The sequence below is a fragment of the Salmo trutta genome, chromosome 5 (assembly GCF_901001165.1).
Source record: "Salmo trutta chromosome 5, fSalTru1.1, whole genome shotgun sequence".
NCBI lineage: Eukaryota > Metazoa > Chordata > Actinopteri > Salmoniformes > Salmonidae > Salmo > Salmo trutta.
Window position 1 is genome coordinate 66711190 of NC_042961.1, and position 70750 is coordinate 66781939.

Below are 70750 nucleotides of genomic sequence, written 5' to 3' on the forward strand. Positions count from 1 at the left end.
AAAATATTGCACTATCCCTTTAAGGAGGAAATAACACTGGTTCCAATCCAAGTGCCATTTATCAAACTCCAGGCAGTGCTATGGTCAGATGACATGAAAATAGAGCTCTTTAGTTATGAACATCAGTGGTGGTTTTGGTGTGGAAAAACAGAAGCATTTGCAGAGAAGTACCTCATACCTACAGTAAAATTTGGTTCTGCATCTTTAACGTTTATGAAGATATTTTGCTACCACTGGTTCTGTGACGCATTTTGAGGTCAACGGCATCATAAACTTGACCAAGTACCAGGACATTATAGCCCAAAAAAAACGAGTTCTCTCTGTTAGAATGCTGACATTGACCGCAAGTGGATCTTCTAGCAAGACAATAACCCCAAGCACACATCAAAATCCCCAATTAAATGGATAAATTACCTTATTGTTGCAATATCCTGCTTCTTTTATTTTTACTCATCTATCAATAGGTGCCCTTCGTTGCAAGGCATTGGAAAACTCCCTGGTCTTTGCGGTTGAATCTGTGTATGAAATGCATTGCTCCACTGAGGGATCTTACAGATAATTATATGTGTGGGGTGCAGAGATGAGGTAGTCATTCAAAAATCATGTCAAACATTATTATTGAACACAGAGTGAGTCCATGCAAGTTATAATGTGACTATATAAGAAAACCTTTACTCCTGAACTTGTTTTGGTTTGCCGTAACAAAGAGGTTTAATACTTTTCAGCTTTTCATTTTGCTGTTATTATCAAGCTGCATTTTTATAGTGAAAATTATTTTCCCCAAATGAGAAACTCACGCGCTGCAAATGTATTCCAGTTAGGCTCTACACCCATTATAAAGTGGATTAATGTGTTTTCATTTTTAAGAAGTTATTTGGCCACTTTAGTAGTGACACAACCTTATCAAAACATATCCGGGCGGCAGGGTAGCCTAGTGGTTAGAGCATGGGACTAGTTGCAAGATCGAATCCACGAGCTGACAAGGTACAAATCTGTTGTTCTCCCCCTGAACAAGGCAGTTAACCCACTGTTCCTAGGCGGTCATTGAAAATAAGAATTTGTTCTTAACTGACTTGCCTAGTTAAATTAAAGTAAAATAAAAACATTAAATTACACTTTGATTTGAAAAAGTAGCCAAAAAAAAGTTATGTGCTGTTTCTTGAATTACCACTGGACATAAGTGATAATATATCATTCAACAGTTTATAGGGTAATATTGTCACCCATCAGACTATTCTTGATTTAATCTTGTAAAGATACTAAATGTATGAAATTTGTTTTGATTTACAATGGACAATTGTAATACACCTGTCTCGAATCAGGGGCCATAATGTATTATTCCTGCCCAGGTGAATTTAGAATTTGGCTAGATGGGAGCAGTGTATGTGCAAAGTTTTACGCTGATCCAATGAACCATTTAATTTCTGTTGAAAATGTTTGCATCAACAAATGTGTTTATTAATGAAGATTAATCTGACTTAGGGACTCTAGGCGCAATTTATATTTTGGCTACTAGATGGCAAGTTTTACATTTCTATTCAAAATGTTGTTTCAGTCTGCTCGAATGTGCCTAATTGATCAAATATATACATTTTCAAATAGATAACTGTACACTCTCCTCAAACAATAGCATGGCATTTTTTCACTGTAATAGCTACTGTAAATTGGACAGTGCAGTTTGATGAACAAGAAGTTAAGTTATCTGACCAAATAGACATGTCCTATGTCCTGGAAATGTTCTTGTTACTTACAACCTCATGCTAATCACATAAGACTACGTTAGCTCAACCGCCCCGCATGGGGGACCCGATCCCGAGGTTAACTAAAATGGATAATTTAGTATGTGGTGTGTGTGTGTGTGTGTGTGTGTGTGTGTGTGTGTGTGTGTGTGTGTGTGCGTGCTTGCACTCGTGCTTTGTGTGATCCTAGACCCATCAAAACCTCACCACTATTCCACCACTTGGCCCAATCTGATCCTACAGCAGGCCAGAAGCCTGGAGAACGGGACACTATCGTTCATCACACCTTGTAACTATTCTGCTGTAAAATTTCGTAACCCAAGGAGTTCTCTGCAGCTACCACCACACCATCTATTTTCTGTGATTTATGTTCCATTTCTGTGGTACAGTTGATCAACATGGCTATGAATGCTAAGAAACCAGCCTTACTGAAACACATGTTATTCCTATCACTCTCTATTGGGAACGGCATACTCACAGGGAGCCTCTCTGGATCCCTCGAAACTGGACCCATCTTCCTCTACTACTCTCTTCACTGCCTATGAAGATTCCTTCATAGAAAGTGAAAGTCACCCAGTAAAATATTACTTGAGAAAAGTATTCGGTTGTAAATATACTAAAGTATCAAAAATAAAGGTATAAATCATTTCAAATTCCTTATACTATTTCTTATATAAATTCCTTATACTAAGCAAACCAGACGGCACCATTTTCTTGTTGTTTTTAATTTAATTACTGATAGCCAGTGTCACAGTCCAACACTCAGACATCATTACAAAGAAAGCGTTTGTGTTTAGGGAGTCTGCCAGATCAGAGGCAGCAGGGATGACCAGGGATGTTCTCTTTTAAGGTGGTGAATTGGGACAATTTTTCTGTTCTACTAATCATTCAAAATGTAATGAGTACATTTGGGTGTCAGGGAAAATGTACGGAGTAAAAAGTACATTATTTTCTTTAGGAATGTAGTGAAGTTGTCAAAACATAAATAGTAAAGTAAAGATACCCCAAAAAAACCGAATTAGTATTTATTTGAAGTATTTTTACTTAAGTACTTTACACCACTGTCTTCTGGCGGACATCGGGATCTCTCGTTGGGTTAATGAGGCAACTAGTCACACCTGTGACAGATCCTTTAAAAGGAGAGGTAGAAGATGTAGACCATAACTCACAGACAACAAAGAGAAGACCAGTGAATCCCTTGGAAGAGTGCAGAAGGTGAGATTGTATCATTATTTAATAGACTACCTGCATCTCAAATGGCACAGGTCAATGTAGTGCACTAAATAGGGTGCCATTTTGTGGAGTGACCCCACCCCCCTTGCATTTAATCACATAGACTAATAGTTACCTTTGCAGTAAATGGGTAGTCTCTGACAATATCTATAATGCTTCCCATTCCCTATGTAGCACATTGTAGGCCCTCATCAAAGGTAGTTCACTACATAAGGAATGAGGAGCCATTTGGGAAGATGCATATTCCTGTGTGCCAGGCTAATCCATTGTATGTGGTTGAAGAAATGATACCTGAGTTTTGGCAGAAGACTAGTAGCACTGTGTTGCCCATACTTGGTTCTTGGGGTCCTCAGTACTAGGTTTAGAAAATGCTGCTTTGGCAGATGAGTAAGTTCTGTACCTAACAGTGGGGTTTCCTTAACCTCTCCTCTAGTACCCACAGCCGTACCAGATTATTTAAAATGCTCAACTAATCTCACTCTTGTTCTCTCTCTCAGGAGACGATCACCATGGCGACATTTACCATCATTCTGCTTGTCAGCACAGCTTTTGCTCTGGGAGGTAAGAGTGACAAACCTCACACCTACTCACCACATTTTAATAAAAACCTTATTTGGTGTTGCTCTGTCCTACTTTACACACATGTAGGTATTAATACGCAGGTGTGAATTGGACATGTGTTTCTATCATAACCGGTTCTCCATGGGTCAGCCATTATCAACCTTGACACTGGAGAAATGAAGGTTGTGCCTTGCTGAATGGCACATAGACGGATATATCAGCTCACTGATTTGAACTACCGTAATTTCCGGACTATAAGCCGCAACTGTTTTTCCCAGGCTTTGAGCCTTGCGGCTTAAACAATGACGTGGCGAATATATGGATTTTTCCAGCTTTCAAGTTTTAAAAAAAAACACATTCTGTGACGTGCTCAGTTTTTTTTTTTTACTGCATGAAGCTTTCATTAGACCAACGAAATTGCCGACCGGGTTAAGGTCAACAACTTTTTGGTTTACTGTTTAGATTAAATCGAGCGCTCTCGAACTTCCCATCATTCTGATCACGGTAGTCATTTTATCACCCTCATCATGGCAAAGGCGCGGAGAAATGCATATGATGCAGCTTTCAAGTTGAAGTCAATTGATCTGGCTGTTGGAAAAGGAAATGGAGCTGCTGCACGGGAGCGTGGTCTTGAGTCGATGATAAGACGTTGGAATCGGCAGCGTGAGGTATTGACTCGGTGCAAAAAGACAACTAAAGCTTACTTATAATTTTTTGTTACAAGCTGTGTTTCGTTAAAGCCTGTGTAAAGTTAATTTGTTTCAATGTACCTGTGGCTTATAGACATGTGCGGCTTATTTATGTTCAAAATAATATATTTTTTAAAATTCAGTGGGTGCGGCTTATATTCAGGTGCGCTTAATAGTCCGGAAATTACGGTACTGGCCCAACTCTCTAACCGCTAGGCTACCTGCCACTCCTCTAGTTCCAGAGATGTATTTTGGTGTCTAGATGCTGGACTGAGTGAGGTATTCTGATATGAATGGTTTGATCATTCAACTGGAATTACGATCGGTTTTGTCTAGCAACTATCAGGAAATAACACTGATACAATTTCCAGTCTTAGTTTCATCAGCTGTTATACGGGAAACAGAATTTTGACTGCACAGGGCTTTTAAACAAGTAGCAGAATTTCAATATTTAGACATTTACATTTTACATTTAAGTCATTTAGCAGAGCTCTTATCCAGAGCGACTTACAAATTGGTGCATTCACCTTATGATCTCCAGTGGAACAACCACTTTACAATAGTGCATCTAAATCTTTAGGGGGGGGGGGTTACCTAGGTTGCATCTGAAACGGAACCCTATTCCGTATAAACTACTTCTGACCAGGGCCCATATGGGACACAACCAAGATTCCAGACATGTATATTCTGTCCATAAATTTTCCTGCAATGTTATGTCCACATTACAATGTATGTTACCTGTGTCCAGATGCTATGATACGACCCTGTGAGGATGCTAGAGATGCCGCTATACATGGCCCAATTGGAGCCTACATCCCCACGTGTGACGACAATGGACAATACACCCCTAAGCAATGTTCGGGTTCTACAGGTTAACACGGACGCACATACACACACTAAAATCGAATGTGATAATTCAATGTGTATATATTGTATATGCAACATGTCTTTCTGGTAGGTTACTGTTGGTGTGTGACCAGCTACGGACAGAAGATCCAGGGTACCGAGACTCCACCAGGCACTGCTATCAACTGCTAGCAACTGTTTCACCAAGGTGTGTGTTTATATATCATTCACTAAATGTTATTACTTTGCAGCTGGTTCTTGATGGTTTTTTTTGTCTAATTGTAGATGAAAGGCGTTGGAACTAAAGATGTAGAAGACTGACAGTAGTCTTTACTGTTCTACAGGAACTGATTCACATTCCATACAAATAAATACATGAAGGAATCCAGAGATTAACCTGTTGATTTACTTACTTTATTGTTGGTGTGATATGCTGAACAATTTATCTGAATTAGTCCATTTCTGGGAAATGGAGGAAGGGGTAGGACTGTTATGGTGACTGTATTACCACCACACCGGTGGTTACAGGACATGAAGGCAGTCAAATTCCACGTGACCATGTAGGAATTAGGCTACTCCAAGCTCTGATGCTGGTGATGGTCGTTAGTAGTCTACCACACTTGCTAACTGCCTGGTACTCAACACTCTATTGTCCCTCTAATCACTCTGACATCAATGCAAATGGCATTTGAAAATCGAAATTACTTAATGAGCTCATGTTGCGCAACATTTCTATAACCTATGCAATTGCGTGAGACCAGCATGATGGCTTCTTTGAAAAACAGGAGAATCCCATCAGCTTTCTATATGCTAGCACTACAATATCTACAGTACCAGTGATGCATTTGAACAGGTCACAGTTGTGTTTTAAAAATATATATTTAACCAGGTAGGCTAGTTGAGAACAAGTTCTCATTTGATAAAGCAAATGTTCAACACAGAGTTACACATGGAACAAATATACAGTAGAGAAAGTCTATATACAGTGTATGCAAATCAGGTGAGGTAAGGCAATAAATACGCCATAGTGGCAAAGTAATTACATTATAGCAATTAAACACGAGCTATAGCTGTGCAAGTAGAGATACTGGGGTGCAAAGGGGCTAAATAAATACAGTATGGGCTATGTGCAGTGAGCTGCTCTGACAACGGGTTTGCTTAAAGTTAGTGAGGGAGATATGAGGCTTCAGTGATTCTTGGAGTTTGGAAAGGCGGCCAAACGAGGAATTCGCTTTGGGGGTGACCAATGAAATATACCTGCTGGAGTGCGTGCTACAGGTGGGTGCTGCTATGGTGACCAGTGAGCCGAGTTAAGGCGGGCTTTACCTAGCAAAGACTTGCAGATGACATGGAGCCAGTGGGTTTGGCGACGCGTATGAAGCGAGGGCCATCCAACGAGAGCATACAGGTCGCAGTATATGGGGCTTTGGTGACAAAACGGATAGCACTGTGATAGACTACATCCAATTCTGGTCGCAATTGTAAATGAGAACTTGTGAAATAAAATATATGTTTTCTACATTGTAGAATAATAGTTATGACATAACACGTATGGAATCATGTATTAACCTGTTACATCTAGGGGGCAGTAATTTCACGGCTGGATAAAAAACGTACCCGATTTAATCTGATTATTAGTCCTGCCCAGAAACTGGAATATGCATATAATTATTAGCTTTGGAGAGAAAACACTCCAAAGTTTCTGAAACTGTTTGAATGGTGTCCTGTGAGTATAACAGAACTCCTATGGCAGGCAAAAACCTGAGATGCTTCTGTTCAGGAAGTACCCTGTCTGAACATTTCTTGCCCTTCTTGATTCTCTCTATCGTTTACAAAGGATCTCTGCTCTTACGTGACACTTCTCACGTCAACAATGGAGTCTCACAGCCCGGGAAAAACAGGAATGATGTCATTCAAAGCCCTGGCTGAAGCACACGAGAGCAAAAGCTGAGTGGTCAGTCAATGGACTAAGCCTTAGGCGCGTGACACGCCCCGCCCCCGGCTTTTGGTTTTTTCCTCAGTTTACAGACAGGCAGATTCCCGGTCGGAATATTATCGCTTCTCTACGAGATAAATTGCATAAATATTGGTTTTAAACAGCGGTTGACATGCTTCGAAGTACGGTAATGGAATATTTCGAAATTTTTTGTCATATTTTGCGTCATGCTCGTGGCCGAGATTTAGCGTTGGGATAGTGTCTAGAACGCACGAACAAAACGTCGCTGTTTGGATATAACGATGGATTATTTGGGACCAAACCTACATTTGTTATTGAAGTAGAAGTCCTGGCAGTGTATTCTGATGAAGAACAAGCAAGGTAAGAACATTTTTCTTATAGGAAATGTGATTTTGGTGAAGGCTACACTGGGTGGGTGTCTAAATAGCTAGCCCTGTAACGCCGGGCTATGTACTTACATTATTGCAAAATGTGCTTCATCCGAAAAGCTATTTTAAAATCGGACATATCGAGTGCATAGAGGAGTTCTGTATCTATAATTCTTAAAATAATTGTTATGCTTTTGTGAACGTTTATCGTGAGTAATTTAGTAAAATCACCGGAAGTGTTCGGTGGGAATGCTAGTTCTGAACGTCACATGCTAATGTAAAAAGCTGGTTTTTGATATAAATATGAACTTGATTGAACAGACATGCATGTATTGTATAACACAATGTCCTAGGTGTGTCATCTGATGAAGATCATCAAAGGTTAGTGCTGCATTTAGATATGGTTTGGGTTTATGTGACATGATATGCTAGCTTGAAAAATGGCTGTGTGATTATTCCTGGCTGGGTACTCTGCTGACATAATCTAATGTTTTGCTTTCGCTGTAAAGCCTTTTTGAAATCGGACAGTTTGGTTAGATAAAGGAGAGTCTTGTCTTTAAATAGCTGTAACATAGTCATATGTTTGAAAAGTGTACGTTTTCGGATTTAGAGGAGTTTGAATTTCGCGCCCCGCCCATCATTGGATATTGGAGCAGACGTTCCGCTAGCGGAACGTGTAGATGTAAGAAGTTAAACAAAAAATATATTTGAGATTATTCAAAGTAGCCACCCTTTCCCTTGACAGCTTTGCACACTTGTGGCATTCTCTCAAACAGCTTCACGTGGAATGCTTTTCCAACAGTCTTGAAGGAGTTTCCAAATGTTGAGTACTTGTTGGCTGCTTTTCCTTGACTCTGCAGTCCAACTCATCCCAAACCATCTCAATTGGGTTGAGGTCGGGTGATTGTGGAGGCCAGGTCATCTGATGCAGCACTCCATCACTCTCCTTCTTGGTCAAATAGCCCTTACACAGCTTGAAGCACTATCAGCACTAACAAGGCAGGTCGACAGCCTTTCGTTCTGTCGCACCTGGACTACTGTTCAGTCGTGTGGTCAGGTGCCACAAAGAGGGACTTAGGAAAATTGCAATTGGCTCAGAACAGGGCAGCACGGTTGGCACTTGGATATCCAAAGAGCTAACATTAATAAAGTACATGTCAATCTCTCCTGGCTCAAGGTGGAGGAGAGATTGACTTCATCACTACTTGTATTTGTGAGAGGTGTTGAATGCACCAATCTGTCTGAACTACTGGCACAGAGCTCAGACACCTATACATAATATATATACACTGCTCAAAAAAATACAGGGAACACTTAAACAACACAATGTAACTCCAAGTCAATCACACTTCTGTGAAATCAAACTGTCCACTTACGAAGCAACAGTGATTGACAATAAATTTCACATGCTGTTGTGCAAATGGAATAGACAACAGGTGGAAATTATAGGCAAATAGCAAGACACCCCCAATAAAGGAGTGGTTCTGCAGGTGGGGACCACAGACCACTTCTCAGTTCCTATGCTTCCTGGCTGATGTTTTGGTCACTTTTGAATGCTGGCGGTGCTTTCACTCTAGTGGTAGCATGAGACGGAGTCTACAACCCACACAAGTGGCTCAGGTAGTGCAGCTCATTCAGGATGGCACATCAATGTGAGCTGTGGCAAGAAGGTTTGCTGTGTCTATCAGCGTAGTGTCCAGAGCATGGAGGCGCTACCAGGAGACAGGCCAGTACATCAGGAGACGTGGAGGAGGCCATAGGAGGGCAACAACCCAGCAGCAGGACCGCTACCTCCGCCTTTGTGCAAGGAGGAGCAGGAGAAGCACTGCCAGAGCCCTGCAAAATGAACTCCAGCAGGCCACAAATGTGCATGTGTCTGCTCAAACGGTCAGAAACAGACTCCATGAGGGTAGTATGAGGGCCCGACGTCCACAGGTGGGGGTTGTGCTTACAGCCCAACACCGTGCAGGACGTTTGGCATTTGCCAGAGAACACCAAGATTGGCAAATTCGCCACTGGCGCCCTGTGCTCTTCACAGATGAAAGCAGGTTCACACTGAGCAGGTGACAGACGTGACAGAGTCTGGAGACGCCGTGGAGAACGTTCTGCTGCTTGCAACATCCTCCAGCATGACCGGTTTGGTGGTGGGTCAGTCATGGTGTGGGGTGGCATTTCTTTGGGGGGCCGCACAGCCCTCCATGTGCTCGCCAGAGGTAGCCTGACTGCCATTAGGTACCGAGATGAGATCCTCAGACCCCTTGTGAGACCATATGCTGGTGCGGTTGGCCCTGGGTTCCTCCTAATGCAAGACAATGCTAGATCTCATGTGGCTGGAGTGTGTCAGCAGTTCCTGCAAGAGGAAGGCATTGATGCTATGGACTGGCCCGCCCGTTCCCCAGACCTGAATCCAATTGAGCACATCTGGGACATCATGTCTCGCTCCATCCACCAATGCCACGTTGCACCACAGACTGTCCAGGAGTTGGCGGATGCTTTAGTCCAGGTCTGGGAGGAGATCCCTCAGGAGACCATCCGCCACCTCATCAGGAGCATGCCCAGGCATTGTAGGGAGGTCATACAGGCACGTGGAGGCCACACAAACTACTGAGCCTCATTTTGACTTGTTTTAAGGACATTACATCAAAGTTGGATCAGCCTGTAGTGTGGTTTTCCACTTTAATTTTGAGTGTGACTCCAAATCCAGACCTCCATGGGTTGATAAATTGGATTTCCATTGATTATTTTTGTGTGATTTTGTTGTCAGCACATTCAACTATGTAAAGAAAAAAGTATTTAATAAGATTATTTCTTTCATTCAGATCTAGGATGTGTGGTTTAAGTGTTCCCTTTATTTTTTTGAGCAGTATATATATACATACCCCACAAGACATGGTACAAGAAGTCTCTTCACATTCCCCATGTCCAGAACAGACAATGGGAGGCGCACAGTACTACATAGAGCCATGACGACATGGAAATCTATTCCACATCAAGAAACTCATGCCAGCAGTAGAATTGTATTTAAAAAACAGATAAAAATACACCCTAAAGAACAGTGGAGACTGAAGTAACATAAACATGGACACATGTATACAAACACACGATAACATACACACTACACCCATGTACACTTGCTTGGATTTTGTGATATAGATATGTGATAGTAGAGCAGGGGCCTGAGGGCACACACTTAATATGTTGTGAAATCTGTAATGAATATATGGTAATGTTTTTAAAACGTATAACTTAATAAATACTTTGTGGGCTGAGTCGCACTGCGTTGGCTGAGTCCTACAGCATGGGCTGTCCTGTTCTGGTTTGTGAATTCATTACAATTTGTGACACAAAGGGGAAGGTAAAAAAGAATGGGGAAATGGTTTAGAAAAAAACAGACATAAAAATAGAGCCTTACTGAAACACATGTTATTCCTATCACTCTCTATTGGCCTCGGCATACTCACAGGGAGCCTCTCAGGATCCCTCGAAACTGGACCCATCTTCCTCTACTACTCTCTTCAATGCCTATGAAGATTCCTTCATAGAAAATGACTCAATTAAAAGTGAAAGTCACCCAGTAAAATATTACTTGAGAAAAGTATTCGGTTTTAAATATACTAAAGTATCAAAAATAAAAGTATAAATCATTTCAAATTCCTTATACTATTCCTTATATAAATTCCTTATACTAAGCAAACCAGACGGCACCATTTTCTTGTTGTTTTTAATTTAATTACAGATAGCCAGTGTCACACTCCAACACTCAGACATAATTTACAAAGAAAGCGTTTGTGTTTAGGGAGTCTGCCAGATCAGAGGCAGTATGGATGACCAGGGATGTTCTCTTTTAAGTGTGTGAATTGGACCATTTTTCTGTTCTGCTAATCATTCAAAATGTAATGATTACTTTTGGGTGTCAGGGAAAATGTACGGAGTAAAAAGTACATTATTTTCTTTAGGAATGTAGTGAAGTTGTCAAAAACATAAATAGTAAAGTAAAGATACCCAAAAAAAACGAATTAGTATTTCTTTGAAGTATTTTTACTTAAGTACTTTACATCATTGGCTAATGGCGGACATCGGGATCTCTCGTTGGGTTAATGAGGCAACTAGTCACACCTGTGACAGATCCTTTAAAAGGAGAGGTGGAAGAGTAGACCATAACTCACAGACAACAGAGAGAAGACCAGTGAATCCCTTGGAAGAGTGCAGAAGGTGAGATTGTATCATTATTTAATAGACTATCTGCATCTCAAATGGCACCTTAATCTTATGTGGCCCTGGTCAAATGTAGTGCACTATATAGGGTGCCATTTTGTGGAGTGACCCCCTGCATTTAAGAGCATAGACTAATAGTTACCTTTGCAGTAACTGGGTAGTCTCTGACTACATCTAGGCTGCTTCCCAATCCCTATGTAGTGCATTATGGGCCCTTGCCAAAGATGGTTCACTACATAAGAAATGAGGAGCCATCTGTGAAGGATGCATATTCCTGTGTGCCAGGCTTATCTATTGTATGTGGTTGAAGAGATGATACCTGAGTTTTGGCAGAAGACTAGTAGCACCGTGTTGCCAATACTCGATTCTTGGGGTCCTCAGGACTGGGTTTAGAAAATGCTGCCTTAGCAGTTGCTTAAGTGTTGTAATTAACACAGGGTTTCCTTAACCTCTCCTCTAGTTCCACCAGCCACTCCACTGACTTGTAATATTCCAGTACTATCACAGCTGATTAAAATTCTCATCTAATCCTCTCTTTAGGAGACCTATCATCATGGCGACATTGACCATCATTCTGCTTATCAGCACGGTTTTTGCTCTCGGAGGTAAGAGTTACATGCCTCACACCTGCATTTTAATTAACATTAGTGGGTGTTGCTCTGTCCTATTTCACACATGCAGGTGTGAATTGGAAATGTTTTCATAACCGCTTCTCCATGGGACACCCTCTGACACTGGAATAATGAAGGTTGTGCCTTGCTGAAGGGAACATAGATGGATATACCAACTTGTCGGTTCACTGACATGAACTACTGGCCCAACTCTCTAACCGCTAGGCTACCTGCCACTTTTCTAGTTCCAGACATGTATATCGGTGTCTAGATGCTGGACTGAGGTATTCTGATATGAATAGTTTAATCATTCAACTGTATGTATGACTGGCTTGTCTAGCAACTATCAAGAAATGACACTGAACAATTTACCCCCACTTTTACAGTCTTAGTGTCATCAGCAGTTATACAAAACACAGAAACTGAATTTTGACTGCATGGGCCCTTTAAACAAGTAGCAGAATTTCTATTTTTTTAGCCAGGAAGTCCCTAGGTTGCATCTGAAATGGAACCCTGTTCCGTATAAACTACTTCTGACCAGGGCCCATAGGGGAGTAGGGTCCCACACGGGATGCAGCCCAAGCTTCCAGAATGTTATGTCTACGTTACAATGTATGTTACCTGTGTGTCCAGATGCAATGAAACGACCCAAGACCCCTTGTGAGCGTGCTAGAGATGCTGTGATAAATGGCCCGCCTGGAGTCTACGTCCCCACGTGTGACTGCCAGGGAGAATACACCCCTGAGCAACACTGGGGATCTACAGGTTACCGCTCACTCAGTCTTGTACAGCTAACCTTGTGGGGACACACAATTCAGTCCCATTTAAAATCCTATTTCCTCTACCCTTAACACAAAAACCGTACCTTAATTCTAACCTTAACCCCCTTGGAAATAGCATTTGACCTCATGGGGACTAACAAAATGTCACATGTTTGTTTACTTTTCTTGTGGGGACTTATGCAACAGCTTTTTAACATGTCCACTTCTGGTAGGTTCCTCTTGGTGTGTTACCAGAACTGGACAAAAGATCCTGGGTACTGAGACTCCACCAGGCACTGCTTCTGTCAAATGTGCATGCAGGTACACTCACTCACTAAATGTTCATTCTTTGCAGCTTGTTCTGAGTGTTAATATTTGTTTTTGTTTAATTATAGTGGTTCTCGCAGATGAGAGGCAGTGGAACCAAGCCGTTGAGAAGACTTTGCAAAAACATTGGCATTACTTTGATGCTTGTCTTTACAGTACTATGGGCGTTGATTCACATTCTATATGAATAAATCCAGATCTAAAATTGTTGCTTCAATTTCTTTATTGTTGGTGTGATATGCTGAACCAGTCCATTTCTGGGAAATGGAAGGAATAAGGCTATGGTGACCGTATTACCACCACACCTGTGGTCATGAAGGCAGTCACTTCCATGTGACCACTTAGTCATGGTAATTAGGCTTTTCCAAGCTATGATGCTGCTGATGGTCATTAGTAGCCTACTATACTTGATAACTGCCTGGTACTCAGCACTTTATATCCCTCTAATCACTGACATCAATGTAATTGCAAATCAACTATTGGTCACATGCAGGTTAATAGCAGATGTTGTGGGTGTAGCAAAATGCTTGTGCTTCTAGCTCCGACAGTGCAGTAATATCTAACAAATTACACAACGTGTATACACTTAAGTAGGAATGAATAAAGACTATAAACCTATGGAAGAAGTCAGAGCGGAATGTCTTAAGATACAGTGTATATACATATGAGATGAGGAATGGCAGATATGTAAATAGTATTGACGTGGCCAGTGACCTAGCCGCTTCCTATAGGCAGCAGCCTCTAAAGTGCTAGTGATGGCCTTGAGAGAGTAGCTATTAAGTCTCTCGGTTCTGGCTTGGATGCACCTGTACTGACTTTTCCTTCTAGATGATAGTGGGGTGAACAGGCAGTGGCTCGGGTGGTTGCCCTTGATCTTTTTTGCCTGTCGGTGACATTGGGTGCTGTAGGTTTCCTGGAGGGGGGATAATTTGCCCCCGGTAATTCCTTGGGCAGACCGCACCACCCTCTGACGAGCGTTGGCGGCAATACAGCCTGACAGGATGCTTTCAACTGTGTATCTGTAAAAATGTGTGGGTTTTAGGTGACCAGCCAAATTTCTTTAGCCACAAGGTTGACGAGGCTCTGTTGTGCCTTCACCACACTGTGTGGGTGGTTCATTTGTCTGTCAGTGACGTGTACGCCAAGGAACTTGAAGCTTTCCACCTTCTCCACTGTGGTCCTGTCAATGTAGATAAGGGGGTGTACCCTCTGCTGTTTCCTGAAGTGCACGATCATCTCCTTTTGTTGACATTGAGTGAGAGGTTGTTAACCAGGCACTACACTCCCAGAGCCGCCCTCCCTGTAGGCTGTCTCATCATTGGTAATCAAGCCTTTTAGGGTTGTCTGCAAACTTGATTGTGTTGGAGGCGTGCTTGGCCACGCGGTCATGGGTGAACAGGGAGTACAGGAGGGGGCTTAGCACTCACCCTTGTGCGACTGCAGTATTGAGAATCAGCGGAGTGGAGGTGATGTTTCCTACCTTCAGCACCTGGGGGCGGCCTGTATCTAAGTCCAAGACCCAGTTGCACAGGGTGTGGTTCAGGGCCTCGAGCTTAATGATTATTAAATGCGGTGGTTCGTGCGAATGCTACCATCTATCCACAGTTTCTGGTTAGGGTATTGAATAGTACGAAGCACGGGCACTTCCTGTTTGAGTTTCTGCCTATAGGACAGGAGGAGCAAGATGGAGTCGTGGTCAGAATTGCTGAAAGGAGGGCGGGGGAGGGCCTTGTAAGCATCCCGGAAGTTTAAATAGCAATGGTCGACTGTCTTAGCAGCGCGAGTTGGACAGTCAATATGTTGATAGAACTTCGGCAGCGTAGTCCTTACATTTGCTTTGTTAAAGTCCCCAGCTACAATAAATGCAGCCTCAGGATATGTGGTTTCCAGTTTGCATAAAGTCCAATCAAGTTCTTTTGACGGCCGTCGGTTTCGGCTTGAGGTGGCAAGGAAACGGACGTGGCGAAGACGGAGGAGAATTTTCTTGGGAGATAATATGGTTGGCAATTAATTGTGTGTTCTAGGTCGGTTGAACAAAATGACTTGAGTTCCTGTATGTTCCTAGAATTACACCATGAGTCATTAATCGTGAAACACGCCCTTCTGCTTCCCCCGAGAGATATATTTTCCTGTGTGCGCGATGTACTGAGAATCCAGCTGGCTTTACCGACTCCGACAGAGTATCCCGAGAGAGCCATGTTTCCGTGAAACAAAGTATGTTACAGGACCCGATGTCTCTCTGGAAAGAAATCCTTGCTCTAAGCTCATCAACTTTCTTAAAACCTCTTACATCTAGACGTTCCGCTAGCGGAACACCACTCCAATATCCAATGATTGGGCGTGGCGCGAAATACAAACTCCTCGAAAATCCGAAAACTTCCATTTTTCAAACATATGACAATTTTACACCATTTAAAAGACAAGACTCTCCTTTATCTAACCACACTGTCCGATTTCAAAAAGGCTTTACAACAAAAGCAAAACATTAGATTATGTCAGCAGAGTACCCAGCCAGAAATAATCAGACACCCATTTTTCAAGCTAGCATGTAATGTCACAAAAACCAAAACCACAGCTAAATGCAGCACTAACCTTTGATGATCTTCGTCAGATGACACTCCTAGGACATTATGTTATACAATACATGCATGTTTTGTTCAATCAAGTACATATTTATATCAAAAACCAGCTTTTTACATTAGCATGTGACGTTCAGAACTAGTATTCCCACCGAACACTTCCGGTGAATTTACTAAATTACTCACAATAAACGTTCACAAAAACATAATTTTTTTTTAAAGAATTATAGATACAGAACCCCTTTATGCAATCGCGGTGTCCGATTTTAAAATAGCTTTTCGGTGAAAGCACAGTTTGCAATATTCTGAGTAGATAGCTCGCCATCACGAGCTAGCTAATTTGACACCCACCAAGTTTGGTACTCACCAAACTCAGATTTACCAAAAGAAACATTGGATTACCTTTGCTGTTCATCAGAATGCACTCCCAGGACTTCTACTTCAATAACAAATGTTGGTTTGGTTCCAAATAATCCATAGTTATATCCAAATAGCGGCGTTTTGTTCGGGCATTCAAGACACTATCCGAAGGGTGACGAAGGGTGACGCGTATCGTGACAAAAAAATTCAAAATATTCCATTACCGTACTTCGAAGCTTGTCAAACGCTGTTTAAAATCAATTTTTATGTGATTTTTCTCGTAAAATAGCGATAATATTTTGACCGGGAAACCCTGTTTTCGTTCAAAGGTCTCAAAGTTGAAAATGGAGTCGTCTCGTGCACGCGCAAGCCCGTCTCATTGTTCTCAGATCGACCACTTACCAAGTGCGCTACTGTTTTTCAGCCAGAGACTGCAAAGTCATCATTTAACGTTCTGGCGCCTTCTGAGAGCCTATGGGAGCGTTAGAAAATGTCACGTTACAGCAGAGATCATTTGTTTTGGATAGAGATGACAAAGAAGCCCAAGAAATGGTCAGACAGGGTACTTCCTGTACAGAATCTTCTCAGGTTTTGGCTTGCCATTTGAGTTCTGTTATACTCACAGACACCATTCAAACAGTTTTAGAAACTTTTGAGTGTTTTCTATCCAAAGCTACTAATGTGAACATCTGCCTAAAATAATTAGCTTCCTCTTTTAAAAGATAATTCGGAGAATCATAGACGACTCCGTCTTCAGTAACGAGTTTCTGCAAATTATTTTTGTTAGTGTTCCTGTATTGGAGATTCAGGAAGAATTTGGTGCATTTTTCTCCATATTCCATCCAGTTTGCTTTATTTTTGTAATAGATTACATTAGATCGTTCTTGAATAAGTTCCTCAAGTTCTTTTTGTTTTTCCTCTAACTTATTTTGTATCTCTGTAGTATCATTTTTATTGCTATCTACCTGTACTATTAGTTCATGGATTTCCCTTGTTAGTCTTGTCTCTTTAGCCAGAAACGTTTTTTTTTTATGGGTGGTGGTCCCCAGCATCAAGATATGTGTCGTCCCAAGTCCTCCTGGCCGTGCTGAAGCTCCAGTTTCAACAGTTCTGCCTGCGGCTATGGAGCCTTGACCTGTTCACCGCACATGCTACCTGTCCCAGACCTGCTGTTTTCAACTCTCTAGAGACAGCAGGAGCGATAGAGATACTCGGAATGATCGGCTATGAAAAGCCAACTGACATTTACTGACTTGTTGACCTGTTGCACCCTCGACAACCACTGTGATTATTATTATTTGACCCTGCTGGTCATCTATGAACATTTGAACATCTTGGCCATGTTCTGTTTTAATCGCCACCCGGCACAGCCAGAAGAGGACTGGCCACCCCTCATAGCCTGGTTCCTCTCTAGGTTTCTTCCTTGGTTCTGGCCTTTCTAGGGAGTTTTTCCTATCCACCGTGCTTCTACACCTGCATTGCTTGCTGTTTGGGGTTTTAGACTGGGTTTCTGTACATCACTTTGTGACATCAGCTGATGTAAGAAGGGCTTTAAAAATACATTTGATTGATTTGATTGATTGCAAGTGATGCACAATCCAGCTACGCTCTGAAGACGCAAGTCTACATGGGCTGAGATGCAAGTTTACGTGGACTGAGTTATAACGTGTGGGCTGTGTCCTGTTCTGGAGAGTGAATTCATGACATTTTGTGACACAAAAAAGGGGAGGGTATAAAAGAATGGGGAAAGGGATAGAAAAAAAAAACAGAAAACAAAAATTGCCCTACCAACTAACCATACACACATTAAAACATCACCACTATTCCAGTACCTGAACCTGTCTGAACATAGACCCATTAAAACCTCCCACTATTCCACTACCTGAACCTATCTGACTATAGACCCATTAAAATCTCACCACTATTGCACTACTTGACCCTATCTGACCATAGACCCATTAAAACCTCACCACTATTCCACTACATGACCCTATCTGACTATAGACCCATTAAAACCTCACCACTATTCCACTACATGACCCTATCTGATACTAGACCAATTATAACCTCACCACTATTCCACTACTTGGCCCTATCTGATTCTAGACCCATTAAAACCTCACCACTATTCCACTACATGACCCTATCTGATACTAGACCCATTATAACCTCATCACTATTCCACTAATTGGCCCTATCTGATTCTAGACCCATTAAAACCTCACCACTATTCCACTACTTGGGTCTATCTTATCCTACAGCAGGCCGGCAGCCTGGGAGAACGGGACACTATCGTTCATCACACCTTGTAACTGTTCTGCTGTAAAATCTCGTAACCCAAGGAGTTTTATGCAGCTGCCACCACAACATACATTTTCTGTGATTTATGTTCTAATCTGCGGTACAGTTGATCACCATGGCTATGAATGCTAAGAAACCAACCTTACTGAAACACGTTATTCCTATCACTCTCTATTGGGAACGGCATACTCACAAGGAGCCTCTCAGGATCCCTCGATACTGGAGCCATCTTCCTCTACTACTCTCTTTACTGCCTATGAAGATACCTTCAGAGAAAATTTCTCAAGTAAAAGTTAAAATCACCCAGTAAAATATTACTTGAGCAAAGGTTTAAAATTATTCCGTTTTAAATATACTGAAGTATCAATATTAAATGTCATTGATCAAATATACTTAAGTATCAAAGCAAAAGTATAAATCATTTCAAATTCCTTTTCTTGTTTTTTTTAAATATAATTATGGATAGCCAGGGGCATACTCCAACACTCAGTCACAATCTACAAACAAAGCATTTGTGTTTAGTGAGTCTGACAGGTCAGAGGCAGCAGGGATGACCATGGACATTCTCTTGATAAGTGTGTGAATTTGACCATTTTTCTGTCCTGCTAATCATTCAAAATGTAACGAATACTTTTGGGTGTCAGGGAAAATGTATGGAGTTAAAAGTACATTATTTTCTTTAGGAATGTAGTTAAGTGAAAGTTGTCAAAAATATAAATAGTAAAGTAAAGTTACCCCCCAAAAACGACTTAAGTACTACTTTAAAGTATTTCTACTTAAGTTGTTTACACCACCAGCTAATGGCCAACATCGGGATCTCTCGTTGGGTTAATGAGGCAACTAGTCACACCTGTGACAGGTCCTTTAAAAGGAGAGGTGGAAGAGGTAGACCATAACTCACAGACAACAGAGAGACAACCAGTGAATCCCTTGGAAGAGTGCAGAAGGTGAGCGTGCATCATTATTCAGCTGCATCTCAAATGGTACCTTAATGTTATGTGGCCTGGTCAAACGTAGTGCACTATATACTTGGTACATTTTGTGGAGCGGCCCCCTGGATTTAATAGCGTAGACTAATCCGTACCTTTGCAGTAAATGGGTAGTCTCTGACAATATCTATAATGCTTCCCATTCCTTATGTAGTGCATTGTAGGCCCTCGTCAAAGGTAGTTCACTACATAAGGAGTGAGGAGTCATTTGGGAAGGATACATATTCCTGTGTGCAAGGCTAATCTACTATGTGGTTGAAGAAATGATACTTGCGGCTGTCAGAAGACTAGTAGCACTGTGTTGCGACTACTTGGTTCTTGGGGTCCTCAGGACTGGGTTTAGAAATTGCTGCTTTGGCAGTTATTTAAGGTTTGTACTTACAGTGTTTCCTTAACCTCTCCTCTAGTACCCACAGCCATTCCAGATGATTTAAAATGCTCAACTAATCTCACTCTTGTTCTCTCTCTCAGGAGACTTTCACCATGGCAATATTGACCATCATTCTGCTTGTCAGCACAGCTTTTGCTCTGGGAGGTAAGAGTGACATACCTCACACCTACTCACCAACACTTTAATAAAAACATCTGTTGGTGTTGCTCTGTTCTACTTCACACACATGTAGGTATTAATACGCAGGTGTGAATTGGACATGTGTTTCTATTCATACCCGGTTCTCCAATGGACACCCTCTGAGGGGTCAGCCATTATCAACCGTGACACTGGAGAAATGAAGGTTGTGCCTTGCTGAAGGGCACATAGATGGATATATCAACTTGTCAGCTCACTGACTTGAACTTCTGGCCTTATCTCTAACTGCTAGGCTACCTGCCACTCGTCTAGTTCCAGAGATGTATATTGGTGTCTAGATGCTGGACTGAGGTGTTCTGATATGAATGGCTTGATCTTTGAACTGGATGTATAGTTGCTAGACAATCCAATCATCAGGCAATAACTACAATTTACCCCCACTTTCAGTCTTAGTTTCATCAGCTGTTATATGAAAGACACACTGAATTTTGACTACATAGGCAATATAAACATGTAGCTGAACTTCAATATTTAGCCAGGAAGTACGTAGGTTGCATCTGAAATGGAACTCTATTCTGGCTAATATATATTCTGCCCTTACATTGTCCTGCAGTGTTATTGTATGTCCACATTACAATGTATGTTACCTGTGTCCAGATGCTATAATACGACCCAGGACCCCCTGTGAGGATGCTATAGATGGCGCGGTGATACGACCCAAGACCCCCTGTGAGGATGCTAGAGATGCTGCTATAAATGGCCCAAATGGCGCCTACATCCCCACGTGTGACCACCATGGACAATACACCCCTAAGCAATGTTCGGGCTCTACAGGTTAACACTGACGCACACTAAATTCTCCAATTCAGTTGAATGTGACAATTCAATGTGTTTATATGCAACATGTCTATTTCTGGTAGGTTACTGTTGGTGTGTGACCAGTACTGGACAGAAGATCCAGGGTACAGAGACCCCACCAGGAACTGCTATCAACTGCTAGCAACTGTTCCAGCATGGTGCGTGTGTATATACATACTCATTCACTAAATGTTACTTCTTGCAGCTGGTTCTTGATGTGTCTAATTGTAGATGAAAGGTGTTGGAACTAAGATGTAGAAGACTGACAGTTGTCTTTACTGTACTACAGGAACTGATTCACATTCAATACAAGAAGGAATCCAGAGATTAAACTGTTGATTTACTTACTTTATTGTTGGTGTGATTATCTGAACCAGTCCATTTCTGGGAAATAGAGGAAGGAGTAGGACTGTATTGCCAATACACTTGTGGTTACAGGACATGAAGGCAGTCAAATTCCATGTGACCATGTAGTAGTTAGGCTTCTCCAAGCTCTGATGCTGGTGATGGTCATTAGTAGCCTACCACACTTGCTAACTGCCTGGTACTCAGCACTCTATTGTCCCTCATCAACTCTAATTGGTGGAAATCAGAAAGATGGACAGCTTAGAAGGGGGTTGTGGGGTTTAGTCACGTGCACAGGCAAGGCCTTATTAATGCCTATGGCTCTTGGGTCCATGATATGGGGTGTCAGCCTACTCGGTGACACCCACAGAACAAAACTGAAAGAGTTTACAAATATTAGCATCCTAACTCTGATTGCAGGACTTGGACTGTGGAATCAAATCTGTCAGTATTTCCTTTTTTGTGGATTTCTCTTTATATATTAATGTAACTCTATGGCAGCTTTGGTCCTCCATAGACATCAAAATGTCATTCCAATATATAGAGTCCACAGTCAGAACCATGCTACTCTGAGGCTGAAGAATTGTTCCAGGCCACAGAGGGATGAAAGACCCCTTTACTGAATCTACATCTTCACATTTCACTAAATCATTCCATTGTTTGCTTCATGCATTATATCATCCTGTAAAATAAAGTACATGCTCTAATAAACTGTATGTCTTCATTATTTAAACTTGTCTACCTTCAGATGAGGCTTGTGTGAAAAGCAAAAGAATTGCCATTTTGTCTTTTGATGGTGGGGTCATATCAGTGTCTTGAAGAATGTTCTGGGATTTTCACCCTCATTATTCCCAAAAGGTCTTAATGATGAAATGCCTATTTATGTTGTAAATGTGAACATGAATTAATGCTGCCACTTTAGTCTACTCATGTTTTATTCTTGTACAGAACCCAATGATTAATGACAACTTACTTGGTAGGTCGATGTCTTGTTTGACACGTTATGTACACACTTTATTAGAATACTCATGCACATTGTTATTTTTGGGTAACACTTATATTCTCTCATACTCCAACCCCATTGGCTGCATTGAACGGATGTGTTTGGAGCAGTCTACATAGAGGTGCAGGTTGTGAACACTGAAAGATCTAACGAGGCCGATCCTTAGAGCAGTGAGACTAGCATGTACGGTGCTCTTCCTCATCTTATTCAACTAAAACCATGCAACAAAGAGATGTGCGAGTGCCTTTTGAATCCTAGTCAGAGTACAATAAAAATGTGGGGTTTAACTAGAGTTCTAAGGTCCGCAGTTCTTTGAAGAACCTTACGGTTCTTGGCACTGAAAATGGCCTAGAAGGTTAATCCAAGAACCCCAAGGAAGATGGGGTTCATCAAGGAACCTACCTGCCCAACAAACATTTAAATGGACAGTAGCAGGCGCTTAACTGAAATGGAAAGATCAAGGTGAGGTTTGTCCCTTATGATCTAAATATAGTTTGATACCATCTATTTTCCTGTGTGTTCATGTTAAACAGAGAATGGACACAATTCAATGGATAATCATAAGGTTAGCTGTATTGCGTGCAGAAGACTTGTCTGCAGGTATACAGATGAGGCATGTCAAAGTTTATGTAGAGCACATTTACCATCCTTTAACTTCTTAGGGCTAGGGGGCAGTATTGAGAATTTTGAAAAAAATATGTGCCCATTTTTAACTGCCTCCTACACCAACTCAGAAGCTAGAATATGCATATTGTTCAGGTTTGGATAGAAAACACTGAATTTTCTAAAACTGTTTGAATGGTGTCTAAGTATAAACTGAACTCAGATGGCAGTCAAAACCCTGAGACAAATTCTGACAGGAAGTGGATACCTGATGTGTTGAATTACGTTTAAGCCTATGCCATTGAAACACACAGGGGCTTATTAATCGTTGAGCACTTCCTATGGCTTCCACTAGATGTCACCAGTCTTTACAAAGTGTTTTGAGTCTTATACTGTGAGATCTGACCGAACAAGAGCCATGGAACGGTGGTGGCCGATTAGACTCTGGCGCGCGAGTTCATCTTGGGTACTCGTTCCAATCGTCCGCCTTTATTATTCATGTTCTGGTTAAAAAAGGCACTAATGATTTATGCTATACAACGTTTGACATGTTTGAACGAACGTAAATATTTTTTTCCCCCTCGTTCATGAAGTAAAGTCCGGCGGGCATAGATCATGTGCTAACAACACGGAGCTTTTTGGACATAAATTATGAGCTTTTTCAAACAAAACTACATTCGTTATGGACCTGGGATTCCTGGAAGTGACATCTGATGAAGAGAATCAAAGGTAATGGATTATTTACATAGTATTTTCGATTTTAGATCTCTCCAACATGGCGGTTAGTCTGTATCGCAAAGCGTATTTTTCTGGGCGCAGTGCTCAGATTATTGCAAAGTGTGATTTCCCAGTAAGGTTATTTTTAAATCTGGCAATCCGGTTGCGTTCAAGAGATGTAAATCTATAATTCTTTGAATGACAATATAATATTTTACCAATGTTTTCGAATAGTAATTATTTAATTTGTTGTGCTGATTTGACTGGCGGTTATTGGAGGCAAATGACTTCCTGAACATCAACGCCATAGTAAAACGCTGTTTTTGGATATAAATATGAACTTGATAGAACTAAAAATGCATGTATTGTCTAACATAATGTCCTAGGAGTGTCATCTGATGGAGATTGTCAAAGGTTAGTGCATAATTTTAGCTGGTTTTCTGCTTTTGGTGATGCCTGTCTTTGAATTGACAAAACATTACACACAGCTATTGTCAATGTACTCTCCTAACATAATCTAACTTTATGCTTTCGCCGTAAAGCCTTTTTGAAATCGGACAACGTGGTTAGATTAACTCAATGAATACCACATAGGACTCTACATTATGGACAAGGTATGAAAGCTATTAGCAAAAGTTCTGTCACCACAAAAATCAAGGCATGAATTCTGTCGTGTGCTTGTTAATCTGTATAATAATGTTCAGGGTTCAGACTTTGACCTGCCTACACCGCTGAATATAACGGGAATCCTGTTCTGCAGTGCACGGTGTCGTGTCTTTGGGCACCATTAACTGAAGACATGTTTATCAAAATAACTCCCTGTTATTATTATTACGCGTTTAAACTGATTAATCGTTTAACTGTAATTAACTAGGAGATCGGGGCACCAAGGAAAATATTCAGATTACAAAGTTATAATTTTGCTAATATAACTTTCCTATATTATAACATATATTATATTACAGTATAGGCCGATTATCTTCTGGTTTAAATGGTGTATTTTACCTCGCGTCCAGTCTCATTCCAAACGTCGTAAATTGTTGTATCTGCACAAATCCAGCCTTTACTAAAAGTCATCCATACATCAATTGTCTTAAAATAATTGATTTACTAAACTAAGTAATTCACAGAAAGCATACAAACAGTTGGTTATCGTTACAAAGCATTGGTGGAGTAATGTGCCCTAGTGGGCTAAACCGGCATGGCTGGTGTCTTAAAACAAAGGGTCATAAAGGGCAGCTGAGAAGACACTACAGAGTTGATAAATATTAACAATTGATATGCTAATCCTTTGCACGTGAATGCTCACTCATTCGGAAACAATTGCGATCAATATATATATTTACACTCAGTGTGTCGTCGATCTTCGTTGGAAAGGTCGTTCTGTTGGAGTTCTCTCTCTCTTCGTTAGAAAGGGTCTTTCAAAGCGACATTCATTAATGTCGTTATAGAATGGGTGTTTCGTCTGTCTTCGCGTTCGATGATATCGAGTACTTAGCTGCAGACTAATAATATAGACTTCTTATTCTGTCGGTATCGATAGTCTAAAAGTTAACCACGTGGTGTAGTTAACTTTCAGTAGAGGAATTGGATGGTCAAACCTATTGGCCAACTCGTCATGGAGTGGAGGCCTGGTCTGATGAAAGAAAATCAGGGTGGGGGTTTTATACGTGAACATAGAACAGGCTTGTCACATGACGCCTGGTCCTGTCTGTGTCCCTGGGGGGGCGTGCCAATGACCGATTTAACTTCTTTGGGATAGGGGGCAGTATTTTCACATCAAATTAAAATCGTACCCGATTTAATCTGGTTACTACTTCTGCCCAGTAACTAGAATATGCATATAATTATTGGCTTTGGATAGAAAACACCCTAAAGTTTCTAAAACTGTTTGAATGGTGTCTGTGAGTATAACAGAACTCCTATGGCAGGCAAAAACCTGAGAAGATTTCATGCAGGAAGTGGCCTGTCTGACAAGGTGTTGTTCTTGCTTCTGTTTATTGAAGAGTCAGGATCTTAGCTGTAACTTGACACTTCCTACGGCTCCAATAGGCTCTCAGAGCCCGGGAAAAACCTGAACGATGACGAGGCAGCCTCAGGCTGAAAGACATAATCGCCTTTGCCAAGTGATCTATCAGAGGAGAATGGAATTTGGCGCGTGCCCGATTCGACCCCGTGCACTATTTTCTTTCGGCTGTTTACCTAATTGCAGATTCCCGGTCGAAATATTATCGCTTTTTTACGAGAAAAATGGCATAAAAATTGATTTTAAACAGCGGTTGACATGCTTCGAAGTACGGTAATGAAATATTTAGAAATCTTTTGTCACGAAATGCGCCGTGCGCATGACCGTTATTTACCATTGGGATAGTGTCTAGAACGCACGAACAAAACATCGCTGTTGGAACATAACTATGGATTATTTTGGACCAAACCTACATTTGTTATTTAAGTAGAAGTCCTGGGAGTGCATTCTGACAAAGAACAGGAAAGGTAATCAAACTTTTCTAATAGTAAATGTGATTTTGGTGAAGGCTAAACTTGGTGGGTGTCTAAATAGCTAGCCCTGTGATGCCGGGCTATCTACTCAGAATATTGCAAAATGTGCTTAATCCGAAAAGCTATTTTAAAATCGGACATATCGAGTGCATAGAGGAGTAATATATCTATAATTCTTAAAATAATTGTTATTCTTTTTGTTAACGTTTATCGTGAGTAATTTAGTAAATTGTTAGTAAATTCCCCGGAAGTTGGGGGGGTATGCTAGTTCTGAACATCACATGCTAATGTAAAAAGCTAGTTTTTGATATGAATATGAACTTGATTGAACAAAACATGCATGCATTGTATAACATGTCCTAGGTGTGTCATCTGATGAAGATCAAAGGTTAGTGCTGCATTTAGCTGTCTTCTGGGTTTTTGTGACATATGCTAGCTTGAAAAATGGGTGTCTGATTATTTCTGGCTGGGTACTCTGCTGACATAATCTAATGTTTTGCTTTCGTTGTAAAGCCTTTTTGAAATCGGACAGTGTGGTGAGATTAACGAGAGTCTTGTCTTTAAATAGCTGTAAAATAGTCATATGTTTGAGAAATTGAAGTAACAGCATTTCAAAGGTTTTGAAAATCGCGCCACAGGATTCAACTGGCTGTTACGTAGGTGGGACAAATTCGTCCCGCCGGTCCTAGACAGGTTAAGCTTTGATCAGAAATATGTTCTCACATTATCACTACATAGCATCTCAACGTATTCCAAAAAGCTTTATCCTTATTAATACAACCATTTAGATGCAAGTCCCATATCTGGGGCTATTATATAAACCTTAGTATGGTACTATTGTCTCCAATGGGTATCACAAAATTGTACCAAGCGGACCAGTTCGTAGCTGGACCCTTCACCGATCTTTTATACCTTCTCCAGAACATAAATGGTCGTTCGGTTCTCCAATTCTGTGAGTTGGAAGAATTCTTTGTCTCTCTATGAAACCCCTCTGTCTCAACTGTGGCCGGTTAGGCAGGACATTTCCTATGGAATTTACGACCGCCTTCACAGGGCCTGGGTAGGGAGATGGTGCAAGGGGGAGGGGGTCAACTGTGCTCAAAGAGGGCAACGGTGAACATTCTGGCTATGGATAGAGAACAGCAACACCCCAGATATCAAATGATGACCTTGCATGTCACCTCAGGATTTTATTTTCTCTTCAAGGATCACTTATAAAGGGGTTCTTTGAACATGGGGTTTCTTTAAAATTGTAACTAGGGGGAACCCCTAAAGGATACTCCAGGAACCTGCGCAGCACAGATGTCAAAGGCACTGCATCTCAGTGCAAGAGGAGTCACTACAGTACCTGGTTCATCTCCAGGCTGTAGCACATTCAGTCGTGATTCGGAGTCCTATAGGGCGGCGCACAATTGGCGTAGCGCCGTCCAGAGTAGGTTGTCATGGTAAACAAGTGGACTTGCCTAGGTGAATAAAAACCACCTGTTTTTAGAGTGGTGACAAAGGACAGGCATAACGCTTAATGACCTTCTCAGTTCTTTAACACACAACTTAAGAAACATTTATAATCAAAAGAACTTCATGACAGGTTAAACATGTCTTTTCAACCGTCAGTATCCTAAACATATTGCGGCATTTCACAGGTCTACATTAACATAAAGTTAAGTCCTGGTGGCGCAGTCAAGCATGGCACTTGCAACATTGGGGTTGTGGGTTTGAGTCCCACAGGGGACCAGTAAGAGAAAGTACTAACTACAACGCATCATTCATGTTCAATGACTCATGAGACAAAATAGTGTACACGTTTTATTGGCTGCAAACAACTCCTCAACATTTGTGTAGTAACTGAAACGTCATTTAGCAGCAAAGTATTTGACGTTACCATGAAGTATTGAGGATGCAGACACTACGGAATAGCATTGCTGCTTTTAATGTATAGTCTGGCGAAGCGGCAGGAGTCTCAGGGAGCACACCGAGGGCAAGCTCCTTCCACATAAAGCATTGTTCCAGCGCTTTTGACCTGAAGACGAAACACAGAACCAAAATATTCAGCTGTACACAAGACACACAACAGTAGGAAAGTGTACATGAGAGTCAATTGTTAAATGAACTGGGAATAAAGTTTAATTTGATGACTGGATCAATGAATGATACTGGGATTACTGTACCTCCAAAGTTGATATGAATACAAGTCTCTCCGGCACCAACATTGCCAGGCCTTCCTTTTGCCCAGTTCTGGTGATCAAAGTCAGAGCCATCGCTCCAGAACCACCGCCTGTCCTGAGGGGGGAAAGTGGGATTCAGAATACAAACTAAATGTAGTCGTTCCTCTACCACCTGAAACAACAAAACAGTTAAAGCTACCACTACTTCAAAACCCTCCGACTGGGACTGTTGCTTGTGTAAAGAACAACGTGGAGTCTAATCCTCACATCTGCAATCATCCATATGCATTTCAAAGACCATACACATGTTTACAAGAACATTTATACTTACCTAGAACCGTTTCACATCTGTATAAAAGCCTCCTACTTAAGTTGACAGTTAAATGTAATTTAGTAGATTTTCTCTCATCTAGGACTTACAGGATCAATTAGGTTAAGGGCGTTGCTCAAGGGCACGTCAGATTTCACGGAGTGAGCTCTGGGATTCAAACTACCAGCCTTGCCTTTATTGGCCCCATGGTCTTAACGGCTAGGCTACCTAAGTACTCTTGATATTTTATGTGGAACCCAGTACAGTAGCTGTTAACAAGCAGCAGCTACTCTTCCTGGGGTCCACACAATATAGCATTACACAACTCAGATAGAATTACTAAAAATAATTACAGGTGCCAACATGCCACACCTCACGTTTATTTTTTTAATCCAGGTCTGCTCTTCACTTGAGCAATATGAGATGGAACGGAGTTCCTTGCAGTAATGCTCTATAGAACACTGTGCTTAATGGTCCCACCTTAACAGAATAAAATCCACCAATCCAGGTAGGAGGGAAACCAACAGTCTTGACCAAGACCAAAGCCTGTAGAAACTCCTCCTCCGCGGAGCTGTGCACAGATGACAGGTTTGCGCCAAGGTACTTCACAACGTTGGGTACAGACACCAGTTTATCACCAAGGGACACACAGTTCCGCTAGAGAAGAAAGTATTTATTTAACTAGGCAAGTCAATTAAAAAACATTATCTACAGCAACAGCCAAGCAGTAGATGGGAACAAAGACATTTCATGTATAAGCCAGTGTTGCTGAGAATTTGTCTTCTGGACTTGACCATCACAACTAATAACCTTTTAAAAATATTCTCTTAAAAAGATATTAGTTCACCTCCGTCTTAAACCATGTCCTGTGGCTTCTAGTATACAGGAGGCACGACTCCACATTAAATATGTATAGAAAATTCCCATCTTAAAGGGAAGTTAAGTATTTCACATCAGTCATGTGTTGCCATTTAAGAAAGTATTACCGTTAAGGTAATGTCAAAGAGCTAATTTCAACTACACTTCCACTTCAAATTCACACTAGATGGTAAGGGTTATACCTCTGCTTCAGGCCAGCTCCTTGTAGTCTTTACAAACATTAAGCAGCGTGATCCATATTTGGTCCAACCGGAAGGACACAAGTCTTCTTCTAGAATTGAATCTGTAAGGAGAAGTTACATGTGGCTTTAAACGCCAGTGTACAAATCACAGGTACAATATTACTTGGAGATCAGTCAGTCACCTATGTTACAATAAAAATACAGAATGAGTCAAGGAAAGTGGACTCTTACTTGCATCTCCTAGAGCAAAGGCAGCACTGAGAATCAGAAGACTGGTCAACATGGTCATGGAGTCTCCTGAGAGAATAAAGAGTGAAGCCATCAAAACCAGATTCAACTCCACATACAGTAGATTAGAAGAGGAATATATCTGCTCTCCTAAATGCCAACCTATTCCCTAAGCAGGGCTGAGGAGAACTTCTGGGCAGGTATTTCTCTCCACTCACACTGGGGTAAAACAGGCCTAGTTCCCAACTGTAGAAATGCCCTGCAGCTTTGGCTATTGACAAATCTGTCAGAATGCAGGCATTATGGTTGAACCATATTCAGTTCTGGTTCTTTTATTGTCCAACAAAAAATAAAAGCATAATATTAAAGGCTGGCAGGTAAGGCTTAGTGGCTTGTAACACCAGTAGGTAGGGTGAAATGGCCATCAGGAAAGGCTGTGATAACATGTGGTGCTGGATGGAATACACACATTAACATACGACTGACCAGTAAGTTACACCACAGCCCAATATTAGACCTATTAATTAATGAAGCAAGGTCTAAGGACATTCCATAGCAACAGCTTGCTAGACAACATGGTTCAATGAGGTACCTGCTAGCAGCATGGGTTCCACCTCTATAGAACCATCCATAATACACATGGTTCTGATAAATCACCATTTACAGCACTGTTCAATAACTAAATCTAGTTTATACACTACCAATCCAAATATGGCTGCCAATGTTGTGTTCTGGCTTTGCACGTCCATGTTTCTTCAGTATGGCCCAACATGGTGCCCATATGGTGAGGTGGATTAGCTAGACAGCTGAGCACAACATGGAATCCATGTTTGTTTTTTTTGGGGGGGGGGGGGGGTGAAAGTAAATTAGCATTTCATAGTTTCTTGTTCACTGAGACAGTGCAAAAGGCAACCAACCAGAACATTGATGTAAGACACATTCTGCTAGCAGGTACCATCATTGGACCATTTCTCATCTCACAAGCTGTAACAAGTCCCTTACAGTTAAATTAAAGGTCTAATACTGGGCTAGCAACACCATAACAATACACAAGCTAGGATGAAGAGGACATTATGCCACAACACAGGAAATTAAAAACATAATGTTTCAAAAGCAGGAACTTACTTTAGCCAACCAACAACAGGACCAGTAAAGGAACTGGGACACTACAAATACTGAACAAACCCAGGTAGAACAAGCTGCTTTTATACAAAGGAATGGAAGAGTAATTGGTGATTAGCAGAGTGAGTTCAGGTGTGGTGAGCAAGCAGGAGAGGGGCGTGTCCAGAAGGTAATTGGGAGTTTGTGGAATAAGCATTATCCTTCAAAACAAGTACACTACATTGTCCAGAGCAACATATTCACTTTGGGCTCTGGTCAAAAGTAGTGCACTTCATAGGGAATAGAGGGCTATTTGGGATACATTCACATACAGTATTAGATGAACAGTTGTTGAAATCTCACTTTCTGAAATCCTGCCTGTGAGTTGAGTTCTAAGTCTCCCACCTCTCTATTTTATGGACAGATCCAGTCAGACCCCTCCCTCTCGAGTTTTGTGAGGAGGTTGGTGGAGACGGCGGAATCAAAAGTGTCGTTTGAAGTTGAAAGCAAGTTGAGTACAGTTTGCGAAAAAGATGAGTGGAGAACAGTGAAGTCCAAGAATGGAACAAAGGGTTTCAAATTGTTGTGGAAAATGAGTCGGATTAATCGTTGTTTTGTTGGAGTACGTGATGTCATCACGTAACTATAAAGCTTCAATATTTTAATTATAAAAGCAAAGTTTTTTATTTTAACTTTATTATGCCCACTGCATGCAATTTTTTTTATAATCAAACAAACACTTATACAAAACACAGGGCTGAAACCCATTCAAAAGAGCGAAGAGTACCTTGAATAAATACACGGGACGAGACTCGTAATCATCTATGCACAATGCAAGCGGCACGAACGCCAACACAACAAGGCACAGGTTTTCACACCACCAACTACCAATGGACATTGGAACAATACATCGATTGAGAACAAAGGGCACACTTAAACGTTTATTAATCAGGGGAGAATATGGGGACCATGTGTGGGTAATGACACAGTTCAGTTCCTAGAGGCCGGTGACTTAGACCTCCGAAACTGGTGCACGGAAAGAGCAACAGTACCGGAGGGATCCGTGACAGAGAGGTTAAGGAAACCCTGTGTTAGCTACAAAAATGATGCAACTGCTAAGGCAGCATTTTCTCAACTCGGTCCTGGTCATCCCAGGTATCATCTCTTCAACTACATACAATAGATTCACCTAGCACACAGGAACATGGATGCTTCCCAAAAGGCTTCTTATCCGCTATGTAGTGCACTACTTTGGACCAGGACCCACAGTGAACTAAATAGAGAATAGCTCAGGGCCACAAAGGTAATATGGGCCCTTGTCTAAAGTAGCTCACTACATAGGGAATAGGAGGTCAGTTGGGACGCAGACAGGGACAGTATTAGATGAACAGATGTTGGAATCTCACCTTCTGAAGTCTTCAGTTGTAGCTTCACTTCTTCAGAGATCTTCAAAGGTCTTCACTGGGTCTCTCTCTCTCTCTGTCCTGCCTGTGAGTTGAGTTGAGTTGAGTTCTAGTGTCTCTCTCTGTCCTGCCCGTGAGTTGAGTTCTACCTCTCCCTCCTCTCCTTTTTAAGGACCCGTCCAGTCAGACCCCTCCCTCTATTTTTCTCAATCTATCTCTCATCCTTCAAACCTCCGCATACTTTCTGTCCAGCCCAAAACCTGCTAGACATGTCCGATATCTACCTGTTTGACAGGGTTGGGGTCAATTCAAAGTGAAGGTATTCAACTTTTGTAACACATTCATGTCTTGCATATTGGGTCACAATATGGTTATGAAGATACTTAATTCTACCTAATTGAAGCTGAGGAAGATGTAGTCTGAAGTGCATTATAATGTCTTGGAAACACAATGACATTTCAGAATGAGATAAATAATGAGCAGGAAAACCTTTTGTCATCATTGTGATGTCAGCAGATAGACTTTAGATGCAGCATAACGTTAACTATAAGCTCTGGAATGTTACATTCATTTTAATTAACTGCCAACCCTGCTGTCTGTCTTATTGACCTTTTGCCCCAGAATGTTGGGCATCTGATCGTAGAGCTCCAATGAATAGCAACTGTCGTCAAGTCCAACACCTTGGACAAGCTCATGTTTAAAACACATGAAATCCATTGAGATGATTACAAAAAGGTAGAGTTTTCATTGAAAAACAAATAGTTTCAAATGGCTAAATATTTCAACAGCGCACCAGGGATACTTGCTACTGTGATTCCTGAAATGCAGAGTCTGTTGGGTATTTTTTCAAATACGAAATGATTATTTTGTTTGCTGGCTCAGCTGGTTAGCGAGCTCTGTCTCATTGACAACCCAATGTTGCTGATGGCCAGCTATCTATCCTGTTAATATAACTTGTTTTGTTAGCTAGGTAAGTTAGCCATGTTATGAACACAAGTCTCATCTGCTGTCGACATAAGGATTCCATTTGAGAGCACTAGCTAGTTAGCTCCAAAAGTGGTTGGTAACTTTTGGCTGCATGCTGACAGTGCATTCAGAGCCATTCATTTATATAAATCGACGTGTATTTTTTCCAGAGTTTCCTGGTCTTTGCATTAACAAGATATTAATTTCCAGCATCTTTCAGACCGTTGAAAAAAAAAGAAAAGAAAAGAGGACCGGCACAGCCTGCCCCACCGCTCCCAATGATTCTCAGCTAGCGGTGGCTAATGTTAGCAGACGTTTGTAGTACGTTTTTACATCATCGTAGTGCAAAAGTATTGTGCAAGAAATACCACAATCTCAGTGTGATTTAATTTAAAACAGTCTGCAAGATGAGAGGTGATAGATCAATGTCTTAAGGCTAAAGACGAGCAGCATTCTTTTGTGAGGAGCAGAGAAGGTGGGAGAGGGTGAATAGCTAGCGTGCCTTTTCTTTGTGAGGGTCAAGCCTCTCTTTCACCAAACCTTGTCATCAAGGTGACTTTCTGTATTTCTGGAAGAACACGACAATGGAATAGATGGATGAGTTGTGTCCCAAATAGAACCCTGTTCCCTATATAGTGGACTAGCTGTGACCCTATAGGCCCTGGTTAAAAGCAGTGTACTATGTAGGGAATATCTTGCAATAGGATTACTGTGAAAGATGGTTCCTATTGTACCCCTGTAGCAAAATATGTTGTCTTAAAAGGTTAATTTAAAGGGATGTTCAGTATTTCACATCAGTCATGTGTTGCCGTTTAAGAAAGTATCACCTTTAAGGTAATGTAAAAGGAGCTAATTTCAACTGCACTGTCCCTCCAAATTCACAGTAGATGGTAAGGGCGAAACCTCTGCTTCAGGCCAGCTCCTTGTAGTCTTTACAAACATTTAGCAGCTTGATCCATATTTGGTCCAACCGGAAGGACACAAGTCTTCTTCTAGAATTGAATCTGTAAGGAGAAGTTACATGTGGCTTTAAAGGCCAGTGTACAAATCACAGCTACAATGTTATTTGAAGATCAGTCAGTCACCTATTCTACAATAAAAATACAGAATGAGTGAAGAAAAGTGGACTCTTACTTGCATCTCCTAGAGCAAAGGCAGCACTGAGAATCAGAAGCCTAGTTCCCAAATGTAGAAATGCCCTGCAGCTTTGGCTATTTCCAAATCTGTCAGAATGCAGGCATTATGGTTGAACCATATTCAGTTCTGGTTCTTTTATTGTCCAACAAAAAATAAAAGCATAATATTAAAGGCTGGCAGGTAAGGCTTAGTGGCTTGTAACACCTGTAGGTAAGGTGAAATGGCCATCAGGAAAGTCTGTGATAACTCAGATTGTTGCAAAGTGTGCTCTCCCTGTAAAGTTATTTGGAAATCTGTCAAAGCGTTTGCATTCAGGAGATGTTAAATGAGGTACCTGCTGGCAGCATGGGTCCCACCTCTGAAGATCCATCCTTAATACGCTAGATGGTTCTGGTAAGTCACCAGTTACAGCACTGAGCTGTGATCAATAACTCGTGTTGTGAGGGGGGTTAGCAAGACAGCTGAGCAAACATGGAATGAATCTGTTTGAATTTGAGGGTGGGGGGGGGTAAAAAAAACAGCATTTCATAGTTTCTTGTTCACTGAGACTCAGTGCAAAGGGCAACCGAGCAGAACAGTCTACAGGATTATAGATGTAAGAGACATTCTGCTAGCAGGTACCATCATTGGACCATGTCTCATCTCACAAGCTGTAACAAGTCCCTTACAGTTAAATTAAAGGTCTAATACTGGGCTAGCAACACCATAATGCTACACAAGCTAGGATGAACAGGATATTATGCCACAATGCAGGAAATTAAAACCCTTTAAATGTTTCAATAGCAGGAAGGTACTTTAGCCAACCAACAACAGAACCAATAAAGGAACTGGGACACCACAAATGCAGAACAAACCCAGGTAGAACAAGCTGCTTATATACCAAAGGAATGGAAGAGGAATTGGTGATTAGCAGAGTGAGTTCAGGTGTGGTGAGTTAGCAGGAGAGGGGTGTGTCCAGAGGATAATTGGGAGTTTGTGGAACAAGCATTATCCTTTAAAACAAGTGCACTACATTTGTCCAGGGCAACAAATTCACTATGGGCTCTGGTCAAAAGTAGTGCATTTCATAGGGAATAGAGGGCTATTTGGGATTCAATCACATGTCAGTATTCTGCCATGGCCAGCGAAGAGGCCGGGTCTCAATCCTATTGAGCACGTCTGGGACCTGTTGGATCGGAGGGTGAGGGCTAGGGCCGTTCCCACCAGAAGTGTCCGGAATCTTGCAAGTGCTTTGGTGGAAGAGTGGGGTAATATCTCACAGCAAGAACGAGCAAATCTGGTGCAGTCCATGAGGAGGAGATGCACTGCATTTCTTAATGCAGCTGGTGGCCACACCAGATACTGACTGTTACTTTTGATTTTGACCCCCACCCCCCCATTTGTTCTGGGACACATTCCATTTCTGCTAGTCACATGTCTGTGGAACTTGTTCCGTTTATGTCTCTGTTGTTGAATCTTATGTTCATACAAATATTTACACATGTTGAGTTTGCTGAAAATAAACGCATTTGACAGTGAGAGAACGTTTCTTTTTTTGCTGAGTTTATATGTAACATGTTTTTAACCTGTTAGGGCTAGGGGGCAGTATTTACACCGCCGGATAAAAAACGTACCCGATTTAATCTGGTTACACTCCTACCCAGTAACTAGAATATGCATATACTTATTAGATATGGATATAAAACACCCTAAAGTTTCTAAAACTGTTTGAATGGTGTCTGTGAGTATAACAGAACTCATATGGCTGGCAAAAACCTGAGAGATTCCTTTACAGGAAGTGGCCTGTCTGACCATTTATTGGCTTTCTTTGACATCTCTTTCAAAAACAAAGGATCTCTGCGGTAACGTGACACTTCCCACGGCTCCCATAGGCTCTCAGAGCCCGGGAAAAAACAGAATGTCGTCATTCCAGCCCCAAGCTGAAGCACATTATCGCCTTTGTCAAGTGGCCGATCAGAGGACAAAGGGCTTAGGCTCGTGCACTGGCCGCCCCCGTCTTTCTTTTTTTCCCTCTATTTACCGAAACGCAGATTCCCGGACGGAATATTATCGCTTTTTTACGAGATAAATTGCATAAAAATTGATTAAACAGCGGTTGACATGCTTCGAAGTACGATAATGGAATATTTACAATTTTTTTGTCACAAAATGCGCCATGCTCGTAACCCTGATTTACCATTTCGGATAGTGTCTAGAACGCACGAACAAAACGCCGCTGTTTGGATATAACGATGGATTATTTGGGACCAAACCAACATTTGTTATTGAAGTAGAAGTCCTGGGAGTGCATTCTGACGAAGAACAGCAAAGGTAATAACATTTTTGTTATAGTAAATCTGATTTTGGTGAAGGCTAAACTTGGTGGGTGTCTAAATAGCTAGCCCTGTGATGCCGGGCTATGTACTTAGAATATTGCAAAATGTGCTTTCACCAAAAAGCTATTTTAAAATCGGGCATATCGAGTGCATAGAGGAGTTCTGTATCTATAATTCTTAAAATAATTGTTATGCTTTTTGTGAACGTTTATCGTGAGTAATTTAGTAAATTGTTAGTAAATTCATCGGAAGTTTGCGGGGGTATGCTAGTTCTGAACGTCACATGCTAATGTAATAGCTGGTTTTTGATATAAATATGAACTTGATTGAACAAAACATGCATGTATTGTATAACATAATGTCCTAGGTGTGTCATCTGATGAAGATCATCAAAGGTTAGTGCTGCATTTAGCTGTCTTCTGGGTTTTTGTGACATTATATGCTAGCTTGAAAAATGGGTGTCTGATTATTTCTGGCTGGGTACTCTGCTGACATAATCTAATGTTTTGCTTTCGTTGTAAAGCCTTTTTGAAATCGGACAGTGTGGTTAGATTAATGAGAGTCTTGTCTTTAAATAGCTGTAAAATAGTCATATGTTTGAGAAATTGAAATAATAGCATTTCTAAGGTATTTGAAAATCGCGCCACAGGATTCAACTTGCTGTTACGTAGGTGGGACGATTTGGTGCCACCTGCCCAAGAGAGGTTAAAGTTCAGTAAGAGGAATGCATGGTCAAACCTTCAGCCAACTCGTAATGGAGTGGAGGCTCGGTCTGGTGGTTTGTCGAAATAGCTCCTTGTTGTTTCCGCGTTCTGTAGGCTACTCCAAATGTACGAAGCACGCGGAACATGTCGCCACTAAAAGTACAAAAAAAATCTATTTACGTTCGTTCAAACATGTCAAACATTGTATAGCATAAATCTTTAGGGCCTTTTTCAATCAGAACTTCAATAATATTCAAAGCGGACAATTGCATTGTCTTATAAAACGTTTCGGAACAAAACAGTCCCCACATGCATGCGCGCCATAGTAGTAATGGCCTTCCGCTTGTGACCAAGTTTCCAGGCTTCTAGTTTGGTCAGTTTTTACCGTAGAAGACTCAAACCACTTTGTAAAGACTGTTGACATCGAGTGGAAGCCTTAGGAAGTGCTAAATGAGTAACCAGTCCCTGTGTGTTTCATAGGCAAAGGCTTGAATGTGATTCCACACATCAGATTTCCACTTCCTGTTAGGATTTGTCTCAGGGTTTTGACTGCCATATGAGTTCTGTTATACTCACAGACACCATTCAAACAGTTTTAGAAACTATAGTGTTTTCTATCCAAATCTACTAATTATATGCATATTCTCGTTTCTGGGCAAGAGTAGTAAATAGTTTAAATCGGGTAAGTTTTTTTATCCGGCCGTGCAAATACTGCCCCCTAGCCCCAACAGGTTAAGTATATTTGATCAATTACATTTAATGTTGATACTTCAGTATACTTAACCTCACTAGGGTAGGGGGCAGTATTTTCACGGCCGGATGAAAAACGTACCCAAATTAAACGGCCTACTACTCGGGCCCAGGAACTAGAATATGCATATTATTAGTAGATTTGGATAGAAAACACTCTGAAGTTTCTAAAACTATTTGAATGATGTCTGTGAGTATAACCGAAGTCATATGGCAGGCAAAAAACTGAGAAAATCTAAGCAGGTAGTGAGAATTCTGGTGCTTGTAGTCCTTTCAAGTCATTGCCAATCGAACACACAGTGAGTTAGGGTTCATTTTGAGTCTTCTCCGGTAAACACAGACCAAAGGAGAAGCCTGGAAAGTTGGTTACAAGGGGAGGGCCATCACTACATAGGCGTGCGTTCATGTGGGTGGCTGCTTTGTTCCAAAACGTTTTATAAGACAATGCAATGGTCCGGTTGGAATATTGTTGAAGTTCTGATTGAAAAAGGCCCTAAAGATTTATGCTATACAACGTTTGACATGTTTGAACGAACGTAAATCGATTTTGTTTTTACTTTTCGTCGTGACATTTTCCGCGCGCTTCGTACATTTTGAGTAGCCTACTGAACACGCGAACCACAAGGAGCTATTTGCACATAAATTATGGATTTTATCGAACAAAACAACATTTGTTGAGTATCTGGGATTCAAGGAAGTGCCTTCTGATGAAAATCATCAAAGGTAAGTGAATATTTCTAATACTATTTATGAATTTAGATGACTCCAACATGGCGGCTATCTGTATCGCTTAGTGTATTTTTCTTAGCACAGTACTCAGATTATTGCAAAGCGTGATTTCCCAGTAAAGTTATTTTGAAATCTGGCAATGCGGTTGCATTCACGAGATGTTAATTCTATAATTCTTTGAATGATAGTATAATATTTTACCAAAGTTTATGACGTGTATTTTTGTACATAGTGATGTTGATTCACCGACAGTATTGGAGGGAAAATATTTTCTGAACGTCACGCGCCACTGTAAAATGCTGATTTTATATATATAAATATGAACTTTATCGAACAAAAAAATGCATGTATTGTATAACATAATGTCCTAGGAGTGTCATCTGATGAAGATCGTCAAAGGTTAGTGCTTCATTTAGCTGTGGTTTGGGTATTTGTGATGCATGCTAGTTGCTTAGAAAATGGCTGTGTGGTTATTGTGTCGATGTACTCTCCTAACATAATCTAATGTTTTGCTTTCGCTGTAAAGCCTTTTGGAAATCGGACAACGTGGTTCGATTCAGGAGAAGTGTATCTATAAAATGGTGTAAATTAGTCCTATGTTTGAGAACTTTGAATTATGACATTTTGTGGTTTTAAATGTGGTGCTCTGATTTTTCACTGGCTGTTGAATAGACGATTTCATCCCACTTACCCTAGAGAGGTTAAAAAGGTCAGCTGTGACACTATAAATTAAGGTTGTGCCTTGCTCAAGGGCACATAGACAGATATTTCAACTTCTCATCTCAGGGATTCAAACTAGCCATCTTTCAGTAACTGGCCCAACTCTCTAACCGCCTGCCACTTCTCTTGATCCAGAGATGTATAAGATTGAGATTGACAGCCCAAGCATCCAGAATGTGTGTCCAGCAATGTTATGTCAACATTACAATGTATGTTACCTGTTTATCCAGATGGTATGATACGACACAAGACTCGCTGTGAGCGTGCTAGAGATGCCGTGATAAATGGCCCAATTGGAGCCTTTATCCCGACTTGTGATGACGATGGACAATACACCCCTGAGCAATGTTGGGGCTCTACAGGTTACCACTGACGCACATACACAGAAGCACACAGTAAATTCTCCAATTCAGTTGAATGTGACAATTCAATGTGTTACAGTAAAATGTGTAAATATTGAATTTGTAACAGGTTTTTAACATGTCTTTTTCTGGTAGGTTACTGTTGGTGTGTGACCAGTACTGGAAAGAAGATCCAGGGTACGGAGACCCCACCAGGAACTGCTATCAACTGCTAGCAACTGTTCCAGCAAGGTGTATATACACACAAAGAAACAAACACACACACACACTCTCACTCATTCACTAAATGTTATTTCTTTGCAGCTGGTTCTGGATGTTAATGTTTATGTTGTTGTTGTTTTTGTCTGTAATTGTAGCTGTGGCCGTAGACAAAAATGTTGGAACGAAGACGTTGAAAAGACTTTGACAGTTTTCTTTACTGTACTACAGGAACTGATTCACATTCCATACAAATAAATAAAGAAATCCAGAGATTTAACTGTTGATGATTTGCTCTCTTTATTGTTGGTGTGCTGATATGCTGAACAATTTATCTAAACCAGTCCAGTTCTGGGAAATGGAGGAAGGAGTAGGGCTGTTATGGTGACTGTATTACCCCCACACACCGGTGGTTACAGGACATGAAGGCAGTCAAATTCCACGTGACCATTTAGTAATTAGGCTTCTCCAAGCTCTGATGCTGGTGATGGTCATTAGTAGCCTACCGCACTTGCTAACTGCCTGGTACTCAGCACTCTATTGTCCCTCTAATCACTCTGACATCAACTCTGATTGGTGGAAATCAGAAAGATGGACAGTTTAGAAGTGGGTTGTGGGGTTAGTCACGTGCACAGGCAAGGTTGTTTTTTTTACTCCTATGATCTTAGGGTCCATGATATGGGGCATCAGGTTACTCAGTGACACCCACAGAAAACAACTGAAAGAGTTTACAAATATTAGCATCCTAACTCTGATTGCAGGACGTTGACTGTGGAATCAAATCTGTCAGTATTTCCTTTTTTTGTGGATTTCTCTTTATATATTAATTTAACTCTATGGCAGCTTTGGTCCTCCATAGACATCAAAATGTCATTCCAATATATTCAGAGTCCACAGTCAGAACCATGCTACTCTGAGGCTGAATAATTGTTCCAGGCCACAGAGGGATGAAAGACCCCTTTACTGAATCTACATCTTCACATTTCACTAAATCATTCCATTGTTTGCTTCATGCATTATATCATCCTGTAAAATAAAGTACATGCTCTTGGTCTTTACATGAGTAAATGTTGTATTAGAACTTGTAGGATGACTTGATGAAATATGGTTCAAATCTCCTGGTTTTGTTACATTTGCTTCCTTCTGATCTTTTGGGGCCAGACTAATCTAATCATGGTTAGGGTACTTCATGTTCATGCCAGTATTTGGAGGCAACTTGACAGAAAATGAACATGGTTAGTATAGTATTAGCTAGCATGAAAGTATGGGTGATTCACATGTCCCTAGGTGATTGGGAATTAATAACTTGAGTAAGGAAATGTTCAGCCTATAATTTGCTAACTAAAACACACACCACATGACCAGAAGTATGTGGACACCTGCTTGTCAAACATCTCATTCCAAAATCATGTAGTTGGGCCTGTTTTTGCTATAACAGCCTCCACTCTTCTGGGAAGGCTTTGCACTAGATGTTGGAACATTGCTGCGGGGACATGCTTCCATTCAGCCATGAGCATTAGAGGTCAGGCACTGATTTTAGGCGATTAGGCCTGGCTCACAGTGTGTTACAATTCATCCCAAAAGTATTGAATGGGGTTGAGGTCAGGGCTCTGTGCAGGCCAGTCAAGTTCTTCCACACTATTCTAATTAAACCTGCATGGGGGGATTGTCATGCTGAAACAAGTTAGTGCCTTCCCCAAACTGATGCCACAAGTTGGAAGCACGGAATTGTCTACAATGTCATTGTATGCAGCAGCATTAAGATTGTTCTTCACTGGAATTAAGGGGCCTAGCCCGAACCATGAACAGCACCAGACCATTATTCCTCCACCGAACTTTACAGTTGGCACTATGCATTCGGGCAGTTAGCGTTCTCCTGGCAGACTTTTTACAAACTGACTTGTTGAAAAGGTGGCTTCCTATGAAGGTGCCACATTGAAGGTCACTGAGCTCTTCTGTAAGGCAATTCTTCTGCCAACGTTTGTCTATGGAGATTTCGTGGTTGCTTGCTCGATTTTATACACCTGTCAGCAAGGGGAATGTTGCGACAAACATCCAATCAGTGGCAGTACTTTAGGGTGAAAACAGCTCGTTGATGAAAGGTCGAAAGAGAATGTCAGGTATCATGCAAGCTGGACAATTGAGGAGTGGAAAACATCGCCTGGCCCGATGAATCTCGGTTCCTGTTGCGTCATGCTAATGGCAGAGTCAGGATTTGGTGTAAGCAGCATCAGTCCACGGCCACATCCTGCCTGGTGGCAACGGTACAGGCTGGTGGTGGAGGTGTAATAATGTTTCTCTGGTACACGTTAAGTCCCTTGATACCAATTGAGCAATGTTTCCAAGCCCTGAAGAACTCAGGCTTTTCTGGAGGCAATGGGGGGGATCCAACCCACTACTATATGGGTGTTCCTAACAAACTGTATATGTCTTTTCATTTTTTAAACTGGTCTACCTTCAGATGAGTCTTGTGAGGCTTGTGTGAAAAGCAAAACAACCGCCATATTGTCTTTTGATGGTGGGGTCATATTAGTGTCTTTTGATGGTGGGGTCATATTAGTGTCTTTTGATGGTGGGGTCATATTAGTGTCTTTTGATGGTGGAGTCATAGTGTTTCTGTTGAAGAATGTTTTGTGATTTTCACCCTCATTATTCCCAAAAGGTCTTAATGATGAAATGCCTATTTATGTTGTAAATGTGAACATGAATTAATGCTGCCACTTTAGCCTACTCATGTTTTATTCTTGTACGGAACCCAATGATTTATGAAAACTTACTTGATAGGTCGATGTCCTCTGTGCTTTTTTTGTCTTGTTTGACACATCATGTACACACTTTATTAGAATACTTATGAAACACAGTTATTTTTGGGAACACATTTTCTCTCAAACTCCAACCCCATTGGATGCATTGAATGGATGTGGGTGGAGCAATGTCTACATAGAGGTGCAAGTTGTGAACACTGAAAGCTCTGACGAAGGCTTTTCAGGCTGATACGTACAGCTTCAGAGCAGTGAGACTAGCAAGAACAGTGTTTTTCATCTTACTCAACTGTAACCATGCACCTGCAACAAAGATAGCTCAGATGTGCGAGTGCCTTTTGAATCCTAGTCCAAGTACACTCTAAAAATGTGGGGTTCAACTAGAGTTCTAAGGTCCTCAAAGTTTGTTGAAGAACCATATGGTTTTTGGCACTGAAAATGGCCCCAAAAAGGTTTTTCCAAGAACCCCATAGGTGGGGTTCATCAAGGAACCTCCTTAGCTTTTGGGGGTTCTTGCAGGAACCTACCTGCCCAACAAATGTTTCGATTTGAAAGGACAGTAGGAGCAGCGCTTAACCTGTCTGGGCTAGGGGGCAGTATTTTCACGGCCAGATAAAAAACGTACACGATTTAAACTGGTTACTGATTTGGATAGAAAACACTCTAAAGTTTCTAAAACTGTTTGAATGGTGTCTGTGAGTATAACAGAACTCATATGGCAGGCAAAAACCTGAGAAGATTCCAAGCAGGAAGTGGCCTGTCTGACAATTTTTAGTCCTTCTGTTGCATCTCTATCGAAATTACAGTATCTGTGCTGTTACGTGACACTTTCTAAGGCTTCCATTGGCTCTTTAAAGCCTTCAGAAACTGGATTGACGCGTCTCCTGTCTCTGGGCAGATAACAGCAGCAGAGTTTGTCAGTGGACTGCCTGGTGACAGAGAGACTGGAGATGCGCATTCACGAGACCTCGCCATTTTTTTCTTTCACTCTTTCAATGAATACAACGCTGTCCGGTTGGAATATTATCTCTATTTTACGAGAAAAATGGCATAAAAATTCATTTTAAACAGCGTTTGACATGCTTCTAAGTACGGTAATGGAAAACGTAGACATTTTTTATCACGAAATACGCTCGCGCGTTATCTTTTGGATAGTGACCTGAACGCACGAACAAAACGGAGGTATTTGGATATAACTATGGATTATTTGGAACCAAAACATTTGTTGTTGAAGTAGAAGTCCTGGGAGTGCATTCTGATGAAGAACAGCAAAGGTAATCTAATTTTTCTAATAGTAATTCTGAGTTTAGTGAGCCCCGAAGTTGGCGGGTGTCTGAATAGCTTGCCTGTGATAGCTGAGCTATGTACTCAGAATATTGCAAAATGTGCTTTTGCCGAAAAGCTATTTTAAAATCTGACACCGCGATTGCATAAAGGAATTCTGTATCTATAATTCTTAAAATTATGTATTTTGTCAACGTTTATTGTGAGTAATTTAGTAAATTCACCGAGGTTTTCGGTGGGTATGCTAGTTGTGAACATCACATGCTAATGTAAAAAGCTGGTTTTTGATATAAATATGCACTTGATTGAACAAAACATGCATGTATTGTATAACAATGTCCTATGAGTGTCATCTGATGAAGATCAAAGGTTAGTGCTGCATTTAGCTGTGGTTTTGGTTTTTGTGACATATGCTTGCTTTGAAAATGGCTGTGTGATTATTTTTGGCTGGGTACTCTCCTGACAATCTGTTTTGCTTTCGCTTTAAAGCCTTTCTGAAATCGGACAATGTGGTTGGATTAACGAGAGTCTTCTTTCACATGGTGTAAAATAGTCAAATGTTTGAGAAATTCAGGTTATAGCATTTGAGGTATTTCTATTTCGCTCCACGCGATTCCACTGGCTGTTGAATAGAGTGGGACGCTAACGTCCCACCTAGCCCATAGAGGTTAACTGAAAAATGGAAAGATCAAGTTGAGGTTTGTCCCTTGTATGATACCATCTATTTTCCAATGTGTCAAACAGAAAATGGACCCAATTCAACAGATAAGAGGCAAGGTAATGTTAGCTGTATTGCGTGCAGAAGACTGAACTGCTCCCTTGTCTGCAGCTATAGACGAGGCATGTCAATTGGTATGTTATGCAGATCACATTTACCATCCTGTAACTCAATACCATGTAGGCCTCTACATTATGGACAAGGTATGAAAACTACTAGCAAAAGATCTGTCACCAGAAAAACCAAGGTATGATTGTCGTGAGCTTGTTGTTAATCTGTATAATAAAAATGTTCAGGGTTCAACCTCCCTACACCGCTAATGAATATAACTGAAATCCTGTTTTGCAGTGCATCAACACCCCAGATATAAAACACTGGACTTGAAGGGCTGCTGTCGTTTCACCTTATGGTTTTATTTTCTCTTCAAGGATCACTTAAGGGGTTATTTGAACATATGGGTTCCCCCTAGATACAATTTGAAGAAACCCTAAAGGATACTCCAGGAACCTGCGCCTGAGTGGCACAGCGGTCAAAGGCATTGCATCTCAGTGCAAGAGGAGTCACTACAGTACCTGGTTCATCTCCAGGCTGTAGCACATTCAGCTGTGATTTGGAGTCCTATAGGGCGGCGCACAATTGGCGTAGCGCCGTCCAGAGTAGGTTGTCATGGTAAACAAGAAAGTGGACTTGCTTAGGTGAATAAAACCACCTCTTTTTAGAGTGGTGACAAAGGACAGGCATAACACAGGCTTGACGCTTAATGACCTCAGTTCTTTAACACACAACTTAAGAAATATTTATAATCAAAAGAACATCATGACAGGTTAAACATGTCTTTTGAACCTTCAGTATCCTAAACATACTGCGTCATTTCAAGGTCTACATTTACATAAAATTAGGCACAATGACAGTTATATGTCTGGTGGCGCAGTCAAGCATGGCACTTGCAACATCGGGGTTGTGGGTTTGAGTCCCACAAGGGACCAGTAAGTACTTTTTCTAACTACAACGTATCATTCATGTTCAATAATTCATGAGACAAATAGTGTACACATTTTATTGGCTGCAAACAATTGTGTAGTAACTGAAACTTCATTTAGCAGCAACAAAGTATTTGACTTTACCATGAAGTATTGAGGGTGCAGACACTACGGAATAGCATTGCTGCTTTTAATGTATAGTCTGGCGAAGCGGCAGGAGTCTCAGGGAGCACACCGAGGGCAAGCTCCTTACACACAATGCATTGTTCCAGCGCTGTTGACCTGAAGACAAAACACAGAACAGAAATATTTCAGCTTTACACACTCAACAGTAGGACAGTCTACATGAGAGATTAAATAGTTAAAGAACTAGAATATGGTATAATTTGATGACTGGATCAGTGAATGATACTGGGCTTACCGTACCTCCAAAGTTCATATGAATACATGTCTCTCCGGCACCAGCATCGGGCCGTACTTTTGCCAAGTTCCGGTGATCAAAGTTGGAACCGTCGCTCCAGAGCCACCGCCTGTCCTGATGGGAAAAAGTGAGGTTTCAGAATAAAACCAAAGTGTTGTATTTCTATTTCTATAACCTCCCGGAAATCCAAACCAGTTTAAGCCACCATCAAAACCCTCAGACTGGAACTGTTGCGTGTAAAGAGAAATGTGGCGCCTCCTCACATTTGCAATATCCCAATGAGCAACAAACATGCTTCTACACCTGCATTGCTTGCCGTTTGGGGGTTTTAGGCTGGGTTTCTGTACAGCACTTTGATATATCAACTGATGTAAGAAAGGCTTCATAAATAAATGTGATTGAATGACCATAACTAGTCTACAACTGTTGAAGCTAGAAACATGACACAGAACGGAGTCCCATGAAAACAATCCCATAAAGGAACTGCTCTATATAGTAATGCAGGCTTCCTTGTCCCACCTTAGACTGAACAGCATCAAATCCACCAATCCAGGTAAGAGGGAAACCACCAGTGTTGACCAAGACCATCATCTGTAGAAATTGCTCCTCAGCGAAGCTGTGTACAGATGCCAGGTTTGCGCCAAGGTACTTCACAACGTTGGGTACAGACACCAGTTTATCACCAAGGGACACACAGTTCCGCTAGAGAAGAAAGTATTTATTTAACTAGGCAAGTATATTAAAAAACATTATCTACAGTAACAGCCAAGCAGTAGATGGGAACAAAGACATTTCATGTATAAGCCAGTGTTGCTGAGAATTTGTCTTCTGGACTTGACCATCACAACTAATAACCTTTTAAAAACATTCTCTTAAAAAGATATTAGTTCACCTCCGTCTTAAACCATGTCCTGTGGGTTCTAGTATACAGGAGGCACGACTCCACATTAAATATGTATAGAAAATTCCCATCTTAAAGGGAAGTTCAGTATTTCACATCAGTCATGTGTTGCCATTTAAGAAAGTATTACCGTTAAGGTAATGTCAAAGAGCTAATTTCAACTACACTTCCACTTCAAATTCACACTAGATGGTAAGGGTTATACCTCTGCTTCAGGCCAGCTCCTTGTAGTCTTTACAAACATTAAGCAGCGTGATCCATATTTGGTCCAACCGGAAGGACACAAGTCTTCTTCTAGAATTGAATCTGTACAGAGAAGTTACATTTGGCTTTAAACACAGGTGTACAAATCACAGGTACAATATTATTTGGAGATCAGTCAGTCACCTATGTTACAAGAAAAATACAGAATGAGTCAAGGAAAGTGGACTCTTACTTGCATCTCCTAGAGCAAAGGCAGCACTGAGAATCAGAAGACTGGTCAACATCGTCATGGAGTCTCCTGAGAGAATAAAGAGTGAAGCCATCAAAACCAGATTCAACTCCACATACAGTAGATTAGAAGAGGAATATATCTGCTCTCCTAAATGCCAACCTATTCCCTAAGCAGGGCTGAGGAGAACTTCTGGGCAGGTATTTCTCTCCACGCACACTGGGGTAATACAGGCCTAGTTCCCAACTGTAGAAATGCCCTGCAGCTTTGGCTATTGACAAATCTGTCAGAATGCAGGCATTATGGTTGAACCATATTCAGTTCTGGTTATTTTATTGTCCAACAAAAAATAAAAGCACAATACAAAAGGCTGGCAGGTAATGCTTAGTGGCTTGTAACACCAGTAGGTAGGGTGAAATGGCCATCAGGAAAGGCTGTGATAACATGTGGTGCTGGATGGAATACACCACATTAACATACGACTGACCAGTAAGCTACACCACAGCCCAATATTAGACCTATTAATTAATGAAGCAAGGTCTAAGGACATTCCATAGCAAGACCTTGATAGACATGGTTCAATGAGGTACCTGCTAGCAGCATGGGTCCCACCTCTATAGAACCATCCATAATACACATGGTTCTGAAAAGTCACCATTAACAGCACTGTTCAATAACTAAATCTAGTTTATACACTACCAATCCAAATATGGCTGCCAATGTTGTGTTCTGGCTTTGCACGTCCATGTTTCTTCAGTATGGCCCAACATGGTGCCCATATGGTGAGGTGGATTAGCTAGACAGCTGAGCACAACATGGAATCCATGTTTGTTTTTTTTGGGGGGGGGGGGGGGGGGGTGTGAAAGTAAATTAGCATGTCATAGTTTCTTGTTCACTGAGACACAGTGCAAAAGGCAACCAACCAGAACATTGATGTAAGACACATTCTGCTAGCAGGTACCATCATTGGACCATGTCTCATCTCACAAGCTGTAACAAATCCCTTACAGTTAAATTAAAGGTCTAATACTGGGCTAGCAACACCATAACAATACACAAGCTAGGATGAAGAGGACATTATGCCACAACACAGGAAATTAAAAACATAATGTTTCAAAAGCAGGAACTTACTTTAGCCAACCAACAACAGGACCAGTAAAGGAACTGGGACACTACAAATACTGAACAAACCCAGGTAGAACAAGCTGCTTTTATACAAAGGAATGGAAGAGGAATTGGTGATTAGCAGAGTGAGTTCAGGTGTGGTGAGTTAGCAGGAGAGGGGCGTGTCCAGAGGGTAATTGGGAGTTTGTGGAATAAGCATTATCCTTCAAAACAAGTACACTACATTGTCCAGAGCAACATATTCACTATGGGCTCTGGTCAAAAGTAGTGCACTTCATAGGGAATAGATGGCTATTTGGGATACATTCACATACAGTATTAGATGAACAGTTGTTGAAATCTCACTTTCTGAAATCCTGCCTGTGAGTTGAGTTCTACCTCTCCCTCCTCTCCTTTTTATGGACAGATCCAGTGAGACCCCTCCCTCTCGAGTGATGTGAGGAGGTTGGTGGAGATGGCCGAAGCAAAAGTGTTGTTTGAAGTTGAAAGCAAGTTGAGTACAGTTTGCGAAAAAGATCAGTGGACAACAGTGAAGTCCAAGAATGGAACAAAAAGGGTTGAAATTGTTGTGGAAAATGAGTCTGATTAATCGTTCTTTTGTTGGAGTACGTGATGTCATCACGTAACTATAAAGCTTCAATCCTTTAATTATAAAAGCAAAGTGTTTTATTTTTACATTTCTTAAGCCCACTGCAAGCAATTTGTTTTAATAATCAAATATGAAAATAGTTTTTTTGCAGGACAAGGATTATTGTGACTTTCAAGAATGCCTGAATTGCTTCACCTTGCTTTTCTGGTAGGCTCGATGCAAGTTTCACCATACAATTATTTCAGACATACAATGCAAGTTCCACCATGGCACGGACCATGATGATACATTGGCACGGACCATGATGATACATTGGCACAGACCGCTTGTTTATTCCACACTCTAGGTATGTTTCTTTTGGGGGGGGGGTGAAGTTATTACGTCCAGTTGTTTTTATCGTTACAAGACAGTTCAACAGAATCTCACTGTAGCAGGTAATTGTCACATCTATTTTCTATGCAAACTTTCTAAATGTCGACAAAAAATGTAAAGCTGAATGTCTGGAGGAGAGAGAGTAGGACCAGGGTTTGTGCTAGGACAGGAGGAAGGGAGAGCGATATGAGAGAGGGGAGAGGTATATGAGATAGGAGAGTTTACAGGAGGAGGGGAGACAGGAGGGGAGAGAGGTATATGAAAGAGGAGAGGTTAGGTGAGGAGAAGAGAGGAGGAAAGATGACCGGTCAAGGTGTTAAAGGGATTTTGTGAGATTTTGGCAATTTAGCCCTGTTTCATTATTTTGAAGGAAGTTTTTAAATTAACTACTGTAGCTTCAGCACAATTGCTAACTATGAGAGCAGATCCCAAAGACTTCTAGTCATTGTGCTAACGATAGTTAGCGATGCCTGGAAAAACTACCTTCAAAGTCCTTCAAATTGCATGCAGAGACAAAATCTGACTCTGGGTTAGAAGAAAAAGGTTTTAATTGCCAAAATACTGTACTATCCCTTTAAGACTTTATTCGGAAGACAACAGCTCTATAAACATTCTTCCGTGGTGCCCCGAATTCCTAGTTAATTACATTAACATGATTAGTTTAATCAGGTAATATTAATTACAGAGAATTGATTTTATAAAATAGCATGTCATATTATTTAATCCGTAGTGCAGACACGACAATAGTTTGTTATAATATAGCTCTCGACCCGCACCACTACAGCCCCATGTGAATGGGGACTTGGTCGTCCATCCTTTTCCTGTAGTCCACAATAAGCTCCTCAATTGGTCCCATTGATCACGTAATGATCATGCTGTTTAATCATCTTCTTGATGGATTAACTTGGCAAAGGAGAAATGCTCACTTAGAGGGACATAAACAAATGTGTGCAATTTTTGAGAAATAGGCTTTTTGTGCGAATGGAAACGTTCTGGGATCTTTTATTTGAGCTCATGAAACATGGGACCAACACTTTACGTGATGCGTTTTATATTTTTGTTCAGTATATTTAGTCCTGCTGCCAATCAATCACTCTCCTCACCTGGGATCTGCCTGATCTAGGATCAGGCTGCCACTATTTCTGACGAGGTCACAATTTCTGACTAGGTCACTATTTCTGACGAGGTCACAATTTCTGACTAGGTCACTATTTCTGACGAGGTCACAATTTCTCACTAGGCCATAGGTGTGTCTCTCTCTCTCTCTCTCTCTCTCTCTCTCTCTCTCTCTCTCTCTCTCTCTCTCTCTCTCTCATCCTCTCTCTCTGTGTCTCTCTCTGTGTCTCTCTGTCTCTGTCTCTTTCTGTCCCCTCTCTCTCTCTCTCTCTCTGTCTCTCTCTGTTCCCTATATAGTGCACCGCTATTCCCTAAAGTAGCGCACTAAATAAGGAATAGATTGCCATTTCTGACTGGGCCGTCCACTCCCACAAGAACTGAATCCAGTACAGTATTTCTAGAGGAGGATAGACAGAAAGGGGGAAGGGAAGGAGAGAGTACTGCAACCACAACAACTCATATCATCTGTCAGGCATGGCTCAGTCAATTAATTCAGGGTAAGTGGAGTTAGCCCTGAGTTAGCCTGCCCCAGAGCAGGTTAGTTCTGCTGGATTTGTTGCCATGGAAATTTACTTGGCTAAAAAGTGAGCCACTTTCGTATGATGCTAGCTAGCTTTGCATGTGTCTGCAAAGATGGAAGACCGTCTCTGGTGTTGTCAACATTGTAACATCCTCACTTCCAACATTCCATTCACTGTAAATACAACAATTCAACTTTTGGCACAAATCAGCAAAATTTCACCTCTTTGCCAACAACAAGGACTGCAACTTAGAGTGTATGAAATATCCCTCTGCTTTTCAAATCTGAACTCGGGAAAACAAAAATATCTTATAACGATCAAACGATACAGCTGTTGAATGAACCGCATCAAAGACATTTCCTCAAACTTTTTATAAACAACATATATTTTGACCACTTTCCCAACAAGTTTGACAAAATGTTAAAAATTAAGACATCTTCATTTATTTCTCTGCTAATCACATCTGTTATCGGATCAATATATGCTCCGGATCTAACGATGCAACAATTTTAGTAACTGCGTAAACACGTTTTTCCTCCAACTTTTCCCAAGCAAATGGCCATTTTGACCACTCCCCCAACAAGTCAGACAAAAACGTTGACTGTATGAAATGTTCCTCTACTTCTTTGCTTTTCAAAGGATTAGGAAAAGCTTTTACCAATCAATAAATATAGCTGTTTTAGTAACCCACTGTCACATCCTGACCATAGAAAGCTTTTATTTTCTATGGTAGAGTAGGTCAGGGCGTGACAGGGGGTTTTGTCTAGTTTATTTATGTCTATGTTGGTTCTACTTTCTTTTTTCTATGGTGGGGGTTTTGTCTAGTTTTGTATTTCTATGTGGGGTTTCTAGTTTCTGTATTTCTATGTTTTTTTGGGGGAGGATGATCTCCAATTAGAGGCAGCTGGTCATCGTTGTCTCTAATTGGGGATCATATTTAAGTTGTTTTTCCCACTAGGTTTTGTGGGAGATTGTTTTGAGTTAGTGCATGGTGCAACCCTTTGTCACGGTTTGTTGTTGTTGTTGTTGTTGTTGTTGTTGTTGTTGTTGTTGTTGTTGTTGTTGTTGTTGTTGTTGTTGTTGTTGTTGTTGTGTTTATTTATTTATATGTCTTGCATAGTTTCACTGTTACAATAAAATGTGGAACGATATACCCGCTACGCCTTGGTACCATTCTTCAGACAGCCGTGACACCCATCAACTGCTTTCTTTATAGATGCAGTAAGTCATGTCACAAGCTGTCAGATTCAATACTTACCAACAACAGCTGCAATTCCAATAAAACTACATCACATTCCTTGCTTTGTTTAAAACACTAACATGAATCTAGCAAATAGGTTTTGTGGGTCAGAGTGCATTATTTATTTAGTTTCGTAGCACAAACGTTTGTTAGCATGTTTCTGACACCGGGTTTTAGTCATGGAGAGAGCAGGGTTGCCAAGGCAACCGTTGCATAGCAACACATGCCTCGAAGCGAGACAACGTCTTCATAGGCAGCAAATTCCCATGATTTGTGAATCTGTTTCTGACCAAACATTTAGATGTCTAATGTTTCCCGGTCTAAATAAGTTTTATAATGCTCAATAGCTTCATTCTTCTTCTCAGGATCGTGCCCCATGCTAAATAACTCAACTGGCTATTTTGCCTGTTTGTAAAGAGAAGGGCGGTCCTGGGTGTGGCTAGCGAGGTTTGGCTCACACAGCTCTGGTCCTGGGCATGGCTAGCTAGAGCCTCTTGCCGTACGGATCCCGTAACCGGGATCAACAGCCAGCGAAAAAATCAGATTACCATATTCAAAACCAAATCTAATAATTTCTGTTTCTCAAACATAGGACTAATTTACACCATTTTATAGATACACTTCTCCTGAATCGAACCACGTTGTCCGATTTCCAAAAGGCTTTACAGCGAAAGCAAAACATTAGATTATGTTAGGAGAGTACATCGACAAAAACAACCACACAGCCATTTTCCTAGCAACTAGCATGCATCACAAATACCCAAACCACAGCTAAATGCAGCACTAACCTTTGACGATTTTCATGAGATGACACTCCTAGGACATCATGTTACACAATACATGCATTTTTTGTTCGATAAAGTTCATATTTATATATAAAAACAGCATTTTACATCGGCGTGTGACGTTCAGAAAATATTTTCCCTCAAATACTGCCGGTGAATCAGCGCCACAATTGACAAAAATACTTGTCATAAACATTGATACAAAATTAAACTGTCATTCAAAGAATTATAGATGAACATCTCCTTTATGCAAACGCTATGAAAGATTTCAAAAAAGCTTCACGAGGAAAGCACTTTGCAATAATCTGAGTACTGCGCTCAGAAAAATACACTAGGCTATACAGATAGCCGCCATCTTGGAGTCATCTAAAACCATACATTGCATTAGAAATATTCCCTTACCTTTGATCATCTTCATCAGAAGGCACTTCCAGGAATCCCAGGTCCACAACAAATGTTGTTTTGTTCGATAAAGTCCATCATTTATGTCCAAATAACTCCTTGTTGTTCGTGCGTCCAGTAAGCTACTCCAAGTGTAGAAAGCGCGTGGACGATGTCGTGACGAAAAGTAAAAAAAAGTTGTATTTACGTTCGTTCAAACATGTCAAACGTTGTAAAACATCAATCTTTAGGGCCTTCAGAACGTGAAGATTCAATAATATTTCAGCCGGATGGTTCCTGTGTCTTGAAAAAGGTTTTGGAACGGGAGGGATCCATCCTCATGAACGCGCTCCAAGAAGTGATGTCCCCCCCTGCCTCAACAACTTCCCCTCCTTGTCATTCGGGTTCTGTTCATCGTAGAAGCTTCAAACAACTTTGTAAAGACTGTCGACATCTAGTGGAAGCTGTAGGATGTGCTACATCACTGTGTATTCAATAGGAAATGACTTGAAGAGAGCCCATGCATTCAGATTTCCACTTCCTGGTAGGATTTCTCTCAGGTTTTTGCTTGCCATATGAGTTATGTTATACTCACAGACACCATTAAAATGGTTTTAGAAACTTCAGAGTGTTTTCTATCCAAATCTACTAATAATAGGCATATTCTAGCTTCTGAGTTTGAGTAGGAGGCAGTTTAATATGGGCACATATTTTTTCCGAAATTGTCAATACTGCCCCCTATCCTTAAGGAGCTGTAAGAGGCTAGGGTCTGGCTCACACTAGCTCTGGTCCTGGGTGTAGCTAGCGAGGTCTGGCTCACACTAGCTCTGGTCCTGGGCATGGCTAGCTAGGTCTGGCTCACACTAGTTCTGGTCCTGGGCGTGGCTAGTGAGGTCTGGCTCACACTAGCTCTGGTCCTGGGTGTGGATAGCTAGGTCTGGCTCACACTAGCTCTGGTCCTGGGCATGGCTAGCTAGGTCTGGCTCACACTAGCTCTGGTCCTGGGCATGGCTAGCTAGGTCTGGCTCACACTAGCTCTGGTCCTGGGCGTGGCTAGTGAGGTCTGGCTCACACTAGCTCTGGTCCTGGGTGTGGCTAGCTAGATCTGGCTCACACTAGCTCTGGTCCTGGGCGTGGCTAGCTAGGTCTGGCTCACACTAGCTCTGGTCCTGGGTGTGGCTAGCTAGGTCTGGCTCACACTAGCTCTGGTCTTTCTCTGGTCTGCACTATAAATAATAACTACTTAAATGTGCATATATTAGCATATAATACCCATCAACAATAAATATTTTCTCCGACAGTGCATGATGTCAAAGCTGTTTTCTACTAATTATTTGTCTATGTTAGTGATGTCATTGTATTTCCAGGCCACTATAGTCAACATTTCACAAAACACTATATTGTTATTGTTATTGTAAAAGCCGTCACTGTAAATAAGAATTTGTTCTTTAGCTGACTTGCCCAGTGAAATAAAGCTTAAATAAATACATAAATAAAATATGTTGATAACGGTGTACTTGACACCAAGTCAATACCAGTTTATACCGGGGAGGGGGCATAAGAACAACGCTTTGAATAGAGACATGACATCATCTTGGAACTTATTCTCTTTAGAATGACAATATAATATTTTTGACAAACTTCATATAGATACATGCTCCTTCTACACTTCCAACTATGCTATGATACTACAATATAGTACCCTACCACTTTAACAAGGATTTAGTGTATCAAGAAAGACAAATCTACTTTCGGGGGGGGGGGGTGAAACAACTGTCACTATTTACAAATGGAGTCAATGGATCAATCAGTCATTCGATATGAAGTCTGACGAACATATAGATATTTCTGTCAATCTGTCAATCTGATTGGTGTGAAAATAGTACATGTTAAAGGGCAATGCCACCCCTATTTCTGTCCTATTGCAGAATATGTTCTTTAGGTTTCCTCCTTGTAGAATGACGCAGGCTGCTAATAGATATTAACGAATTGGGGGGGGGGGACGACGACACTGTGGTGATTTCCACATGGAGTGGAGAAATAACAAGTAGATGTTAGATGTTCTCACAGCTAGGGGAAGTGAAATGATAGGCTTTAATGACTTTGTTTATGATGCACACCGCCTCTCAGGCAGCCAGTCAGGCAGAGAGACAGTCAACCAACCAGTCAACCATCCTTATAGATCTTAATGTTTTTGTCTGCGGGTGATCAGCCTGCTCTCTGATTGTACAGGTGAAGATCTGTAGATCCCTGCATCGCCACACGCTGGAAGTTATAACCAGTATGCCAGTCCCAGAGAGAGAGAGAAAGGGGGTGGGGGAGAGAGAGACAGGGGTGAAGGAGTGAGAGAGAGACAGGGGGTGGGGGAGAGAGAGAGAGGGTTGGGGAGAGAGAGAGGGTGGGGAGAGAGAGAGACAGGGGGTGGGGGGAGAGAGAGAGAGACAGGGGTGAGGGAGTGAGAGAGAGGGGGGTAGGGGACAGAAAGAGAGAGAGGGGTGAGAGAAATAGAGAGTTGGGTGGGAACGAGAGAGAGAAAGATACAGGGGGTGTGGGAGACAGAGAGAGGGGGGGTGTGGGAGACAGAGAGAGGGGGGTGGGGAAGAGAGAGAGAGAGAGAGAGGGTGGGGGAGGTAAGAGAAAGACAGTGGGTGGGGGAGAGAGAGAGAGACAGGGGGTGTGGGAGAGAGAGAGACAGGGGGTGTGGGAGAGAGAGAGAGACAGGGGTGGGGGAGAGAGAGAGACAGGGGGTGTGGGAGAGAGAGAGAGACAGGGGTGGGGGAGAGAGAGAGAGACAGGGGTGGGGGAGAGAGAGAGAGACAAGTGGTGGGGGAGAGAGAAAGAATAAGAAACAAAGAAAGAAAGAATAAGAAAGAAAGAGAGGGTGACGGGTAAAGAAGGCAGCATATCTGTATTCCGTGGTGCTCCTCAAACCATTCAGTAGACAGTATTCTGTACCTACAGACACCTGGACTCCGTCAGAGTTAACAGTCATTGTTTTGATAATGCTGTTGTGTACTGAAAGGTACTGGATGAAATTCCCATCCTAAAACTTACACTGTTTGAGACCCAAAGGTGTACATGTGTAGACAAACACAGACAGACACACAGGTGATGTACCTGACTAATACACACTAATACACACTAAAACACACTAATACACACTAAAACACACTAATACACACTAAGACACACTAATACACACTAATACACACTAATACACACTAACACACACTAATACACACTAATACACACTAATACACACTAATACACACTAATACACACTAATATACACTAATACACACTAATATACACTAATACACTCTAATACACAGTAATATACACTAATACACTCTAATACACACTAATATACACTAATACATTCTAATACACACTGATATACACTAATATACACTAATGCACACTAATACACACTAATATGCACTAATACACTCTAATACACACTAATACACACTAATATACATTAATACACCTGACTATGGGTGTATCCTGAATGGCACCCTGTTGAGGTGCATTACTTTTGACAGGGGTACAAAGGTGTTTATATTGGCACCCTGTTGAAGTGCATTACCTTTGACCAGGGCCCATTGGTGTGTATATTTGTCCACAAGGGGGAGCTCCTCCTCATGTTTATAAGTTGGTTTGGTCTCCAACATCATCTACTGGTCCAATAAAACCAAACAACAGTTTTACTTTGTTTGTTTGTCTCATAAAGGAGAAGAAAATTAATATATGACTCTGTCTCTGAACAGTAATCATAAATTCAACTGTGCTTGTGAACAGATTATTCAATCATTCAAACATATTCTGGAGAGAGAGAGAGAGACAGTGAGACAGTGAGAGAAATTGGGGTGAGAGAGACAGTGAGAGAGAGAGAGACAGTGAGAGAGAGACAGTGAGACAGACAGACAGACAGACAGACAGACAGACAGACAGACAGACAGCAGACAGAGACAGCAGACAGAGACAGAGACAGAGACAGAGACAGAGAGAGAGGGAGAACTCTTGGATAAAGGAAACAAAATGTTCTATTAATGATTTCTAAAGTTGCATAATGATTGTTGTAATACCTGCTTACTAATGTATTACTTTGATAAAGGTTGTTGTTCTAATACTTGTTTACTAATGTATTACTTTGATAAAGGTTGTTGTTCTAATACTTGTTTACTAATGTATTACTTTGATAAAGGTTGTTGTTCTAATACTTGTTTACTAATGTATTACTTTGATAAAGGTTGTTGTTCTAATACTTGTTTACTAATGTATTACTTTGATACTGGTTGTTGTTCTAATACTTGTTTACTAATGTATTACTTTGATAGTGGTTGTTGTTCTAATACTTGTTTACTAATGTATTACTTTGATAAAGGTTGTTGTTCTAATACTTGTTTACTAATGTATTACTTTGATGAGATTTTATTGACAGAATGACCACTATGACCAAATCCAATTGCAGTCTTACGACACAAATCCAAACAACAGGGTTCCTTCTTGCTTACAGAAAGAGTGTGAGCCAGCTATACATGAGCAGTCCGGTGTGTATTCATTACTGGGCAGTCCAGGGGTGTATTCATTACTGGGCAGTCCAGGGGTGTATTCATTAGTGGGCAGTCCAGGGGTGTATTCGTTAGTAGGCAGTCCAGGGGTGTATTCATTACTTGGCAGTCCAGGGGTGTATTCATTACTGGGCAGTCCAGGGGTGTATTCATTACTGGGCAGTCCAGGGGTGTATTCATTACTGGGCAGTCCAGGGGTGTATTCATTAGTAGGCAGTCCTGGGGTGTATTCATTACTGGGCAGTCCAGGGGTGTATTCATTGGTGCAGGGTATGAGCCAACTCTACGTGGGCAGTCCTGTGGTGTATTCATTACTGCACACCATAGAAATCCATAACAAAATCGCTTCTCAACTGAAAACATTTTATCAGGATTCTCCCATGTTGCTTCCGTTTGGTTCCTAATGAATACACCTCAGACTCAGGCTGAATGTCCTCCATCGATCCAGCAGTCCAGAGTGTGTTTGGTTTTCGGTGGTGGAGGTATCACCCCATCTAGGTAAACACCACGAACAAACAAACAGCATGTTCTGTCAACTGGGTGACACAGTACTAACTCAGCTATCAGGAAATGATGATGATGATGTGTTTACATGTTGTGCAATATGTATGCATGCTGACTATGAGACATATCAACACAAACTTGTTTGCTTGTCCGTTACCTACTTTATCATCATGCCAAAGTTCTGCTCTGGCTTGGCCCGTAGGTTAATCTGGAGGCGAAAGAAACGCACACCTGTTTAGACGAGGTGCTGGATAGCGGAGTAGAACACTTGAAAAAGAAAAATGAGAGCCGCACACTCTAGGAGTAATAAGTTAATAATTTAATAATTTAATAATTTAATAGCCAACGTTCCATCAGGGTGAAGACAGCTTGTCTTTCGAAACGTTGGATATCACATTATTAAATTATTGCATCTGAGCTCCTAGTGTGGCTCTCCTTCTCTTTTTCAATTGGCCCATAGGGTGCCATTCTAAAGTTCTGTTCCGGGTTGACCCATAGAGTGCCATTCTAAAGTTCTGTTCCGTGTTGACCCATAGAGTGCCATTCTAAAGTTCTGATCCGGGTTGACCCATAGAGTGCCATTCTAAAGTTCTGATCCGGGTTGACCCATAGAGTGCCATTCTAAAGTTCTGATCCGGGTTGACCCATAGAGTGCCATTCTAAAGTTCTGTTCCGGGTTGACCCATAGAGTGCCATTCTAAAGTTCTGTTCCAGGTTGACCCATAGAGTGCCATTCTAAAGTTCTGTTCCGGGTTGACCCATAGAGTGCCATTCTAAAGTTCTGTTCCGGGTTGACCCATAGAGTGCCATTCTAAAGTTCTGATCCGGGTTGACCCATAGAGTGCCATTCTAAAGTTCTGATCCGGGTTGACCCATAGAGTGCCATTCTAAAGTTCTGTTCCGGGTTGACCCATAGAGTGCCATTCTAAAGTTCTGTTCCGGGTTGACCCATAGAGTGCCATTCTAAAGTTCTGATCCGGGTTGACCCATAGAGTGCCATTCTAAAGTTCTGATCCGGGTTGACCCATAGAGTGCCATTCTAAAGTTCTGTTCCGGGTTGACCCATAGAGTGCCATTCTAAAGTTCTGTTCCGGGTTGACCCATAGAGTGCCATTCTAAAGTTCTGATCCGGGTTGACCCATAGAGTGCCATTCTAAAGTTCTGTTCTGGGATATTCAGTACAACATTACTAGCCCCTGATTTAAGGTCAGGTTAACCTTTAACCTCCGTAGTGGTTAAGATGAAAACTGAGGGAGGGTACACTCCTAGATCTGTGGTTAGAGGGGGGGATGTTTATTTGTGTTCCCTTTTGTACTTGTAACTTTTTCCACATCGTTACAACACTGTATATAGACATAATATGGCATTTAAAATGTCTTTATTCTTTTGGAACTTTTGTGAGTGTAATAATTACTGTTCATTTTTTATTGTTTATTTCACTTTAGTTTTTTTATCTATTTCATTTGTTTTGGCAATGTAAACATGTGTTTCCCATGCCAAATAAAGACCTTTGAATTGAATTGAGAGAGAGATAGAGAGGGAGCGAGATAGAGAGCGAGAGAGAGAGTGAGAGAGGGAGGTTCTTCCGGCTTAGGACAGGTATAAATATGGCTGTGTCCTCTACTGAAATCAGTTCACCTTCAAAGGCATAAACTTTTTGTTTGAGACACCACCTTCTAACGCCAACATGAAGTGGCTACTGCTGCTCTGCCTGTGTGTCTATGCTGTCCATTGTCAAGACGATTATGACGAATATGACCTGGTAATGTATATACTATATACTGTATGTATAAATCATAGGATAATCATGTTTTTGACTTCACTGGTCCTTTAACGCTTAGATGTTAATGTGGGTCTTCGAAGCAGTTCTGAACAGTTTCCGACTTACATTTTGGTGTAGAAAGAGCTCTGGTGAACTCAGTAGTAATACCAGGAGGCACCATCTGTCTGCTTTCCATTTCCACTCTCTCAGTGGAGCGGACCTGAAGTGTCAGGTTTCAGACCCCCCACGTTTGCATAGGGAGTGACATGTCACATTTTCTGGCCTGTAGACAGGTTAGCTGACGACGCCATGAAAACGATGTGGGCTATTTAAAAGGGGCAGAAGGCCGTGTTTTCTTATGATTCCGGATGGCCAGGTAGCTAGTAAAAACCCCTAAGGAACTCCCTCGTAGTTGGCTCGTTTCCAGCTAGTTTTATTTTGTTCTTGATACCATGTCTTGTTTTGACTGATGTCAAGTCTACGCTAATATGGCTAAAATTCGCTAGCTAGCTAACGAACAACTGCAACGATGTATTTGAGAGACACGTTCTCATTCTGAAACTGTATTTATGTTTTCAATAAACATTGGAGTTGAAATATAGTTTACATATTGTCAACAATTTGTTTTGCCTCATATTTGCCTACGCGTCGGTTTTGTTGCTAAACAACCAACCCGTCTATCCAGACAAATAATAAATGATCTTTTCCTCTGAGCGAGTGAGGCGGCAAATGAAAGATGACAGTCAAACTAGTCCAGCCATTGTCTTTTCATTTCACTGTGATATTCTCAGCTGGATTTAGAGCTCTCCACGTGAACAAATACTAAATAATTTCATAGGATTGAAAGAAGACCAGTTTCTCTTGGTCACAGACTTCACTTCATGCTTAAGGTTGTAATGAGTCTGTACACATGTTAATAATGGAGTTTCTGCGCCGCTCAGTGGTAGTTCAGGAGAACATTCTCTGTCGATAGTTAAAAAATGAAATGGTGCCAATATTGTACTGTCACAACTGCTCTCTATCACTCTCTATCACATTCTGTCTTTTCTGTTTCCTTGTCTGCTCCACACAGACCGGACAAGTTTAAGCAGGCGCACAATGGATTATGGTCATTGTAGTTAATTACAACGTTATCTGCGCTAAACTAAGTATAATAAGTCACCTGTTGGAAACTACAACTCCCTACTACATCGCACAGTTCAGGCTTCATCTGATTCATCTCAACAGAAAGTGCACATTGAACTCACAGAAAGAAAAAGGGAAAAAAAACGAAATGGTATTCGGAATAATTGAACAGACGTCGGTTAATTGGTTGTTTAAAAAAACGTAAAATAACTGACATTTCAGTTAATCGCTCAGCACTAAGCACTTTCGAAAAATATGCAACATTACCATTTACTGGTTATGGCCATATCATTCAAAAAATGATTATGTTCGGGGATATGTATTTAAGCAAAAATTTAAAAAAATTCTCTATCATTCAACTGGTTTAACCCGACACCTAGCAACCTTGACAAGAGGTTTGGATCTCTTGGCGTAACGGCTAAGACGTTGGGTTGACAGTCACTGAACCCGGGTTCGAGTCCTGGTCGGGACTACAGTGCTATATATTTACTATATGTTATTAGTATAAATGAAATATGCTATTTATTATTATTATAAGAGTTCAAAATGGAGTTGATGATCATTGATTACTGTGTTCCACCTCCACATGGTGTGTACATTACAAAATGTGTAGTAACGTTATTCTCATATTCAATATTTATAGCCTATAAGACACTTTGAATTATAATTTGTTTAACTTGTCATGTTTTTAATGTTTTTTTTGTATGTTTATCTTTCACAGGGGGATAAAACAGATGTAAGTGGAGCTCTTTCAATAGTGTTTCTATCAATAGTGTTTCTTTCAATAGTGTTTCTTTCAATAGTGTTTCTATCAATAGTGTGTCTTTCAATAGTGTTTCTTTCAATAGTGTGTCTTTCAATAGTGTTTCTTTCAATAGTGTGTCTTTCAATAGTGTGTCATTTGGGGATTAATTCAACCCTCACAGTGTTCCTTAGTCCTTACCCTGAATCTCTCTGCAACAGTGCCCAGGGCAAACACCATTCATTCTCTCCCTCTCTCGCGCTCTGTCTCTCTCTCTCCCTTCCCCCCTCAGCCCAAAAAAGTGGTAGACCCTCGCGGCCACCGTCCCTTGTCCAGAGGGAGTGAGACCTACACCCCTGCCCGCAACAACCCCCCTCCCGTCAGCGGCGGCAGCCAATACCGTGGGCGACCCACGGCGGCTCCCGCCAGAGCCATGGCACAGGAGAAGGATGAGCAACCGGAAGCTGGGGGGTGTACACATGCCTCAGAACAAATGGTGAGGTGTGTGTGTGTGTGTGTGTTTGTGTGTGTGTGTGTGTCCAATGCATCATTCTATCATTCATCAATACCAAATCAGTTAATTTTTGTTGTTGTGAAATTATATTTTATTTATATTTTCAAACAATATGTAAACATATTCAGACAATATCAAATAAATGACAATTGATCACATCAATTACATTAATCCAGCCTCTTGATAAAGTGTAGTTAACCATGTCTACCTCCTCAGACCCTAGAGAGTGGTGTGTCTAGTTAACCATGCAGGCCTTTTAGGGGGTGTTGTGTTTTACGGGCTGTGGAGACAACACATTCTTTAGCATTAGCATCTACCAGCTCTGCCATGAGGATCCTATGGTCAAAGCGGAAACACTTCCTTAGCATTAGCATCTACCATCTCTGCCATAAAGATCCTATGGTTACAGCGGTAACACTACCTTAACATTAGCATCTACCATCTCTACCATAGAGATCTTACGGTTACAGCGGTAACACTTCCTTAGCATTAGCATCTACCATCTCTACCATAGAGATCTTACGCTTACAGCGGTAACACTTCCTTAGCATTAGCATCTACCATCTCTACCATAGAGATCTTATGCTTACAGCGGTAACACTTCCTTAGCATTAGCATCTACCATCTCTGCCATAAGGATCCTATGGTCAAAGTGGAAACACTTCCTTAGCATTAACATCTACCATCTCTGCCATAAAGATCGTACGGTTACAGCGGTAACACTTCCTTAGCATTAGCATCTACCATCTCTGTCATAAAGATCCTATGGTCAAAGCGGAAACACTACCTTAGCATTAGCATCTACCATCTCTACCATAGAGATCTTACGGTTACAGCGGTAACACTTCCTTAGCATTAGCATCTACCATCTCTGCCATAAAGATCCTATGGTTACAGCGGTAACACTACCTTAACATTAGCATCTACCATCTCTACCATAGAGATCTTACGGTTACAGCGGTAACACTTCCTTAGCATTAGCATCTACCATCTCTGCCATAAAGATCCTATGGTTATAGCGGTAACACTTCCTTAGCGTTAGCATCTACATTATCCAGTGTGTCCGTCCTCCTCCGGTTCTACAGGGGGTGCTGTGTCCTACGGGCTGTGAGCTGAAGACAGCCATGCTGAAACAAGAGAGGAACGTGAAAGATGAAGTGAGGAAGATGCAGAAAGATGTTGACGACCTGTCGAGATCCTCTAACACCATCTATAACTACGTAGACGGCATGTCCTCAGCGCTGAGGGAGAGACAACTAGTCAGCAATGGTACAATACACACATACACACACACACACACACACTTTATTATGGACATGTCCTCAGCGCTGAGGGAGAGACAATTAGTCAGCAATGGTACAATACACACATACACACACACACTTTATTATGGACATGTCCTCAGCGCTGAGGGAGAGACAACTAGTCAGCAATGGTACAATACACACATACACACACACACACACACACTTTATTATGGACATGTCCTCAGCGCTGAGGGAGAGACAACTAGTCAGCAATGGTACAATACACACACACACACACACACACACTTTATTATGGACATGTCCTCAGCGCTGAGGGAGAGACAACTAGTCAGCAATGGTACAATACACACACACACACACACACACACACACACACACACACACACACTTTATTATGGACATGTCCTCAGCGCTGAGGGAGAGACAACTAGTCAGCAACAGTACAATACATACACACACACACACTTTATTATGGACATGTCCTCAGCGCTGAGTGAGACAGCTAGTCAGCAATGGTAAGGCCTAGCTAGATATGTAATTTACATACAATGACCCAAGACGAGTAAACATGTACAGTGGACAGTGTTTCCCGACGTTCACACAGTGGACAGTGTCCCAACATTCACACAGTGGACAGTGTCCCAACATTCACACAGTGGACAGTGTCCCAACATTCACACAGTGGACAGTGTCCCAACATTCACACAGTGGACAGTGTCCCAACATTCACACAGTGGACAGTGTCCCGACATTCACACAGTGGACAGTGTCCCCCAACATTCACACAGTGGACAGTGTTTCCCGACATTCACACAGTGGACAGTGTTTCCCGACATTCACACAGTGGACAGTGTCCCGACATTCACACAGTGGACAGTGTCCCAACATTCACACAGTGGACAGTGTCCCAACATTCACACAGTGGACAGTGTCCCGACATTCACACAGTGGACACTGTCCCCCAACATTCACACAGTGGACAGTGTTTCCCGACATTCACACAGTGGACAGTGTCCCGACATTAACACAGTGGACAGTGTCCTCCAACATTCACACGTATTATGTGTCTCAGAAATGGTCAGTCCATACTCCGCTCTGTCCAATAACTAAAGCTTATACCTTATACAGTGCTGTCATATGTTAGCCAAGTATACTAAGCATGCTCTCCTCTCTTCTCTCTCTCTCCTAACTCCCCGTCGCTCTCCACGTAACCCCATACCTCTCTCGCCCATCTCATCTCCCTTTCCCCCTCTACAGAGAATGGTGACCTGGTGAGTCAGTACACGGACAGTCTGGAGTCCCAGCATGCCTTTGCAAAGGAGGCTATAGACACAGTCTTCCCCTCTAACATTAGGTTTGTGTTTGTGTGTGTGTGTGTGTATATCGGAGGGGCTAGGTACTGCTATTAGCATCTTCAAGATATTGCTGAAAAACATCTACTCATTGCAATAGAGATCCTATGGTCACAGCTGAAACACTTCCTTAACGTTAGCATCAACTCACTGCCATAGAGATCCTATGGTCACAGCTGAAACACTTCCTTAGCGTTAGCGTCTGTATTTAACCAGGGGTTCATTCATTAGTGGCGTAACAAAGTCTTCTTCGTCCTTCAGGATTCTTCAAGGGGTCCTTGAGAAGATCAGGTTGAAGATTCAGAGAGTGGAGAAGGCTATCCTGGCCCAGAGGGAGGAATGCAAGGAGCCGTGCACTGTCTCCTGCCCCATACCCGTTGTATCTGGTGAGGCTGCGGACTGTGGGGTTCAGTGGGTCAGGGTGGTTCGTTTTGTGGTTCTGTGAGTGGGTGTGACATCAGACTAAAATTGTCTGTCCCCCTCCCCAGGTAAGGAGTGTGAGGACATCTTCAGGAAAGGAGGAAGGGATTCTGGGATGTATCTGGTCCAGCCTGATTCCTTCTACCAGCCCTACAAGGTCTACTGTGACCAGACCACACAGAAAGGAGGTCAGTGCTTTGTCTGTTTCTCTCACTCTCTCTCACTCCAGCCATGCTTGTGTATATATATCTAGTGCTTTTAAATGCATGAGGGGGAGTCAAAAAGTGCACGCTTTTGGAGAAGGGAAGAGAACCGTATAGAATGTTCTATCCATTTATCCTTTATTTGATTCCCCCCCCCCCCCCCCCCCCCCAGGCTGGACCACTATTCAGAACAGGAAGGATGGTTCTGTTGACTTTGGCCGGCGTTGGGACAACTATCGCAGCGGTTTCGGGAATATCGCCTTCGACGTTGGAAAGGGACATTGCAACACTCCAGGTGAGAGAAAGGAAATAGGCTACAAATATGAATAAACTACAATGGAAACATTTACAATTTAATTTATATTCATTCACTTTAGGAGGTAAACTTCATTTACATTTTTTTTCTCAATATAAAATGTAAAGTCATGATGTCACTGACAGTGTGTTTGTCCTGTGTCACGTGACAGGGGAGTACTGGCTGGGTAACGACCGCATCAGTCAGCTGACCAAGCAGGGACCTACTGAGGTCCTCATGGAGATGGAGGATTGGTCTGGCAACAAGGTCCACGCCCAGTACAAACAGTTTACCATACAGGTAACACGGCCACGCCCAGTACAAACAGTTTACTATACAGGTAACACAGCCACGCCCAGTAACCAACAGTTTACCATACAGGTAACACGGCCACGCCCAGTACAAACAGTTTACTATACAGGTAACAGGGCCACGCCCCGTAACCAACAGTTTACTATACAGGTAACACAGCCACGCCCAGTAACCAGCAGTTTACCATACAGGTAACAGGGCCACGCCCCGTAACCAACAGTTTACTATACAGGTAACAGGGCCACGCCCCGTAACCAACAGTTTACTATACAGGTAACACGGCCACGCCCAGTACAAACAGTTTACCATACAGGTAACACAGCCACGCCCAGTAACCAACAGTTTACTATACAGGTAACACAGCCACGCCCAGTAACCAACAGTTTACTATACAGGTAACAGGGCCACGCCCCATAACCAGCAGTTTACTATACAGGTAACACAGCCACGCCCCGTAACCAGCAGTTTACTATACAGGTAACAGGGCCACGCCCCGTAACCAACAGTTTACTATACAGGTAACAGGGCCACGCCCCGTAACCAACAGTTTACTATACAGGTAACAGGGCCACGCCCCGTAACCAACAGTTTACTATACAGGTAACAGGGCCACGCCCCGTAACCAGCAGTTTACCATACAGGTAACAGGGCCACGCCCCGTAACCAACAGTTTACTATACAGGTAACAGGGCCACGCCCCGTAACCAACAGTTTACCATACAGGTAACAGGGCCACGCCCCGTAACCAACAGTTTACTATACAGGTAACAGGGCCACGCCCCGTAACCAACAGTTTACTATACAGGTAAAAGTACCTTTACTATACAAGGAACAGACAGACAGACAGACAGACAGACAGACAGACAGACAGACAGACAGACAGACAGACAGACAGACAGACAGACAGACAGACAGACAGTTTATCATATATCTACACTTTCCAAACAAATAGATCCCCAAACAGCCAGCAACAGCATGGCATTCTAGAACTCCGAACTCTGTGGTCTGGGGTTGGGTTACTGGAAAGCACTTTGCACAGAAAATGTTGTGAAAGGTGAATAATGATATATTAAAATCCTGATTAATTGGGGGCCACCCGAGTGGCGCAGGCTGTGTTGCAGCCGGCCGCGACCGTGAGACCCATGAGGCGGCCCAGCGTCGTCCGGGTTAGGAGAGGGTTTAGCCAGGCGCTCTAGCTACTCCATGTGGCGGGCCGGGCACATGCACACTGACTACGGTCGCCGGTTGTACAGTGTTCCCTCCGACATTTTGGTGCGGCTGGCTTCCAGGTTATTAATAATAAGCGAGCATTGTGTCAAGAACCAGTGCGGCTTGGCAGGGTCGTGTTTCGGAGGACGCACGGCTCTCGACCTTCGCCTCTTCCGAGTCCGTACGGGAGTTGCAGTGATGGGACAAGACTGTAACTACCAATTTTATATCACGAGACTGTAACTACCAATTGGATGTCACAAAATTGGGGAGAAAAAAGGGTTAAAAAAAAATGTATGAAAAAATCCTGATTGATTTATTAATGTATTGCAGGGCGAGACGTCCAACTACATATTGGCGATCGATGGGTATTCAGGAACGGCTGGTAACGTGATGCTGGACGGAGCTACGGGGCTGTTTGGAGAGAACCGGACCATGACCATCCACAATGGAATGATGTTCAGCACCTACGACAGAGACAACGATAACTGGTATGGGATGATGCTGGATGAGGGGCTGGGGGGGGCTGTATGTCTGCTAGTTGTTTTCCAATGAAGACCTAGACAAGCAGGGGAGGGGAGGTCCTAAGTAATCAATGAAGACCTAGACAACCAGGTGAGGGGAGGTCCTAAGTAATCAATGAAGACCTAGACAACCAGGTGAGGGGAGGTCCTAACTAATCCTTGACCTTAGTTCATCAATCAAGTACAGGGAGGTTTGAAAACCCGGAGACAACATAGCCCTCCAAGAATTACATTTGGTTTAGGGATTTTTGTTCAGTCAATCAAAACATCTCTCTCTGTGTCTGTCTCCCCCACACCCCCCTCCTCTTCTCCCCCCTCCCCTCTAACAGGACTCCAGGTGATCCGTCCAAACAGTGCTCCCGTGAGGACGGCGGTGGCTGGTGGTACAACAGGTGTCACTCAGCCAATCCCAACGGCCGTTACTACTGGGGCGGGGCTTACACGCGGTACATGGCAAAACACGGGACGGATGACGGCATGGTGTGGATGAACTGGAAGGGATCCTGGTACTCTCTCAAAGCCATCTGCATGAAGATCAGGCCATACTTTGCCTCGCGGTAGACACACAGGGACACACACAGGGACACACACAGGGACACACACAGGGACACACACAGGAACACACCGAGAGACACAGGAAGTGACCTTTAGCTTAGGTCCTACGAGGTCCGTATCCTGCTGATTTTCTTTTCTACCTGATAATTAACTGCACCCGCCTGGTAGTCCCAGGTCTAAATCAGCCCTTGACTTTAGAGGGGAACAATGAAAACAAGCTACTGGCTTGGAGGCTCTGTATGTTCATACTGTATGTGAGAGCCAACAGAGAGAAGCACACAGTTTCCCCCAATGTGTCAATCATAATCTGATCTAAATCTCTGAAACACTAAAGGAAACGTATAATGACTTCAATAGGGCTTTTAAAAGACACTACAGAGGAACAAATGGTGCATGACGCAAGAGAAAAAGAGAGAAAGGATGTTGTTGCTTGAGTTGTTTCAAACCTGAAACTTGTGTGTCTTATTTTAATTTTAAAGTTGAACAGAGAAAAGTCAAGTAAAATGATGGAGTTTAAAAGAAGATAAAAAAAAATATTATATGTGTTGTCGCTGTGTGATGTGATTGTGTGCTTTGGGACATATATATATATATATATATATATATATATATATATATATATATATATATATGTGTGTGAACAGAAGACTATCCCTTACGTTACTCAATAAAAACATATTGTGGAACTTATTTCGCGTTTGCTCGTCATCATTGTATCAACTCACAGCCATCAGATCATTACCTGGAATGTGAATGGGATGAAGTGACCTGTAAAATGTGAAATTAAATATGATATACAGCTGTGTGTGTATATATATATATATAAAGAGAGTTATGGTGTAGTGTGGTGTTATCATTGTATCAACCCACAGCCATCAGATCATTTACCTGGAATGTGAATGGGATGAAGTGCCCTGTAATATGATATACAGCTGTGTATATATAGAGAGAGAGAGTTATGCTGTATAGTGATGTGTGTCAGAATACTTTAGCTTGAACTTTTTTAATGTACATTTTTAACTTTTTATGAAGAAAAAAAACACGTTATACACAGGAGATAGTCTATTTAAATGAAAACGGTCTCTTTCAGAGACAGTAGTAAGCCCTTTCAGAGACAACGCTGTCCAATCCCATGTCAGTTGTAACTCTGTCCCCAGGTCAGTTGTAACCCTGTCCCCTGGTCAGTTGTAACTCTGTCCCCAGGTCAGTTGTAACCCTGTACCCAGGTCAGTTGTAACTCTGTCCCCTGGTCAGTTGTAACCCTGTCCCCAGGTCAGTTGTAACCCTGTCCCCTGGTCAGTTGTATTGTAACTCTGTCCCCAGGTCAGTTGTAACTCTGTCCCCAGGTCAGTTGTAAACCTGTCCCCAGGTCAGTTGTATTGTAACTCTGTCCCCAGGTCAGTTGTAACTCTGTCCCCAGGTCAGTTGTATTGTAACTCTGTCCCCAGGTCAGTTGTAACTCTGTCCCCAGGTCAGTTGTAACTCTGTCCCCAGGTCAGTTGTAACTCTGTCCCCAGGTCAGTT

The 70750-nt window shown here is 41.8% G+C and overlaps 5 protein-coding genes and 2 long non-coding RNA genes across 10 annotated transcripts; 5 read left to right on the forward strand and 2 right to left on the reverse strand.

The window, feature by feature from the left end:
* Positions 1–2909: 2909 nt before the first annotated feature.
* LOC115194840 (saxiphilin-like) lies at positions 2910–13512 on the forward strand. The gene is made up of 5 exons (XM_029754763.1): positions 2910–2954; positions 3470–3533; positions 12853–12984; positions 13214–13301; positions 13376–13512. The coding sequence occupies exons 2-5, from the start codon at positions 3482–3484 to the stop codon at positions 13389–13391; spliced, it is 288 nt and encodes a 95-aa protein (XP_029610623.1). The 5' UTR covers positions 2910–2954; positions 3470–3481; the 3' UTR covers positions 13392–13512.
* Positions 13513–19406: 5894 nt separating this feature from the next.
* LOC115194834 (equistatin-like) lies at positions 19407–21179 on the forward strand. The gene is made up of 4 exons (XM_029754754.1): positions 19407–19494; positions 20008–20071; positions 20723–20899; positions 20986–21179. The coding sequence occupies exons 2-4, from the start codon at positions 20020–20022 to the stop codon at positions 21063–21065; spliced, it is 309 nt and encodes a 102-aa protein (XP_029610614.1). The 5' UTR covers positions 19407–19494; positions 20008–20019; the 3' UTR covers positions 21066–21179.
* A 6704-nt stretch (positions 21180–27883) lies between these two features.
* LOC115194819 (ladderlectin-like) lies at positions 27884–35279 on the reverse strand. Of its 4 annotated transcripts, XM_029754731.1 has the most exons (7): positions 30980–31014; positions 30017–30137; positions 29858–29923; positions 29627–29727; positions 29046–29222; positions 28259–28370; positions 27884–28110 (listed from the first exon to the last, which is right to left on the reverse strand). In XM_029754731.1, exons 3-7 carry the CDS (start codon positions 29913–29915, stop codon positions 28019–28021), a joined length of 540 nt encoding a protein of 179 aa, XP_029610591.1. In that variant the 5' UTR covers positions 29916–29923; positions 30017–30137; positions 30980–31014; the 3' UTR covers positions 27884–28018. The 4 variants fall into 4 exon arrangements, with proteins under 4 accessions (XP_029610591.1, XP_029610592.1, XP_029610590.1 ...); XM_029754732.1 differs by lacking the exons at positions 30017–30137; positions 30980–31014 and adding an exon at positions 35256–35279; XM_029754730.1 differs by lacking the exons at positions 30017–30137; positions 30980–31014 and adding an exon at positions 32362–32488.
* Positions 35280–39816: 4537 nt separating this feature from the next.
* LOC115194884 (uncharacterized) lies at positions 39817–40524 on the forward strand. The gene is made up of 3 exons (XR_003878536.1): positions 39817–40041; positions 40177–40272; positions 40398–40524. It is a non-coding gene; the product is annotated as an uncharacterized LOC115194884 (long non-coding RNA).
* Positions 40525–46046: 5522 nt separating this feature from the next.
* On the reverse strand, positions 46047–48929 carry LOC115193433 (ladderlectin). The gene is made up of 6 exons (XM_029752123.1): positions 48870–48929; positions 47742–47807; positions 47511–47611; positions 46924–47106; positions 46410–46518; positions 46047–46265 (listed from the first exon to the last, which is right to left on the reverse strand). The coding sequence occupies exons 2-6, from the start codon at positions 47797–47799 to the stop codon at positions 46174–46176; spliced, it is 543 nt and encodes a 180-aa protein (XP_029607983.1). The 5' UTR covers positions 47800–47807; positions 48870–48929; the 3' UTR covers positions 46047–46173.
* Positions 48930–60564: 11635 nt separating this feature from the next.
* Positions 60565–69724, forward strand: fgb (fibrinogen beta chain). Its single transcript, XM_029754801.1, has 11 exons — positions 60565–60707; positions 62554–62568; positions 62867–63070; positions 64174–64357; positions 65614–65710; positions 65970–66094; positions 66197–66316; positions 66504–66626; positions 66799–66926; positions 68481–68638; positions 69001–69724. The coding sequence occupies exons 1-11, from the start codon at positions 60633–60635 to the stop codon at positions 69230–69232; spliced, it is 1461 nt and encodes a 486-aa protein (XP_029610661.1). The 5' UTR covers positions 60565–60632; the 3' UTR covers positions 69233–69724.
* Positions 67258–67959, forward strand: LOC115194897 (uncharacterized). Its single transcript, XR_003878548.1, has 2 exons — positions 67258–67702; positions 67744–67959. It is a non-coding gene; the product is annotated as an uncharacterized LOC115194897 (long non-coding RNA).
* Positions 69725–70750: the final 1026 nt, after the last annotated feature.

Bases quoted from the DNA above. Each gene is read 5' to 3' on its own strand.
- LOC115194840 (XM_029754763.1), top strand. From the start codon at position 3,482: ATGGCGACATTTACCATCATTCTGCTTGTCAGCACAGCTTTTGCTCTG. The intron at 3,534-12,852 runs GTAAGAGTGACA...CTGTGTGTCCAG, and splicing joins CACAGCTTTTGCTCTGGGAG to ATGCAATGAAACGACCCAAG. The intron at 12,985-13,213 runs GTTACCGCTCAC...CACTTCTGGTAG, and splicing joins GCAACACTGGGGATCTACAG to GTTCCTCTTGGTGTGTTACC.
- LOC115194834 (XM_029754754.1), top strand. From the start codon at position 20,020: ATGGCAATATTGACCATCATTCTGCTTGTCAGCACAGCTTTTGCTCTG. The intron at 20,072-20,722 runs GTAAGAGTGACA...ACCTGTGTCCAG, and splicing joins CACAGCTTTTGCTCTGGGAG to ATGCTATAATACGACCCAGG. The intron at 20,900-20,985 runs GTTAACACTGAC...TATTTCTGGTAG, and splicing joins GCAATGTTCGGGCTCTACAG to GTTACTGTTGGTGTGTGACC.
- LOC115194819 (XM_029754732.1), bottom strand. From the start codon at position 29,915: ATGACCATGTTGACCAGTCTTCTGATTCTCAGTGCTGCCTTTGCTCTA. The intron at 29,728-29,857 runs GTAAGAGTCCAC...TTCTCCTTACAG, and splicing joins CTTTGCTCTAGGAGATGCAA to ATTCAATTCTAGAAGAAGAC. The intron at 28,371-29,045 runs GTGGGACCATTA...TTCCCCCCTCAG, and splicing joins GTGGATTTTATTCTGTTAAG to GACAGGCGGTGGTTCTGGAG.
- LOC115193433 (XM_029752123.1), bottom strand. From the start codon at position 47,799: ATGACGATGTTGACCAGTCTTCTGATTCTCAGTGCTGCCTTTGCTCTA. The intron at 47,612-47,741 runs GTAAGAGTCCAC...TTCTCTGTACAG, and splicing joins CTTTGCTCTAGGAGATGCAA to ATTCAATTCTAGAAGAAGAC. The intron at 47,107-47,510 runs GTATAACCCTTA...TTTCTTCTCTAG, and splicing joins GGAGCTGGCCTGAAGCAGAG to CGGAACTGTGTGTCCCTTGG.
- fgb (XM_029754801.1), top strand. From the start codon at position 60,633: ATGAAGTGGCTACTGCTGCTCTGCCTGTGTGTCTATGCTGTCCATTGT. The intron at 66,317-66,503 runs GTCAGTGCTTTG...CCCCCCCCCCAG, and splicing joins CCAGACCACACAGAAAGGAG to GCTGGACCACTATTCAGAAC. The intron at 66,927-68,480 runs GTAACACGGCCA...AATGTATTGCAG, and splicing joins ACAAACAGTTTACCATACAG to GGCGAGACGTCCAACTACAT.